Genomic DNA, 70,107 nt, shown 5'->3' with positions numbered 1-70,107 from the left:
GCATGGTGACATAATCAAAAATCAGAAGCTGTTTTAGAGAAAGGCAAAACACATCATGTTATAATGGAGGCTTATGGGAAAACAAGCATTTTATCTTGTAAATGATGTAATAATTCATTCAATTCAATTCATTTATATTTTTATATTTATATTTTCAGTTCTTTATATTTATCTAATAAAATTAAATTAAGCATTATTTCCTCAATCATCATTTTACTACAGAAAGGTACCTAAAAGAAGTTTTAAAAAGTGTACAAATAGGTTGAATAAACTTGTAGTATTCTTACAGTGTGTGTGGATGACAGCAGATGCACCAGATAGTTTTCACTGTAATCTGTCACATGGCTAAAACAGCAAAAAGAAAACAGTATAAAAAATGAAAAAGCCATTACTAGCCATTTTCTCCTGAAAAGTGGGGGGCTTATACTTTTTGATTCAAAACTTTAGTGCCCCCATTAGGCCAATCATTGTAATTTTCAGTTTCCAATTTATCTTGTAAATTTGCATGTATTTTAAACTTTGTTGCGAATTATAGCGCTGGAAACAGTGTGTCTGTAGTATTGAATCCAGCAGTAGCAGTAGTTACAAACCTGAAAGGAGAGAGAGAGGAGAGAGAGGAGAGTGCGGGAAGAAGAGGCTTGTTTTGAAAGAGGACTCCTGTGCATTTGTCCAGCGATCCTGGTGTCACCCAGTTAATCTGATGTTCAGCATAGTGTGTCACACATCACACATGGCTTGCAGAGTCAGGCAGACAAACAGACACACACACACACACACACACACACACACACAAACAAACACATGTATACACAGTATCAGGTGTGACAAGTCTTCACTCAGTGAAACTGGCTAGGCTACAGTTATCTAAAGCAGTTCAGAGTGAATCTCCTTCTCATGTTTTCCTTCTTGACTGCGTGAACTCTCAGTTGTTTAGTGTTTAATGCCGTCCGTCCACTCTGCTGCCTGGATGAACTCAAATTAAATGAAACGGTATTTCTTTATTAGTTGTTGTGAAAAAGTAGTCCTGAACGACAGGACTGAAGATTTTTTATGTTCTGTATCTCTTTCACTTCTATTTGCTCTCTGACCATCTCCAAGCTAGTGGCTTTATTCACAAGCACAAAGCCTTGCGAATCACTGAAGTTCTGAGTTTTGCTCGTTTGAGGGAATAATACTATATCAAATGGATAAAACTTCAAAAAGACCATGTACATAATCCACATGGGCATTTCACCTAAGGGCATGAGAATACGTTGAAACAGTGTAACACATGTAGCACTGGGCAAATTCAGAGACCACCTTTTCCAGTCAAAAAAAGCCATTCAATCCAGGTTATTAATGTTTCAGGAGATATTTCTATGAACAATAGATAATCCATTTGTCAAAGGAACAAATAAAGACAAGTTTCTAAAATTAGAGTTCATAAAATGATTAGATGATGTAGAGAACATGGGACTCCTAACAACCATGACCACCAACACTGTCACCATCAGATAAACATCACTTAAAGCTTTAATTTTTTTTAAAGACAGAGGAATATCAAGCACCACTTTTCATTTGTTTCTGAAAAAATCTACAGATGTTTCTGTCCATCCTTCCACTGTGAGAAGACAACTCAACATTATAAGCCTGAAAGGACGTGTAGCTGTCAAGACGCCATTACTGACTGAGGAAAATAAAAAACAAGAAGAAAATGTGCAAAATGAACAAAGAAGCTGCTGGTGTTCTCCGAACAATGTACTGACCACATCAGAGTCCAGACCTCAACATTGTTAAATGTGTTTGGGATTACTTGGTTTGCAAGACTGAACTTTTAAGACTAAACTTTGAAGGTGTGAAAAAATATCCCTGCAGATTTCGTTGAAGAACTAAGAGCAGGTCTTCTGAAAAGAATGGAAGCTGTAATAAAAGATAAAGGGTTAACACACTAAATACTGAAAAAATGATATTTAGTTGTTGAGTCTTTTGTGTCGTTTTCTGTTCTGCTTTTTTCCAGAGGCTGAAAAATGAATAACGTATACTTAATGGCTGGAAATGAAAGAAATGAAGTGTGCTCTCTGACTTTTGCACAGTACTGTACACATACGCTCTGCGAAACAATTAAGATCAAAGATCATCAGCAAGCACTTTATTGTTACTTTTGGTTCTCACAGCCCTGATCAGGTTCAGACCTGCTCGGATATTATGGAAGCGTTAAAAGGATAGGTCACACGAGGTGAAGAGTCATTTAGGAAAAGGTTGATCAGAGCCATTGTGTGCTGTCGTGGTGGGGGGGCTGAAGGTGGAAACTGAGCCTCAATGCTCTAATTTGATCTGTGTTGGTCTTGATCCGCTCCCTGCTTGCTGGGGCTGTGACTGTGCTATTGAGAGAGTGCTGAACGCTGACCTTAATTGCCTGACGGACAGCTCAGATAAACTCATATCAAACATGGCCGCTGTAACCGTAGACGCTGTGTAATTAGCAAACTCCAGGGAGACAGATAAGGCATCCAAGACTGCAAATCAAAAAGGGAAGGAGCCTGTCCGCACTAGTTATTCATTTATAAGGGCATTGAAATGAATTCCTTAAAAAAACCCACACGCACACACACATACATCCTTCAAGCTGCTGGACTCCTTCTGTTCTATTGTGCGGCTCTACAGAGCAATCAAGGAGTGGGCTTTCAGATTTTTTTTTCCGTAGACGCGCCCATGCTCTTACGTTTAAAAGCACACGTATGGTGGCATGCCTGTACGCGGCTATGGCACTGATCTCACCTGTTGGAGCATTCCAGTGGCATGGCAAGGAGGACAGGCCAGGCCTGTCACTTAGTCAGTAAGCCTATCCTGTGGCGGGATGGAGAAGTTTTGGGGGATGGAGGCAGCAGGCCTATCCCATGACTTGGGGCTGGTGGAGGGGGGCAGAAAGTCTACCTCACAGCTGGGACAGGCCAGGCAGGGATCACTTACAGGCTGCGGGGTGGGGAGCATCAGTGTGGCACCAAAGTGCCCACAGTATTTACAGCCCCCCGACACACACACTTCAACAGTCTCAGGTTCAGCCTGCCACGATGGAGCAGATAATCTGCCTGCGGAGGAACCATCTGGAAAACCGAGCCGCCACTCTCCTGTTGCTGCCTTAACGTAAATCCACCTGCCTGCACACCAGACCCCTCTGACACACGCACACATTTGCACAAATACACCCTCACAAAAACACAAATAATCATTCAGGACACAGGGTATGAATGTGGCCTCGCCAAGAGGATATTTATTTATTAGTTTATCTTATTAGTGTTGTGTCTGTTTTCCATATAAGCCCAGTCACCTCTTCATCCTCTTGCTTACAATGCCACAATAACAGTTTAACTGTCTGACTGTCTGAATGGAAGTATCAACACCCTGACTATAGGCTCACCATGGAAACAACACCCTTAATCTCATAATAATCACACATCACCAGAGTCACCAGACAAGTGGCCTTCCCCTGACTAATGTCATAATAGGATATTTGAATATTTAAATGTATATACAACAGTAAATAGACACAGTCAAAACATTTAAAAGGCATGGTATTCATTGTGCACAGTACACAGCAACCTTAGACTAACTTTACTCTGCACAGAAATATTGTAGCAGTCATATGAAGAACTACTTTTTTCAAGTTTTTTCATATATATATATATATATATATATATATTTCATATGTATATGTACAGTATCTACAAAATGGTAACTTACGGGATTTATTAAGTACAAGTTATTCATTTTTCAGCATCAGGAAAAAGCAGAAAACATATGTTTAAAAGAAAATTACACAGAAGAATCAACAACTAAATACACTCTAATTTTTTCAGCATTTAGTATGTCCATGCTTTGGTCTTATTACAGCTTCCAATTTTTCCATTTAGGAGATTTGATTTTACTCCTCCAAAGTTCCATCTTAGAATTTGGTTGTATTTCGGTTTTACACAATCCAAGTAATCCCAACCACATTTAATGATGATAAGGTCCAGACTATTTCCTTTTCTCAGTAACAGCTTCTTGACAGTTACACATCCTTTCAGACTTGTAGCGTTCAGTTGTCTTCTCACTGTGGAAGGATGGACAGAAACACATGGATTTTTTCAGAAGATGAAAGCTTTAAGTACTGTTTATCTGATAGTCTGAAGTCTTCCACGGTTGTTAGAAGTCCTATTTTCTCTATAACCTTTAATGATGTTTTGCAGTTTTGGAAACATTTTTTTCACTTCTTTTTGTTTCCCTTTCCTTATGCAAGTGGATCAGCTTTTTTGATGATCTTATACATATATATTGCATTTGTACTTGATGGCTTTTAACTGGAAATGATATAAAGTATGGTCTCTGACTTTGCACAGTAATGTAGATGTTCCATTTACCATTTCTATTTGTTCACTGAGGTAAGGCTAAACGTTAGACTTACGTGTATAATACATATGAGCATACTGAACATGTTTGAGCCAAGTTTATTTCATTAAATAAGAATCTGTGTGTGTATGCGTGTGTGAAAGAGTGTGTGTTTTCTCCCTAGTGATACCTGTGTGTGAGTGTGGGCTGTTTGTAACTTAGCCTCACTCTCCTTCTAACCCACAGCTGTCTATCCTGCCAGCTCTGGAAGTGTTTTCTTTCTTTCCGCTCGTCGGGGACAAGGAGCAGACTTTCATCTCGGATCTGGTGACCATGGAGGGGACAGGGGGAGGAAGCGGGTAAGGTGTGGTCAGCCAGGTACATGTGCCCTGGGCAGCAAGGCTCCCTAGAGACACCTGCTGCACTTCTCCCTTTCTCGTTCAGTCCCTGACTCCCTCCCTCCCTCCCTCCTTCATTCTGCTTATGCTCTTCCAGATAGCCATGAGGTGACTCTCTCCTAACCGCATCCTCTTCCTCATTTTAACACAGTTCTTCTCCAAAAAAGCCACTGGCCTCAGACTCGAGAGCTCCATGACTTTTTGCCTTTGGCAAAAATACAGTACTTTGATGGTAATATTTGAGTGACAAGGAGAAAGACCTTGAACATCAATTACATGACGTTTGTCACTTAATCGCCACCACCACCACCATAATCAACCACTGCCTGCTGTCCCTCACTAGCCTAAAGCCACTTTAACTGCACAGATTTCACTATAAGTTCACCTCCTCCAACTTTCTTCGCACGAAATGAAGAGAAATGACACCTTTCAGATCATAGCAAATCAGACAATAATAGAAGTTAATGCAGTTTAGAGAAATCAACATTCATTTCTCATGGAGGTTCATCTGAATTTCCAGCGCAAGAACAGAAATCAATGTAAGAAGCGATCTTTGTGTTTCTCATTAGCAGCTGATTGTTGAGTTAATCAGCAGTGGTCAAACAGTCGTCCTCATTGATCCTGATAACCATCTGGCCAGATGCCTAACGAGCCACTGCATTAAAAGTCATCCAGCTTTGATGGTGTTGGTTAAAGGTTTGATTGAGTGATTGATGTATTGATTGACTGGGTGCGCTGGCATGGGAATGGAGCTGTGCTGTGGTTCTCAGTCTCCATGCTGATTGATGATAGCAGCGAGAACGCCTATGAACACGCTGCGCTGGAGGACGGCTGCTAGGACTGACAACTCACATCAGGGAGGTCTGCTCCAAATCTGACTGTTAATAAAGCTCTCTCATTCAAAAAGTCATCTTGTTCTTGGAGGAATTCTTGGCCCCCTTTTTTTCACGAGACAGATTGTGCTCTTCTTTTCTGAGGGGGAAAAAAAGCTGTAAACCAGTAGCAGTAGGGGGTCGATCTCCCCAATGGATGTCACAGACTTTAACGAGCAGTTTCAGCCCATCTCAAAAGACATGGAGCGCAGCAGGGTGAACAAAGATGGCCTTTGTGTGTGTGTGTGTGTGTGTGTGTGTGTGTATGGGTGGGTGAGCTGTGCATGTGTGTGTGTGTGTGTGTGTGTGCGCATCCTTTAGCAAGTCTGGAAGGGTGAGTATTTCACTATGCGTGCCCTCCAGGGGTTCTAGCAGTGTTTTTTTTTTTCTGTTGGAGCTGTTGGGTGGAGAGAGGGTTCCATCAGTTCACAGGGTGTACGATTTGCCACTCATTTTGTTAAGAGCATTTTAGGAAGTCTTAAAATAATGGCTATGAAATAAACGAAAATTCTCTTTACCTTAGCATCCTATACTACAAAGATTTGCCATAATTTTACATTACATATTTACAACAATGTACTGTTTTCTTAAAATGTGGTATTTTATTATATTTTGCTATGACTTCTAAGAGCCAATGTTCATTTGTAACAATTTATTGTATAATTTACAGTAAGTTATTGTAAAGAATTTGAATCAGGGCACTGTTAATGCTCAAAAATATGAAAATATTAACACAAAATATCCAAGATTTTATAAAGATTTAACACATATGTAAAGTTAAAATGCAATAGGCATTAACAAAAAGTGAAACAATAACAATGTAGTAAATTTGCTTGGCTTTGATGGTCTAAAAATATGAGGTGGTGACAGTAGAGTGTTCAGTGCTATATTTATTTACGTGTAGTTATAAGAAGTGGAGTTAGTAAATTAGTAGGGTGTTGTGTTCAAAGCTTCGGTTATCTGTAGAGTATAGATATTTAATGTGGAGTCAGTGAATCAGTAGGTTATGTTTAGTGTTATAGTTGCCTGTATAATGTAGTTATAAGAGGTGGAGTCAGTGAATCAGTAGGTTGTGTTTAGTGTTATAGTTAGCTGTATAACATAGTTATAAGAATTGGAGTCACTGAATCAGTAGGGTGTTGTGTTTATTGTTGTAATTACCCATAGAGTGTAGTTATAAGAGGTGGAGTCAGTGAATCAGAAGTTTGTGTTTAGTGCTATATTTATCTGTAGCATGAAGGTATAAGAGGCAAAGTCAGTGAATCAGGTTGCTGTTGGCAGCGCTATAGTGATCTATAAAGTGCAGTCCACATGAGTAGTGTCAGCATTTCATAGGTTCGTACGTGTCTCAAATTTTTAGGAATCACTTCACAACATGTAAAGCCAGCAATTCTTGTGTACAAAAATGCACACACACAAACACACACGCACACTCACAAAAGTGTTGCTCTTGAAAAAAAACAGAGATGCTTCTGTATAATTACATGCAATATGATGCAAAAAAAAAAAATCTAAACTGCATGTCTCACTCTCTTTTTTGAAACATATAGAAACTTATAAAGACTTAAAGATGATAATGATCATTAAAGCATTAACCTGTATGTTTTCCTGTGTTCTTTCATATACAGTACGTACATGTATGTAAGTCTTTAGGTAATACGCTTTGGAAGGTTTTTAAAATTGGGTATTTCATGGGCACTTTTAAGTACAGCTCTAAAGCTACTGTAATGATGTAGTGTAGAATTACTGTGTGATAAGGTTAAAGCTGAAACCATAGGTATGGGTTTTTCATTCATTCAAGAGGCCTATCAGACCAAAGAGCTGAACCTCACCATCAATGAGTGGATACTGAATACACTGTCCAAGGTTTAGCAAATCAATGGTTGTTGGTATATGTGTTTGGAAGAGACAGGGTGAGAGTAAGAGAGAAGGAAGAGAAAGAAAAAAAGCAGTGTGTGCGAGTGTATGTGTGTATGCATGTATGTGTGTGTGCACACTTATGTCTTTCAGACTTACAGAAAAAGAAATGTTCTACTCCGTGGAGTGGCGTGATCAGGCCTTGAGCAGACGGAGTGGAGAGTCTGTCTTCTTTTGTTTCGGGCGAAAGCGGAGACTGGATTCAGCGCTCTCTTTTGTCTAAGGGCCCAGGCCTGGAAAAATGGCCTTCGCCCAGAACAAAGCCTGGAGTAATCAAAACAAGACAATGAGGAGAGGTAAGCAAGGTTAGGAAAGAGAGAAAGGGAGAACTGTATGTCATGATTTATCAACAGAATATAGCCTGTTTTGTTGATACTTATTCTTCCATGCTGAACTGAGAATAAAAATTACAACAAAAAAAAAAGAAAAAGTCTGAGATTGATAGCAGGTTATGGTCAGGCCAAGGGACTGTCACCTACATTTTTGCTACCCAACCTAGCTTTTAGTCCATGCTGACATATGGAGATGCTTTGAAAGTTCTGTCTGTGCTCCCTCCTACAATGTCGGACTTAGAAAGCTGTCCATGAGACTAAGCTTGGCCGTGCGTTAGAGCAGACACTTAGCATATTGATCATGAGACATTATTATTTTTTATACTGATCTGAGTACTATGAGTAAAATGCGAAATGGCTCTGACGTTGTAGTGCTTTTTTAATTCAGTGGATGATAGTGGTGTTTTCTGGTATTATTACAATATTTTATATTATTATTACAATAATAATATCCATACAGTAAGGTATTTGATACAGTATCATCTGCCTGTAAATGTCTTCAGTTCAAAACAGAATTCTGGATAAAAATGTAAAACACCCTTTTTAAAATGAAAAGGCAAATCCATTTAGTTTTTGTAACTGAAGTTAATGTTAGAGTTAGATTTAGGATTATGCTTAGAAAATCCTTACAACATCTAAGTCAGAGACTACCCTTTATTTATTTGACTTCCAGTCAAAATGGCCAATAAGTACAAGTTATTAATGTTCAGCAGATATTTCTAATGTGATTAGGCATAAGATAATTCACTTGCATAAGGAAGAGTTAGTTAAAGATAAAGGAAAATAACTGAAAAAAACAGATTTCCAAAACTGCAATTATTCCGTATTTTAAATTTATGTCTCCATAGAAGGTATGCGACTCTGGTCGGGGTGAAAAATTACCAGATCATCGGTTTTACATGCCCATTTTCAACCCTATGATATGGCCCTACAATGGAACGAGCTGTTTTCTCTTTTTTGGGGGCTCATGAATAATCTGATGAACGCTGCTCTGATTTGCTGGCTTACAGCGAGGCACTGCGATGGCTCACACAGAAGCAAGATTTTGAAATAGACACAGGCAGGAAAACAAAATGAACTTCTATGTAAATAAGCTAGGTCCTCATGCTATTTAGTTAGCTAGCTATGATAGTTACTTGGAGCTTGCTAGTACCTAATGTTACCTATACTAGCTATTTGCTTTTGATCTCACCAACAACATTAAGTAAATTAAAGTTGTTGGCTCATTATAAAACTTTCAACTTAAGATGATGTGGCTTCAACTGTGAAAAAGTGATAAAATGAAACAGCATGGCTGCTACTTACAGGTTGCTATTGGGATTGTGATGCAAATAAAGTTGAAACTGCCCCTCTCTTCAGTCTCTTCAGAGTCAAACGCTGAGTGAAGCCTGCTCAATCTGTCCAAGGTTTGAGAACCTGTCCAGACTGAAATGTGCAGCGCAAACTAACAACTTTGAATTAAAGTTCTCATTAAAGGATCTCATTAAAAATGTGGGAGCTGAAGTTGCCTTCCTATTCATCATCTTGTTTTGCAAATTTTCTGTTCCTCCTTCAATGATGCTGCAGTTATATTCTATTGCCTGTACAAGCTATAGCATTTCAGGTTTAACAGAACATTTGATTAAGAAGTTGAAGCCAACTTTAGCCTCATTTAAAGATGAACATCAATGATGCCCATTGACAGTTGGGTTCCTTGAGAAGGGTATGAAAAGTGCTGACATCCCCTTCACAGCCTGGAATGATACAATTTCTGCACATAGCCTCCATTTTCATTCCTGTTGCTTTGTTGCCATTGTTTTGCTGGGCTAGAACCTGGGCTGGTGTATGCACATTTTGGGGGCTTTAATCTTAGTAAGTCAAGACTGTTAGATAACAGTTTAGGATTTTGGAATTGGCCTATTTTACCACCCTCTTTTATAAATGTAGGATTTTCATTTGAAGTGTGTTTGAGGTTCACACTATGTCAGTTCCATGTACCAAACTCTCCTTATTGAACTACGCTAATATAAAAGCACATTTTATGGAACTTTTAAAGAAAAAGAGAAAATAGGACTCCTAACAACAGAACAAAACCTGGTAGGCCACCAAAACTGTCACCATCAGATAAACAGTGTTATCAAAACTTTCATCTTTGAGAAAGAGGAGAAAATCAAGCTCCATTCTTGCTTCAGATCTGAAAAAAAATCCACAGGTGATGGTGTCTGTCCTTCCACTTTGGGAAGACAAATGGTCTTCACAACCTGAAAGGATGTGTAGCTGTCAAGGAGCCCTTACTGAGAAAAGGAAAGAAAAAAGATTGCAAATTAAACAGAAGCTGCTGATATTCTCAGAGTAGTAGAATGACCACCAGATCTCAACATCATGAATATGTGTGGGATTACTTAGATGGTAAGAAGCAGGAAATACAACCAGTTTTAAGGCTGAACTTTGAAGGTGTGGAAAATATCTCTGCAGATTTCTTTGAAAAACTGAAAGTAGGTCTCTCAAAATTAATACAAGCTCTAATAAATAAAAAGGTTGGACAAATACGGAATACGGAAAATGATATTACATTTAGATGTTGAGGCATCTGTGTAATTTTCTATCAAATATGTTTTCTGCTTTTTCCTGATGCTGAAAAATTAATAACTGGACTGGAAATGAAAGAAATAAAGGATAGTCTATGCCTTTTGTACTGTATACATAATACATATGGAACACATTATTATTACATATAAGTACTTACATGTAGTAGTGTGCAAAAGTTCTAGGTAGCCAAGAAAATAGTCTGAAACTGCAGTAGTAAGTGTGTTTTTGTCAGTAAAACCACCAATCAACATGAGACTATATAAATAAACATAAATAAAACAAAACATAACAAGATTATTATTACTGTCTGTTTAAAAAGTCATTAGAATCTTGGATAGAGGAATATACTTAGAATACAGATTTGGTTCCTGATTTTTGTTGCACTCTAGTCTTTGCATGTATTTAGTAAATTTTATCAGCAGCACACCTGATTTAATTTGATGAAGGATTAAGTGGTAGGTACCAGATGGTATCTGTAAATAGTGGGCTTCGTTGAAGATAGATTTGGAAATGGTTGAGCTTACACACACATGAAATCTCAGTTTTTTTTTAATTTGTATTTAATCGTAGGTATGTTTTTTGAACAAAAAATGTTCACATATCATTTTCAGATTACTTTTCCACAGTACTGTATATATGATATACAGTATATATGATATATATATATATATACACATGTGTGTGTGTGTGTATGTGTGTGTGTGTGTGTGTGTGTGACACACACAAGATCATCCTGATATTGTATAAAAACAAACATGTGTATGTGAAGAGGCAGGTCACACATTACAGTGTCAGGGACTAAACTGTCATGCATGGTTCTTTGTCAAACAGTTAATTTGGAATTCTCACTCCCTCTGCTTATATGATTTACAGCAGCGCTGTGTTTGTTTCAGTGCGGCCCTGTGAGTCAGGGCAGCCCCACGGCTGCAGCTATGCAGAAATTCAGAAATGTAAATCAATCCCCGCACCTGTACTGTCCAATTACCTTCCTGAGAATTGCACTAAGTCTCAGGATCCGTGGCTGGCTGGAATAACAGAATCACAGATGAAATGGCAAAATTACCAGCGTGCTTGGCAGGAAATTGGAAAATGGGAAATCTGTCTGGTGAAAGTATTCAATTACAGCGATCCTTTTTCTGTGCTCGGCCACATTTCTGAAACATGGTAATTTCCGCTTTTTCTCACCGCCTCTCATGCAGAGAACAGAGGCTACACCAATCATGGATTATTATTACACAGAAATAAATGAAACACACTCCAGTTCATGGCGGCACTCTTCAAGATTTCCCCTCTCGGCTCTTTTCCCCGCCGCAATGCTGAAACGTCTGAGTGTGATGATGACTTAAAGATGAAGAAGAAGCAGATGAGGATTCCGCGCGGCACAAGAGCCAAATACTGGCTTACCCTCAGTGCCTCTCTAAAGTAGAGATACAAAATCTGCGGTTTAAGAAATACACACATAAACACACACAGGAGTCCAACAGTGACAGACTCCACCCTCCCGTTCTCCGTCCAAGTCAGCTTTGGCGCTCAGGCCTACCTTCTCTCTCACTCTCTCGCTCTCCTCGTGGGAGATGCCGCGCGTCTGATGCTGCGTTTGTTATTGACGCTGGCTGCTCCCCTCGATAAGAGCAAGCGGAAAAATCAATCACCTCCATTAGACGCTGAGAGAGTGACAAGAGGGCAATCCCTGGCAAAGGCCCCCTTCACACCCGCTCTTTCCATCCGCCACTCTCTCTCTCCTTCCTTTCTTTTACTCAATCTTCTTTCAGAGCTTTCCTCGTGTTTGTTCTCTCTGCCATCTCTAGCTCTGTTTCACCAGCCATGTCTTTTTTTCTTTCTCCCTTTCTCACTTCATTCCCCCTCTCACTTAGGAATGGAGCGGCTGTGTGGACGTGGTGTGTGAATGTGCGTATTGTGTGTGTATTAATAAGCTGGTGAATGTGTGTGTATGTCAAGGTTCATGAAGTCAATAATATCGTCACCTCAAGGAGAAACACAGATGTCATTGTATTTTGCAACATGGCATGAATAGGACACAGAGCTCTCTGATGGAATTTCTGGGCAATTTGCTCAATCAGCACTGCAGTTAATGATGTTAAAGTCGTCCATTCACCCATTACTTGGACACCTATTGACAGAAGTGAAAGTAATCTGTGCCACACAACTCTATGATTGTCAATGCAGCCTTAAGTTTAATAGAAGTCCACTAGCTACCTTAACATGCTAAATGCCATTTCTAGGCCTGCCAACATTACCCTCACACTCTTCATTAGCTGTGTTCTTTGCTTGATAAAGGAGACTGCACTTGGTCTGATGTCAATACCATATGAATGTTCAAGTTCTTTTATAACCAATTATGTGAATAGAGCTGATCTGAATTTATCTTTAATTACACTGCCACACAGCAAACAGAAAAATAAAACCTGCTTCAGCAATGATATGCAGTTACTGCTAGTAGTCCAACAAGCTGCACAGAACACTGTTTTCGTAAGAGCCAGAAAAGGAAATAATGGCAAAGAATAGAAGAATAAAAGTGGGATTCATTAAAAAATAATCTCAGCAAATAAATAATAGGAAACCTTCAAGCTAACAAGGGCCTTTCATAGTTTAATGCCAATTTCATGGTTACTCGATACCAAGATCATGATTATTTGATCATCTTAATGAATAAAACATTTTTGTCACATTCGTACAGCTACTGATTAATTTAATGTCTAATGGTAATTTACAGTGTCTGTGATTGTATGGCCTGGTTATCAGAACAAAAGTTTGTAGACATTTGTTCATCTAACATTTCTTCTGAAATGAAGGGTATTAATAGGGAATTTATTCTTTTTTTGCTGCTGTAACAGCCTTTACTTTTCTGGGAAGTCCTTACCCTACATTTTGTAACAAGAGCCACAAGAGCATTAGTGAGGTCAGGTACTGTTGTTAGATGATTAGTTCTGGATCACAAACTCCACTCCAACTCATCCCAAAGCTACTGGATGGTGCTCTGTCACTCCAGAGAATGCAGTGCAACGCTGGGAGGCTGTAAACCCCTCTGACACTTTGCATCAGGCATGGTGACCTTAGGCTCATGTGCAGCTGCTCTAGAGCGTCCTAAGCTAGCAGCAAAATGTCAATGAAGTGAGTGACTGTCTATGTGTGTGCTGGGCGAATGTGCAACAGCGCCACAGAGTCAGAGAGAGAGAGAGAGAGAGAGAGAGAGAGAGAGAGAGAGAGAGAGAGAGAATAGTCTCAATGCAGATTAAAACAATCTGTGTTTACCTATGTGAACCTGCCAGGATTACCTTTGTTGCAAACTTGAGTTCTTGCAGGAGACACATGTTTTAAGTCAAAGTCTTTCAGCTCAGCTCAGCTAAACTCAACTCCACTCCATCCAGCTGCAGCTCTCTCTCTCCAGCTGTGTAGAATCACAAAAGAGAGGGTTCAAGTCCTTGGCACCTACAGCTATGCCCCCCCCCCTCTCTCAGCCTCTTTCCCCACTTCCCCCCACTCTGTTTTGCTCGCCCTCTCTCTCTCTCTCTCTCTCTCTCTCTCTCTGTCAGCTTGGTGTAAATCCTATTTAGCACTGCCAGTCTGTGGTTCTTCACCGTCTCGTCAGCAATTTCCCTGTTTGCATATTAGTATTCCTTCCTGGTTGCTAGCTCTCCTACAATGGAACCAACTTTCACAACTGTTCTCCTCTTCATTTGCACATTCACCGTTAAAACACCCACTTCAGTAAACAAAATGTGAAACCATGCTAATGCCTGAGGGTGCAAGTACAGAAATCTAACTTACTCAGGGGCTAAACACAACAAAATCATATAAACATATTCTTAAAATTTCCACAATTAACTTTGAATGTTATAATAAACACTCATGCAAAATACCATCAGTTTTCATACTACTCAATAACCTAAAAGCTTAAATTGAATTTAGAAAATGAGCCAGACTTTAACAGAGACACTGACTGTCTGTATTTTTTCATCTTCTGAGGAGAGACACTGCGCAGCAGGAGAGATCACTGTACAGGACAACACTGCCATCTACTGGACACATGTTTTAATAGCACTTTTTGTTTTTACATTTAAAATTACAGTAACAGTTTTAAAACAGTGTTGTTATTATTATTGTTGATGTTGTAGTTGTGAAAACATGTCTTCTGTTTGAGGTCAGCTCAGAAATCTATGGTCAGGAATGGAAACTGATAAATATTTTACGTATGCTGTGCTATAATTTCCCATTATAACTTCAATAATTAGTGACCAGAACGTGAAACCTAATGGGAACTAGAATGGTCTCAGTAATGCTGTTAATCTTAATAATGATAATCATAATAATAATAATAGTTAGTCTCTGCTGGCTACAGTTGATTATTAGCAATGCTCTCTTGTCAGCATAAGAAATTTCATGTATAGTCTGCAGGTATAGACGTGATTTAAGGCTGGTTTATTACACTGCCACAAAGCAAACAGACAAATACAACCTGCTTCACCAATAATATGAAATTATTGCTTGCAGTCCAACCAACTCCACAGAACACTGTTTTTGTAAGAGCTTACCTAAAAGCCAGAAAAGGGAATAACAGTAGAGAATAGAAGAATAAAAGTGGGATTCATTAAAAAATAATCGCAGCAAATAAATAATAGGAAACCTTCAAGCTAACAAGGGCCTTTCACAGTGGAAAGTCGATTTCATAGTTACTCCATTAAACAAACTCAATGCCAAGATTAAGGTTTGTAGAGACCTGCTCATCCACACGTCTTCTGAAATCAAGTACATAACTAGAGAGTTTGTTCCCATTTTGCCTCAGTAACAGCTTCACTCTTCTGGAAAGGCCAGACCCAGTGGCAGAATAGTTAATTTTGTTCCAAAAGTTTTGGAAGGAATAATAAAATCCACTATATACTGTGTTACAAATTGTGCAATTCAGTAAAATGAGAATTTAGGTTTTAAGTTTTCAAATAAAGTGTTTTATTTCTTATACCTTTTTAGATGACTAGTATCAATCTCAGGCAGGTTAGTTAATTAGTTTTCCAGGTGATCTTGATTAAAGGGACACTTTAACTCAGAGAGACTGTTCCACATTATTAAGCAAGTCATAGTTCTCATGCCAAAAGATATATGAGCGATTCAGAGCACAGACGAATACGGTCAGATAAGGGCTTATAAAAGAAAGTTTATGTCAAACAAATTAATGATATTAAAATGGCAGATATAAAAATGCCACTGTGGAGCAGCAAACAGGTATTTGAAGCTGCTGGTAAATGTGGAATCTCAAGAAACTCTCAATGCAGGATCCTCCATAGGCTGGCAAGTGTGCGTAAAGCTGTATTTTGGCAACTACTAAGCAAATCTCACAAAGAGAAATGTTTGCAGTGGGCTCAGATTTACAAAAAGACTAATTTTCAAACAGCTTTATTCACGGATGAATGCCATGCTACACTGGATGGTCCAGATGAATGGAGTTCTGGATGGTTGGTGAATGGCCACCCTGTTCCAACAAGACTGCAACGTCAGCAAGGAGGTCGCGGAGTCGTTATTTGGGCCGAAATAATCAGAGGTGAGATGGTAGGTCCCTTTAGAGTCCATGAGGGTGTTAAAATGATCTCTGCAAGAAGTCTGTGAAGTCTGCCACGGTATAAAAAGACTAATCGTGTCTTCCAAAATAAAATTCTATATTTATTTTATATATATATATATATATATATATATATATATATATATATATATATATATATACAAACAAAATACAAACAGAAATACAAAAAAAAAGTAAATCAGCATCCCACCAAGCCATCAGACTGCAACATTCAACTAATCAGAACATTTTATTGAGCACCCCACCCCCACAAAAAGAACGGAAAGGAAAAAAATGTACCGTACATATTATGTTGTATTTCTTTATGAGGTTGGTTGCTATACATTTAAGGGTTAAACATAAGGAAAATGAGTTTTGAATCATCAATCTTGCTGTACTTTAATAAGGATTAGACTTAAACTTTGTCTATGTTCAAAACCAGGGGTACACAACTCCAGTCCTGGAGAGCCGGTGTCCAGCACAGTTTGGAGGTTTCCCTGCTTAAAACACACACCCACTTAACCTGGCAATTAACAAATAGGTGTAATCAGGTGCGCAGGTAAATCACCAAACTGTGCTGGACACCAGCCCTCCAGGACCGGGGTTGTGCACCCCTGTTCAAAACAATCAGTGTAATTAGAAGGAAATTCAAAAGAGAAAAACAGAAAAAAATAAATACAATTACAGTAATTTTTACTGAAACTGCTCAACAAATGATTTATTGGCTGGAACACCTGTCAGCTACCTGCTTTGGTGAGCCCACCTTCTATATGTCCGCTCTCTCTCCCTCAGTGACTGCGGCTGCCCCTGGAGCGTGTGTGAACTGAGGCTGAACTTCGTTTAGTTATGATCACAGAAACTTGTTCCACATGATTGCAAGTGCAATCACTAGTTAGCTAGCTTACATGACTACAACATATTTACTGTTTGGCACTTTAGGCTTACCTGTTTTCAAAAGAAAACGGGTCAGCCGTTGTCTGCCCATTTATTGCTTTCTCTCTCTGCTCGTTTTTAAAATCCTGAGTTTATATTATTTTAACCAGCATGTCAGAATTAGCGAACAGACACTAACGATAGAGGAACGCGTTGGAGGATCAAACCACTTTTGCTTTGTTGTGAGGGGGTTCAAAAAACAACAGTAGATCAGCAGAATTTATCATGGAAAATGCAAAAAAGTGTTGTTCTGTTTTTTTTTTCAGCTGCTGGAGTGAAACCAAGCCAAAAGCCCCGTCAGGCTGAGGAAACTTTCACTTGTACATGCACGGTGACAACACTGGGGGGCAGCACAGTGCAGGCTGAGTGCAGGCGGCGCGTGCGGCTGCTATCTTTCTCCCCAGGCCTCACCTCAGTCGGATAAACTCATGAAGCTATTGTCCTGGAAAAACCGGATTCACAGAATAAAAGGAGATTTATTTAATCATTTACGTTTCCGTCTTTCTGAAAAAAGCACACAATTATTTAAAATAATAAATAAATAAATAAATCTGTTGTCTTTTTTGTCACTGGGCTTAACATTTTTTTTAATTATTCTTCAGTTTCACTAAAAAATTAAGCACATACACTTTAGCTAAAGCAATTTTTAAATGATAAGTCTAACGTTAGATAAATCTAACATATGTCTGCCTTTCTAAAATCGGTTTCTGTGAATGTGGCTTCACTGCGACAAGTGTAATGTGGGCCACAGGCCGGCAGATGGCGCTGTGAAGACAGCGGGAGGCTGTGAGAGTTGACCTGGCGCGCAGGAGGAGGAGTTTAGGCGGAAAACAACGAGCAGAGAGAGGCAGTGAGAGAGAGGGAGGGAGAGAGAAACAGAAGGAGAGCGAGAGAGAAAGAGAGAGAGAAAGAGAGAGAGAGGTTACAGTGAACGCTGAGCGCCTGGCAATGGAGAGAGCAGGCTGTGAGGGGAGAGCGGTCTTTCCGGAGCCCAGAGAGCATGGTGTCGATATCGAAAGACACAAGTTTGCACGCCAGTTCCGTTAGTATTGATTTGAAACGCACGTAAAGGTTGAAGTGGACGCCGCGGCTGAACGTCGGAAACAACGGCGCGCTTCTCTGCACACTATTATCAAGTAGGAAAAGAGAGAATAGGTGAGCAGGACATTTCTCTTCCCTACGTTTGAGAGCCTCTGAGGAGCACAGTTAGCTAGCTCGTAGTCGAAACACACTCTTAGGGACGCTGCCGCCGTTATTGCTGCTCACTGTTGTTATGCTGTTATGTAACGAGTTGATGATTTAACTGCATTTTTGTTCTTCTCGAATGGCTGAAGTGGCGTTTACTGTGTTTACTGCGGTGTCTGACTGGAGCTTATTCTGCACACCATGCCACTAGCTTGGTTTATTTGACCGAGACAGAGCTAACGTTAACACAGCCTAACCTAATCGGCCCCTGTGCTGCTGGTTTATTTAGCTAGCAACATGACTTCACGGTAGGGAGCTTTACTGTTGTCTTCAGTGTGACCCTTCGCTTTGCAGATGTGTTTAGATGTGACCAACGTGAGTCTGCCCGGTAGCAGCGTCCAGTCCTGAGAGCTTTACAGGAGTCCTGCACGTCTGCAGGTCAGTGCTTAACATGCTCAGGCTTGTTTCAGTCCACCTCGTGTTAGGCGTTAAACCAGTGTAGCTGACATTATTTATGTGTGTATGTCCGGTGAGGCTCTACGGTGACAGGTAACCTTAAATTATGGGGCCTGTGTGACAGTTTGTTTATAGTGGGAAACTTCCACAGTGTGCGTGTAAACCTGCGACCTCAGTGACCCCTTTAGCATGTGGTCTCTTCAGCATGGCAGCACAGCAGAGCAACTTGGATCAACAGGCCGATTTTAGTGATAATGTTATAGGAGTGATGCAGAGAGGTGTGGGGTTGTTTTATTCGAAACATTTACGACCTTCATGTAAATTTATATTAATGTCACACCTTTTGGCACTGTTTTCTTAAATTCTAGCAGAGGCCTGTTTATACCTGATAAAGTACGGTAACACAGAACACTGATATGAATAGAAGACGAGAGGTCCTCAGTCATAACATTAAAACCTTTTAATTTTCACAGATTTACAGTGAATTTTACCTAATCGATACACATTTATTCCAGGTCCATGGGCCATATTCCATATACCATCTGTGTTAATATACGGTTTCATTAAAAAGGTCATCACCTCTGGCCCTAGAATCCAGTTTACAGCCCTGGATTTTGTAGTCACTGGTAGGAGTTACTATTCTTGTAGTACTTCAGTCCTGTCTCAGTCTCAAGACTGTAAATTAATGGTCTTGGTCTTAACATCATTTGGACTGGGTCTCGGTGTAAGGTGGAGAAATTGTTCTCTAAACCAGTCAATGCCTCCATTTGAGGTAAATGGAAACCAGCATTTTTTTGTCATTATAAAATATCAATAAAACAGTGCTTTTTCTACACGTTTAAATACAATCTGGTGGTTGAGGATCTAATTGGTCCTTTCCATGATTGCTTAGCTGTCATTTGCTAGCAAAAATTACAATGCAATGTTGGACTCATGCTATAATGTTATAATAATTAATAATATTTAATGCTGTTTTATTAAATGTTATTTGAACTAAATATAGTATAAAACATTATTATTAACAAGTACATGCATCATGTAAAATTAATGATAATAAATGTATAATGTGCTAAAAAAAAAAAATCAATTTCCCTATACTTTTTATTTTTATATCCTGAAAAAAAAAATTCAACTCAGTCTTGACTTTGGAATCGCCTCTAGTGGTCTTGACTCTGACACTAGGTGGCCTGTCGGTTACATCAACAGTTCATTTACTTACCTGTGCTTACAAAATCCAGGACCAGAAACTGGATTCAGAGCTGAAGACCTCTGCTTTACTGCATTATTCATGTGCAACACAGCAAGATATGTAGTCTGTACACACTGGAATCACTACTCACTGATACTCTGGCTGCTGCACAAAGACATCAGGCTTGCTAAGCTGTGTTAGGGCAGAGCATTACTGTGTTGCTAATTCTGATAAGGCTAGAATCAGGGAACATTGGTCATATAGCTGCCCCAGGTTCCAGTAGAAGGTACTCTTAATTTCACAATTCACCCATGAGCAGGTTGGTTGCAGATTTGAGTGGGAGTCTTTTCTCTTTTTGAGCCTCCTATGTTGTGGTTCTTTCAGATTATTTTACATTGCAGTTCACATAATACATAAGATTGTATACGCCATTTTGTCACTTGATGTGAGATTATATGTCAAATTAAGCACATTTAATTTAATACCAAGCAAACAAGTCTGCTTGATTTCTTTGCTTTTATCTGTGTAGAGTATGAATGTGCATGTAATATTGTGATATGGCTATTGGATTCTCCTTCACAATATTATGCTAATTTTTTTCACTGCCAACAGCAGGAAAATCTAGATGCAGGAGTTGGGATGTAGAGAGGCCCACGAATGAATGAGTAGTGGAAATGAACGTTGCGGGGCTCAGGACAGGGGGCTGATAGTGTGGTGGAAGGTGGGATGTTATGCTCAGTGAGGTGTGCAGCTATATTGCCTGCATGCTTCGTCAGATGTAGTCTAGGTGTTACCATTTCTTGATTCTCTGTACCTCACACTCTTCTTTATGTTAAGACCACAGATGTTCTTTTAAAGCAAAAGTTCAGTGGGAAATCTTAGTAAATTTTATCCTTATCCCAAAAGTAGTCAGTCTGCCAAAACTGGTTGGATGTCTGATGTTTGCTTGTTTTAGTTTTGCGCTGGAGCTGTGAGGCTAATGTAGCTAATAAATATGGAAGCTTATGTTCTACCAGTTGAACTCATGCAAAATGCAGGCCCAGATCATTATGCATTTAAATCAGATCATATTGAGTCCAAATAGACGTGTGTTTTTGCATTTTCCTACTTAACAGAACTTCAGAAAAACTAAATATTGTGAAAATGTATTTAATTGGGATGTGGCATCATATCAGAATCATATAGGCTTCACACAAATGTTTAGATTTGACCTATATTGCGAACCGATATTTGAGGACTTGTTTATTTTACTCCAGAAGAGCAGAACACTTAGGTGACACTAGACTAGAATTTCTGTATTTTATTGATTTTACTTCATTTTTAGCCCTACAGAAATAAGTGTTACATTTCTCTGTAATGCTAATCAAGGTGTATTTAGTCCCAATAGACAAATGTATGGACAAAATTCAGGCTTCAAGACAGCTGTTACTACTATTTTCTATACTACTGTTTTTCTGTGTCTGTCACTGGTATCAGGACCAGGCTGTTTCATCTCCCTTTAAACTGTACTGATGAGGAGACTGTGATGACCAACTTTGCCTGGCACGTCACTGAGTGCTTCCAGCCTTAGTTGTTTAACCTCCCTCTGAAGCACAGGGAGTGTAAGTGGAGGGAGACAGACTCTGTGAGGTATGTTTGACTATACTGAAGAGAGTATTTGACTGATGAAACCAGTAGCTTCTGTGGCATGTCTGTGAGAGACAGAGGCATGGAGATTTAGTCGATATAGATCCCTGTGGAGTGAGAGATTGTGTGTGTGTGTTTGTGTTTGTGTGTGGCTGTCTCGTTCTGTGTCTGTGTGACATGTGGCAGTGAGGACGCTTTCAGCATAACAGAGCAGGCTGACTAGTAGCATGCAAAAGAAACGGGGGGGATTTCCCATCTAATAAACCTCATTCTGCATCAGTGTGCAGTTAATGAGCTGCAGGCATCAGTGTAAACTCCCCCACATTTATAGATGGATCATTCCATACCTTAGAGGGAAGAAGATAAGAGTCTACAGTAGAGTCAGGGAGGGATCTCTCTCTCTCTCTCTCTCTCTCTCTCTCTCTCTCTCTCTTTCTCTTTCTCTCTCTCTCTCTTTCTCTCTCTCTCTCTCTCTCTCTCTCTCTCTCTCTCTCTCTCTTTCTCTCTCTCTCTCTCTCTCATTAGTGAATACAATAAGCTTTTTATTCAGATTTCGGAAATGAAAGACTGCAGACTTACTGATATTTTAGTGTTTCAGCAGCTAAACAAAGGAATAACACGAAAGCTCTTTGTTCAGTTTTGAATTTTACTGAATGTCAGCTGTGTAATTTTAGTGAATGTTGTATAGTGTAAATAGTAAAGGCCTGTTTTCCAATCTGAGTCCAGCAAACTGGCCCTATCTGTCCTATGATCCACTGAAGTTTGAAATTCCTTGTCCTCGGATGATCAGTAGACAGGCGTGTAGCGTAAACAACTGTATCATTTCAGTGAATGTCACTTGTGTAATTTTAGGGTTAGGGTTTTAGTTCAAGACTAGGCTTAATCCAAGTCCAGGAAACCCAATATATACTTTGATGGACTGCAATTTGAAGTCCCTTTCTTAGACATAGAACTGGGCAATGTAGTATTGTTTATCGGAATCATGATTTAGCGTAATACTTTATGATATTATTTTGAATATTCTTTTCTAAGCAAATCGTGTATATCAATATGCTTAAAAACACTGACCAACTATATGTGTGATTACAAAAAGAGCAAAACTTGTCCTGTTCAACAGATTTAGTGTAGCACACTATGTAAATGTTGAGTAATATACACATATAAATTGAATAAATGTTCAAAGTTTTTGTTAGTGTTTTTAAATGTGATACTGCTCTAACTGTTCCAACTGATCAGATGTCAGAAAAAAAATTATTGTGACTTAATGTGTATCATGAAAACGTCTTGAAGTATCGTGATATAAATTTCTCAGCTCTACTCGGATATCTTAATCAGGCATGTTAAGTAAACAACTGAATAATTATATTGAATGTCATCTGCAAAATAGTAAGGGCCTTTTCCAGACTCAAATTAAGCCTAAGACCAGAAATAATTTCCTATGCTTGTTCACAATTTGGACTGTGATTCAGTTCAGTTGTACTGCAACTTACTGCAGGAAACTTACTGGCCCTATAAATCCTACGATGGACTGAAGTTTGGTTTCTTGTCCCAAGATGTTTGTCAATAAACCGGCATGTTCAGTAAACAAATGCAGTGCAGTTTGGTGATTGGAAGGAGGATTAAAGGAAGATGTCTTGATACAGGCTGTTGTAAGAAGATTTGCCACTGGTGTAATAAATATGTCACTGAAACCACTAATTAAAGAGTTGATCAGTCAGGCTCAGCAGATATTACTGCTTCCAGGAATCAGACTAATTCTCCCCATTCTCATTCAGGTTCCTCAGTATGAGTCGAGATGGATGGAGGAAGAAAGCAAGTGAAGATGATGGTTGGGGAGGAAGGGTAAGGGAAAATCATTTCACAGCTTAACTGAGCTTGCCTTTTTCTTTCAGTTCATCTTTGTATGTGCATGTTATGTGTTGCTGGAGTAGCCTAGACTTTTTTCATTTGTATTGCAGTGGTGAGTAATCACAGTTCTCCTCCCTGGCAGCTCACCGCCTTTCCTGTACTATAATCTGTGGAGAGCAGCAAGTCTGTCTAGAAATTTTATTGATCAGAATTGCTGTCTGTGCATGGTTCTTTTACAGGCCAAAGCATTGCCGCTGCAGGAGCCCGGAAAGATTTACTTCTCTAATGAAGTCTCATGTATTTTAACTAGCATTTATTTGAAGCATCTTAGAAAGACAGTGCTTTAAGGTTTTTTTTTTTATTTTCAGCAATTTCTAAATAAATTGTATTTCTGATGTGGTTGAAGATATGAAATTAGTAAATGCATACTGCATGGTAAGCAGGCATTTTTTTAAACATGCATTTCAGATTTGTTTTAAAACTGGCTACATTTAAATGTTGTCCATCCATTAATTACTCGCTGCCTCAATTATATCCACAGGAATTTCAGCATTTGGTGTAGAGGTAGAAGCAGAGCGTGCCTCTGTGTGTTGGGCTTTTCCCTCTTTTGTCTGTTTATTGGTTCAGACTCAACTCCTGAATCCCAGCGTTCTGTTCGTTGCCATGGAGACAGAGAGTCGCCGTGCCAGCAGGCTCGCACCTCCAGTCTCATTGAATGTCTGAGGCGTAATCAGACGCTTGTCAGCCAGACACTGCCCAGTTCGTTCTTTGTGTGTGTGCCTCTATGTTTCTACCAGCTCGTTTTAGGAGCTCTGACCTGCTCTGTGATTTCTAGCCTTTATGTATGAAGGAGTGTTGGTTACTATGTGTTGAGCTCTGTTTAAACTGTTGGTTTGCTTTTTTTGTAATTGCATGAATGAATGAATGCTTGTGTGTTTGTGTGGGTGCAGGGGGGCTACATGGCTGCTAAGGTCTTTAAGCTGGAGAAGCAGTTTCAGAAGGATGCTCCCAGAGAAAAACAGAAACAGGGAGCATCATCCAGCATTTTCAGTGGAGTGGCTATCTATGTGAATGGATACACAGGTCAGAAAGACTTTTTTACTTCTTGTGTAAATAGTCCATAGTGAGAATCAGCAGTTTCAGTTTTATTAACATTTTCAGTTTTACTCACCTCATATTTTATGGACATGATGTGATACAGTGTAATTGTTTTTGTTTGTTTTTGTTTTAAATTCTATTGGTTGTGTATAGGATTAATGATGCACTTTTGCATTTGAACAGAATACATCTGTGTATTTTTTTTGTATTTCTTTATTTTAAAAAAATCAGTCTATGTTTTTAAACTTAAATTGAATTCTCTTTTGTTATAGATGTAAAATAAAGTATCATAAAGTTCTCAACTGAATAAGAGATCTGCCTGTACAAGTGTAGAAAAGCAAACTCTTTTATAAACAGGTGAGATAGCAGTGAAATTAAAAGTCTGTTTACACATGTGCCTTGTTTATTCCCTGTGTAGACCCCAGTGCAGATGAATTACGCAAACTAATGATGCTACATGGAGGACAGTTCCATGTGTATTACTCCCGTTCCAAAACTACACACATCATCGCCACCAACCTGCCCAACTGCAAAATACAGGAACTAAAAGGGGAGAAAGTGGTAAGACCAGAGTGGATTACTGACAGGTATGTGTTCACAAGAAAAGGTGCACTCAGGACACTTAAAGGCCCTGTATATGCATTTGAAATTGAACAACAACAATGTTTAGAGGAAAGAATGGGACAAAAAAATGCTGGCCATGCAGGACTATTTCTGTGTGGGGCATTAGACAAGAGATTTGTACTCGCCATTTATACCAAGTATCAGGAAAGATCATGGTGCTCAAGAACTTCTCCACTAGGTTTGATACCACTTGAAAACAACATCCCGATTGATATTCATAAAGCAAAAGAACAGAAGCAGAAAGGAAAGTTCCTGCAATCATGCTAATGCCTTCTGTAGCCTCAGTGTTTGAAATAATGAAAAAAAGTCACAAACAGTACAGGAGTGCAAGTATAGCTAATAAATAATGGATTTTACTGCCTTGATTGATCAACCATTCTCTGTTGGCAAGGATGTTGGATTTCATAGCACGTATTGTAGCCTATATACTGTTATAATTTTAGTATGTTTATTTGATGTAAACTATTTGTCAACTCAGTTTTGTCCTACTAAAAGCAGGTTTAGTAAGTTTATACAAAAGCATAAATTGAATTGCAAAAAAATGTTCATGTGGTTTTCAGCCAGGTGTATCTTGAATTTCAGTTTTGGCAAAAAAATGTTCATTTTGGTGTATCATGTCATGTTCAACGCAGAGATTGTCCTGTATAACAACCTCATTCTTCTTCTCCTCAGCATAGTTGTGAATAAGGCCTTTTGTGAAAGAAAAATACTGAATTGTGCTGTAGTTCTCTAAGATTAATGAATGAACATGCAAACATTTAAATGTGATCTGGTCAAAAATATTTTGGATTTGTTGGATTTGCATGGTGGAAGGGAGCAGCTGATAGATTATTGGAAAGGAGTTGGGCTAGTAACTTTTCAGAGCTGTGTCTTTTGGTACCCCCTCTAGGGTTTAAACAGACAGTGTTCAAATTTTTGGTGCAGTATCTAAACTACAGCCACTGGTTTTGTTTAATACAAGAACATTGTTTCTGATGCTTTTTTCTTTTTTTCAGCATCAAGGCAGGGCGGCAACTTTCATACCTGCAATATCAGCTTTATGCGAAGCAGAAGGGCTTAAACTTTACCAATGTGCTTGCCTGGCCAGGCCAGGAAGCGGGTGGGCCTGGTCATGACCCACCTGAACCCAACCTGAACCTTCATCAACCAAGCAACCTCGAGCCCAGTCACTCTAACCCAGCCATCATCATTACTCAGCCAGCGCCCTCCAAACACACTGCTAAAATGCATCATCATGTGGACATTAAATTGTAAGTGGATTCCTTTGGATACACCTGTTGGCTACTTAAGTGCACCTCCTTGTATCAGTACTCTTAGTCCATTTCATCAGGTCCACTATATAAGTGCATTTGTAATTCTACAATGACAGGCTGTAGTCCATCTGTTTGTCTCCATAATTTGTTAGTGCCCTTTCACTCTGTTCTTTAATGGTCAGCACCCCCACAGGACCACCACAAAGCAGCATTATTTGGATGGTGGGTCATTCTCAGCACTACAGTGACACTGATATGGAGGTGGTCTTTTAGTGCATGTTGCACTATGAGAATGAGCACCACCCAAATAATACCTCCTCTGTGTTGGTCCTGTGAATGTCCTGACCATTGAAGAACACGGTGCTAAAGTATGCAGAGAAACAGATGGACTACACTCTGTAATTGTAGAACCACAGAGTGCACCTATATGGTACATGGACTTGATGAAGTGGATAGTGAGTGTAGATACAAGGAAAGGTATTTAATGAAGTGGATGTTCGGTGTATAGTGTACAAATGTTTTGGCAGGCCCTTATGCCGTATACTTTACTATATAATATGTTTGCCTCAAACAGGAATGGCTCATACACAGGTTTCTCGGTGCAACAAGGCCATAGTGTTAATGGGATTCATGAAGGGGACACTAATGATAATTCCCCTGTCATTTCCCTAAGAGGATCAAAGGACTATCTGCAAACCAATGGCCATGCTCATCTTCTGAATGGTGCCTTAAAACTAAAAGACTCTGTTCCTTGTTCAAAACGTGCACTTCAAGGAGCAGAGTCAAAGTGTACCCAGCCTCAACCCCCACAGTCAGAAGCTGAAGAAACTGGGGGACCCAGCTGCCTTCGTTCCGCTGGTCCTACATCAGATCCTGTAGCATCCACAGCCAGCACTTCATTGGCACTCAGTCCTCAAAGTGTCCATCATGAACAAAACTCTGAATCATCCACATTATTAGAAACCCCTTCATCAGCTGTTACAACTCTTCAGGAAAATGCAGGAAATTCAGAAAGGTCCCTCCCCCAAGATCAAGTTAGCAGAGTCAGACTGAATGGGAGTCACCATATTACTTCTAACTCCTCTTTAAATGACTCCAACAACCAGATGGGCAAGGGCTCAGAAACTGGGATTATCTCATATTTTTCTCATTCACGGCTCCATCATATCTCCACATGGCGAAATGAGTTCTCTGAGTATGTCAACACTCTTCAGAGCCGCCGGCGGGCAGCAGTGGGTGCTGTCTTTTCTGGGAAGGAGAAGCTAAAGAAACTCAAAGCTAATCACTGTGGAGGTAATGTTACTCATGTTAATTATGCCTCTTATATGTTTTAATGGGGGGTTTCAATGTGGAGTTTGCTGTAAGTAGGTGCTAGCTAGTCGTTTGGTTTTGTGATTTTTGTGAATGAATCATTTTGTTTTCCTTGCAGGTTCCTCATCCATGCCTGCTCCTCAGGTACGTCAGTCCTGTATTCTGCATGTGGACATGGACTGCTTTTTTGCGTCAGTGGGGATCAGACACCGACCTGAACTTATAGGTGACTGTCACATTCACGCATACAGAACTTGGTAGTTCTTACCAATTAAACACACAACTTAAGAGTGTAGCGACACAAATTTCACATTGTTTGCAATATGACCACAATATGATACAGACATGGTAAAGAAATTAATTTTGCTTTAATTTATTTGATTACAATGTAATATTACAGGAATGTACATTATAACACCCCTAAACACAGTGCATATTATACTATGAATATGCTGAGTGTGCTTTGTTACAGTTTAACTTGTGATTACTTCTATATTCAGTAAGCACTTACTTATGCTTCTGTCATTTTAGGGAAACCGGTTGCTGTGACGAGTAATCGTGGCCGTGGGGTTGTTGCTCAGCGGCCTGGTGCTAACCCTCAGCTGGAGATGCAGTACTACCAGAAGAAGCAGAACCAGCACAGAGCAGGTGACTGCAAAGTTCAAGACAACCATGGGGCCTGATGAGGCTTTATTTCTAATGATGTCCTTATCTGATCCAAAGGATTAGGATCAGTGCTGATTCAGGCATATTTTAATGGATCGGTTATGTGCTATATGAAGCCTGATCCTAGATCTGATCATTTGTTTCTTGTTTTTTCATTTTGTAATTATGCCATTTATGCCTGATTTGTATTTTAAAGTGCAGTATGAGAAGTTGTAACATCTGCAGCTTCAGTGTTTTAATGGTGTTTGAGCTAGCCATGTTTCATCTTCACACTGGCACAAAAAATGTTATCAAGTAACTGTTATGCTTCAAGTCTATGTTCTGCCACTCACTACGAGTGGCATGTTGCCACCAGAAGCATTTTTAGAAAATACGCTCCTGCCATGTTTTTCATTCAGGAGTTGCGATTGACTGAAAATGAGTCTGTCACGGAAACATCCTGCTTTACCGGCCCCAGTGCTTCTGGTTTTAAGCTGGTGATCACAGAAACACCAAGAGAAAGAAGGCATGTGTGTTAGTGCAACATAATATTTTAATCTATTCATGACACTATGATACTACTATTTTTTTAGAAATAAAGTAATTTTACTGCAGCATATTAAAGTAACTGGTATCCCATATTAGGTAGGTCAGATTTATTCAGATGCCAGTATTAAATAGACTGTAAAATGAATTTTAGTCAAAGAAAACCAAAACAAACATATTCAGCAATGTCACATTAAGCACATGCAAAAATTTTACTGTAGTATTAATTGGAAGCTTAGAATATCTTACCTAAATTATGTGGCTACATTATCTACAAAAACACAATAATCGGATTGGATCAGCCGGTACTCAATGTAAATGTATGCCAGTTGGATCTGGGGGCAAAAAAACTGATCAGCTTGCCATTGCATTGTTGCTGAAGAAATATAAACAAGTTTTATTTTCCATTTGTGAAAGCTTATTTGTAAAGTACTAGTTACCACTGTGTCTGTGTTTGTGTATGAATGTTGGCTCCTCAGGTACAGTGAGGTTACGGTTCAAGCATAAGGTTCCATGAAGGGCCTCATAATTATTCTTAGTCAAGTCATAGCAGCACTTGAGTAGCAGCAAACTTTGTTTGAGCAGTAATATTTCATTTCCAAAGTCATAATTATGCTCTCAGTATGGTGGGAAGATTTGGTTACTGTCCTTAAAATACAGTGTTACAGTTTTTATTCTCCGTCTTGCAGTATGCAGTTTGTTCCTTGGTTTATGTTGCATTTTGCTCTGAACATTTTGCTGTGTGCTCTCTTAGGGAGAACAGGCACTGATTTTGAGTTGAGTTCTTCTCCAGAGGATGAGGAGGCCTGCAGTAACGGAGTAGAGCAGACCCAAGCTGCTCTCTCCATGGCAGAGATCGCTTCCTGCAGCTATGAGGCCAGGTATTCAAAAATGTGGTTGAACGACCTTGAAGCTGTACACATATGAGTGAGCAGTATGATAATAAAATACATAATGGCTTTTCTCAGTATTGCATGGGTGCCATCTGTGCTTATGTGCTTCTTGAACTGCAAGTATCATTAAAAAGACCATTTACAGAAAGCCTGTTAACAACCACTACAGTTATTATTATTGTATGTAGTGTATAATCACTGCTTAAACTGCATAGTAACAGGTAGCTTGGGTGTCAGCCCATTATGCCATTATTTCTTTATTTTTTTTCCACTTTCTTAAATAATTCATTGTACAGATGTTGAATTAATAACGAAATCAAATGTTGAATTATTTTAAAAAAAAATCATTTTTTAGGTATTTCAGGTATTGAAATGTTATAGAGAGCAGTTTATCAACTTCAGTTAGTGTTGCATTAGGACTGCATAATGTAGACTTGAACTGTGGGAAATACATGTGTGTAACCTATGCATTTGTCTTCATTACAGGCAGGCTGGTGTGAGGAATGGCATGTTTTTTGGTCAGGCTAAACAACTGTGTCCTGAGCTGCAGTCAGTTCCCTATGACTTCCATGCATACAAAGAGGTGGCACTGGCCATGTATGAAACTCTAGCCAGGTACAGGCTGCTAGCCCAACCCATGTTAATCTCTATTCAGAAAAATAAAAACAGCGTGCAAGTCAGTTTACTAAATGCTCATTCTGTCTTTTGCAGCTATACATATAACATCGAGGCTCTGAGTTGTGACGAGGCTTTGGTGGATGCCACGGCCCTCCTGGCAGAGCTGGGGGTAACCCCTGATGAACTGGCGAATGCTATCCGTTCTGATGTTAGGGAGAAAACAGGCTGTTCTGCCTCCATTGGAATGGGTAATTGACTTCCACCATTTATACTTATGAGAATTAACCCCTTGAACCCAAGGCTTATTACATAGTTAAAAATCTTTAAATGAAAGACTTATTATTCAGTAAGTATTTATGGTATTTGTTCATTTAGCTGCTTTAATAAGACTGTTAAGTAATGCTGTGTCTTCTCTGTCTTTTTACCTTTTATTTGTAACATAATACTCAATACCTCTCATCAGGCTCCAACATCCTCTTGGCAAGAATGGCAACCCGCAGGTCAAAGCCTAACGGCCAGTATTTTCTCAGACCAGAGGAAGTGGATGACTTCATCAGAGACCAATCTGTTACTAGTCTGCCTGGTAAGTATTAAAACAGAAGCCTCTTTATAATGCACATGTGCTGTACATAGCAGTCATCTACTGAGTTTTATGAATTTGTGTGTGTGTGTAGGTGTGGGACGCTCTCTGAGCAGTAAGCTCGCCTCTCTAGGTGTGAGTACTTGTGGGGACCTACAGCAGGTGTCCATGGTGCGCCTTCAGAAAGAATTTGGCCCGCGGACAGGGCAGACACTCTTTCGCTTCTGCAGAGGGCTGGATGATAGACCTGTTCGCAGCGAGAAAGAGAGAAAGTCTGTGTCTGCTGAGATGAACTACAACATCCGCTTCACCCAGGTTAGAGCCTGTCAGACGTGATTCTGTCTTCAAGTTTCTCTTTTCAATTTTTCGCTGCTTCACATTCAGTACATTTAATGTATCTTAGCTCTTTGAATTTTTGCACAAGCCTTGTTTGTTCTATATCTTAGTCCTCAAATTCTTCAACATTTAGATGTATGTAGTCTTTAATAGTTACTTAACCCATGCTTTGCTATTTGCCTGTTTTAGGTTGAGGAGGCAGAGACTTTTCTGACTAACCTTTCAATGGAGGTACAAAAGAGGCTGCTGGGGTCAGGGTTTAGAGGTCGCCGAATAACACTGAAAGTGATGATGCGCAAAGCAGGTGCTCCAGTGGAGCCTGCCAAATATGGGGGACATGGTATCTGTGACAACCTGGTCAGGTAACATGAATTTTCTGCACACTGAAAATTAGAGCTGTGCAATCTATTTTTTTATAAATTATTGGGGGTGTAATGATACTCAGACCACGATTTGATTTGATTCACAATACTAGGTTCACAACTCACAATATTCAAACAAAATTTGAATTACAACAAAAGGATGACTGTAATCATGTTGTTGCACAACTCACAATACCAGAGCTGGGAGGCAGGTAGTCTCGCATGGCCAGTCATGATTTTGTAGCGAGAATGTCTGGGACAACTATAAGAGGCTTTGGACTAAATAGATTGGGAACAAACTGAGTGTGAAATTTCTAAACCAATCCAGCGCCTTGTAAAGGCAGAGCTTGGAGTAGGGCACGATGGTGCACTTGTCAACACAGACAACAATTCTGTTAATAGCCAATGGATGTGATGTAAGTTAGCATGGCTTAAAAAGTCCCGACTCTAGTTAAGCATGTACAGTGCTGTGAAAAGGTATTTGCCCCTCACCTGATTTCTTCTATTTTTCTTAATTTGTCACATTTAAATGTTTCAGATCATCCAACTAATTTTAATCTAAGATAAAGACAACATGCATAAACACAAAATGCAGCTTTTAAATGATCATTCCATTTATTGAAGATAAAGATGTATTCAAAACCTGTATCACCCATGTGAAAAAGTAATTGCCCCCTAAATCTCATAACTGGTTGTGCTACCCTTGGCAGTGATAACGGCAATCAAATGTTTGCGATAACTTGTGAGTGTTTTGGCCCACTCTTCTTTGCAGAATTGTTTTAGTTTGGCTACACTGGAGGGTTTTTGAGTATGAACTGCGCATTAAAGGTCTTGCCACAGCATATGAACACGATTCAAGGCAGGACTTTGACTCGACCACTCTAAAACCGTAATTGACCACTCTTAATCGACCACTCTAAAACCTTAATTTTGTTTTTTTTTTTGAGCCATTCATAGGTTTTTTTTTTTTTATTATTATTTGTGTGCTTGGGATCATTGTCCTGCTACATAGGCCAAATGCACTTGAGCTTTAGGTCACAAGGTGACAGGCGGATGTTATCCTTCAGGATTTTCTGATAGACAGCAGAATTTGTGGTTCCATTAATTATGATGTCGTCCCTATCCTGGAGAAGCAAAGCAGCCCCAGACTATCACACTGCCACCCCTTGTTTGACTGTTGGTATGATGTTCTTATTGTGGAATGTGGTGGTAGCTTTACACCAGATGTAGCTTGCAGCTCTTGCATGGATGCCATTTTTGCCCTGTGTCTTTCTTATTGAGAAATCGTGGACATTGACCTTAATTGAGGCAAGTGAGGCCTTTGATGCGCTCGTGGTTAAATTTTGGTAGACTGGCCACTCCTGGAAAGGTTCAGCGCTGTTCCAAGTTTTCTCCATTTGTGGATAATGGTTCTCACTGTGGTTTGCTGGAGTCCCAGAGCCTTAGCAATGGCTATGTAACCCTTTCCAGACTTTCAGTGACTTCATTTCGTTTCTGTATTTGAATCTCTTTAGAACATGGCATCATGTGCTGCTTTTTGAGATCTTCTAGCTGCTTCACATTGCCAGACAGGTTCTATTTAAATGATATTTATGTTTAGTCTGGCAGTAATCATGCCTGGGTGTGGCCAGTGAAATTGAACCCAATAGTCAGTTGAATTTAGTTAACTGGTTGATTTGGTAGCTAAGGGGCAAATACGTTTTCATGTAGGGCCAGGTAGGGCTGAACAGCATTCAATAAATAAAATCATTTAAAAAAACATTTTGTGTTTACTTGGGTTAGTTTTGTCTAATATTAAAAGTAGTTTAATTAAAAGAAGTAGTTTGATCTGAAACATTCAAGTCTGACAAATATGCAAAAATAGAAGAAATTAAGAAGGGGCAAATACTTTTTCACAGCACTGTAGATGTGTGCAGAGGTAAAAAATAAGCATTACCTCTTGTAAGGCAACGTTAGTTCCATTAATTAACAATAGTGTTTGGCTAGCTAGCTTGTTTTGCTTGTCATTAATTGTACTCAGGGTGTTAAAACAGCACAGAGTAGAGGACTTTTGGGTTGGTTTTAGAAGGGTTGTACCCTTGTTTTGCAGCAGATTTCACTGCAATCCAACACCAAAAGTTTAACAAGTTGTCTCCAGATGTGTATTCTTGCTATGCAGTCATGTCTGGTCCCACAAGGTTAGGACGCAGAAGGAGTTGTTGATTGTTGCTGATCATTTGCCAACTTTGGTGTTCAAACCATGCAGTTGCATTAGATGACATAATTAACAGAATGTTTATTCTCAGTGATGCATTGTTACAGTTTTGCATCGCAATATCACAATGTATTGTTACACCCCTTTTATTGATCACAATATTGGCCTTTAAATACTGGTATATTATTTTGTGCTGTGAACATTCTTTCCAATCTTAGACATCCCAAATGAGTATTTTGTGGGTACTTTAATGAATCAAAATATTCACATGATCCAAGTGCAAATAATTTTGGTCCAGCTAATGCAGGCCAGTCTTTGACTATGTCACTTAAATTAAATCAAGTGTAACTGAAATTAATTAAATACAACTGAATTAAATATACTTCGTTGTCCCTATGGGGAGCTTGTTTTCAATGGATAATTGAAATTTGATGAAGGTTCTCTAGTGTCTTTTATGCAATGCATATTGCACCAGGCAATTGCTGAAATATAAACTCAGTATGATATTGTGTCAGTGTCATGCAGTTCTGCAATACAGTGTTCAATATAGTGTTCTGTGAAAATGTATTGTGAATGTATGTTGTTTGCTACTGTCCCTTCCTGCAGATCTGTGTTGCTAGCTCAGCCTACAGACAGTGGCCAGCTAATAGCAGCAGAGGTCATTAAGCTGTTCCGCGCCATGAAACTGACTGTCACAGACATGCGAGGGGTGGGACTGCAGGTGCACCTGCTGGAAAGCTCACAGTCAGACACTGGCCCATCTCGTTCTCGCTCTATCAGAGACTTGTTCACGAGTAGACAGCCTGCACAAAGCTACAGCAAAGAAGATCGGAGAAGAGGTCAGGGTGCTGTGTGCATCAGTCAGATATATGTGTATTTTGAGGCCTGACCTTAAATGCTCAGCAGTGTTTTTTCTCTTTCTGTCTTTTTCTCAGATGACTTTTCTAGCACGTCTTCCAATCAAGAGGAGATTTCCTCTCCTTCAGTATTGCTTGCCACTTTTTCCGATTCAATGCCTGGTACAAGTAAAGGGGAACCTTCCACCCCCAGCCATTCTCGATCACACCTCAACCTCAGCATAGAGGTGCCATCTCCTTCTCAGGTTAGAAAGCTTGTTTTCTGGTTGCAGTTTATCTTGTTAATAGTATGGTTGAGCTGTGTAGGTCAGGCACCAGAGACTTTGTAGTAGGGCTGGGCGATAAAACGATAACGATAAGTATCGCGATATAACTTTTCCTCGGTAGAGCGATAAGACATGTTCGATAAATGTTCGATATAATATATGGTGTACATTCTCACACTTCCACGTTTTAGCGAAAGCCTTGGTGGCGTTTTCTACTGCAAGGAAAGGGACACTACTCTGCTGTCGCCAGGAGAGGGCGCACTTCCGAGTTTTTCGACTTGATTAGAGAGGGAGGGGGCCACGAGTAAAAAAAAGGGTCGCCAAATATACTTTAGCAACGGCTGAAACGCGGAGTTATACATTCCCTGTTTGAGTGGAGCGACGGCATCTGTTTTCCTGTGACCGAGTGTGAGTGACGAGGTCAGTGGTGTAACTGTACTGTCCTACAGCGAACTCACCTCTTTACTAACATCCTAACAGCTTTAGCAGCGTTAAATCAGGTCTACAGTGACGTGTTACAGCGCCAAACCGTCATATTTTAGTATTAGTGCATTCTCGAGCAGCGAAAGTGAAAGAAAGAAGTGGTTCATGTTCGAAAGTAAACTGAGGAAGCTGTGAGGCATTGGAGAGCGGGAGAGCGCTATCTTTCCAGGCTAGCTGTTTTTAGCTGCTGGCTAACTTGAAGCAGCGCTTCGGCACAACACGGGGAATTGATGATACGGTAGATCAAACAAGACACAAAATCACCGCTTTCAGTTTAAACATACCTAAAAGGAGGACTCCGTTTGTCTGGTGTGAGAGATTCACACTGCAGATAATGCTTTTACACAGCGAATGTCAGATATACTGCGGTTCACCCCTTAAACTACTACGATAGCATAGAGAAATCCAGTCGTCGCTAGCTGGTGTCTGAATACTGTGATCTGCTCTGACATGGGTGTGGTAGGAGTGACAGCAGTGACCTACCGAACCGAGTTGTTGTTGTTGAGAAACTAAAGAGTTTAGCACTGTTGTTGGCCACTTGTTTAGCATTTGTAACGGGATAGCCGAGCGCCCGTCACCAGACAGCTAAAAATAATCTGTGTTCTTTCTTAAGTCATGACTATTACAAAAATTGCAGCTGTGCTTTTCAAGCTGATAAAAACAGCTCAGAGACTTTCTCCACTCTTCCATGACAGATTAGTGAAACGTTCCACTGTTTGCCGAGTGTTTGTCATGATCCGACTATAAGTGATAGTTTAAAACCACAATTAACCACCCAGGAGCAAAATCAGCCTTCAAACATGAAAGAAATCATGATTTGACATTTATCGCGATACGTATCGATATCGAACGATATGAATTTCGTTTATCGTGATAACGTTTTTGGCCATATCACCCAGCTCTACTTTGTAGTAAGGTCTTTATCAACTCTGCTTTCTTTAGGTGGACCGCTCTGTTTTGGAGGCTTTACCAGTGGAGCTGAGAGAACAGGTGGAGCAGTCATGGAGCCACAGAGAGGAGAAACCAAGTACCTCATCACATCCAACCACACCCCACCGAACCCCTTCCTCTCCTCTCTCAGGGCCAGCAGGTACCCTGCTGGTACACCTTCCAGATCAGCCTGGACAAACTGTCAGCACAGGCATTGTACTGGAGCTACCTGACTTCTCCCAGGTTTGTTGGAGCCTTGTTGTACAGTCATATGCAAAAGTCTAAACACCCCTGGTCAAAATACATTTTGTTGATATTCTAAATTAAAATAACACATCCTACATTGACACAAATGTAAATGTCAGTTTTCTGTAAATTGTAGAGCACAATTTGAATTTGTGTTTAAAAAAAAAAACATTAGATGGTTCATAACCTTTGCAAATACTTTTGTTTTATTATTTCTCTATTATATTAAATTCAACAAATAAACAGGAATAGTTTGCTAAAATGTTTGAGTGTGTTCACTGTAAAGGATGTATACTTATTTTTCATTTCAACAAAACATGGAATTTGACCAAGAGGGAACCCACATTAAAACAGGGAATCTTCTCGAGTGAAGCCACTTTTGTATGCAATAATAGAATTTTATTTTTTGACCTTTTTCTTGTCCAGGTTGACCCTGAAGTGTTCGCAGCACTCCCTAGGGAATTACAGGAGGAGCTACGCTCTGCGTACAGATGCAGGGAAAATACTCAGGCTCAGAGCACTACGGGTAAGTAAAAGAATGGATGAGGATAGCCATACTGACTACATTGCATTCTGTAGGTGCTGGAAAAATCCCACTTAATGTCCATCCTATTTTATGTTTGTAGTGGAGCAGAGAAACCCCCTGCTTCAGCTGAAGCAGCCTGCAGTGGGCAGGGTGAAGCGGCGCTACAAGAGGAGGAATGCTAGTCCAGTGAAAAAAGGCGCTAGTCCGTTGAAACGACTCCTCCCAGGAAACAGCCCTGCAAAATCCAGTCCCTCCAAAACCATCCCACTATCACTCAAATGTAAAGACCCCCCCCCAGGTTTAAAGGTAGATCTGTTGTTTGCATTTTGCACTTTCTTTGTACCACTTACAGCTCATGTAAGCTTCCATGTCTAAATTTCCATGTCTATTGAGTAATGGAGACTGCTGAATGCTGTTAGACTTGTTGTCTTACAGGTGTTCTTTTTTCCTTGATGTGGAAAACATGCCAACATGTTAGTTTGTCAGAGAAATACATTTTCACTGTTTCTAGACCTAACATCAGCTAGAGTAGTTAGTGTAGTTAGCAATGAAGCCAGGCTACTTTTGTCTTCTCAATCAAGTCCTTTTCAATGCATCCTTGGCAGCGCAAGCACATCAAGACACTCATTTTTCACAGTAGCAAACTGTAATATAATATACATATTTAGTTGCAAATACAATTGAACTCGCCACATAATGCATACTGAAACAGTCATTTCAGTATTCGAGTACTGGCACTTCGAATAGTTAAGCGAATGCTTAAGTACCTTTGCTCATCCCTACCTGATTATTGGTGCATTCATCTGAGCTGACAGAGTGAGACTGAATATTTCTCTTTTTCATAATATTAATCTCAATTCCTGGTGACAGATTGAAAATGGGCCACCCTCTTCCTCTTTGAGCCATCAAATGCCAGAAGTGTTGTCCAAATTCACCCCTCGCTCTGCCCCAGCCCTAGCTGGAGCTTGTGAACTCAGTGACATCAGAGCCCTGCTGCGGGAGTGGGTTACCACCATCTCAGGTAATTCTACATAGTGGTATAAACCTGGTCACCTCTTGTGACTAGTATCTGGATGTGTCTTGGGTGTGTTTACGCTTGCATTATTATGTGGATTGGCGATACTCAAGACTAGTGATCCTGGACAGTTTGGGCCAAGTGTAATGTGGCTCTTGTAGTATTAGGTAATGAACTATGAGAGACTGGCTTGGCTCATAATATGTTGGTGCTATGTCTCTGCAGAGCCTATGGAAGAGGACATTCTGCAGGTTGTGAAGTATTGCACAGAGCTAGTGGAGGACAAAGACCTGGAGAAACTCGACCTGGTTATCAAATACATGAAGAGGTAGAGTTCTTTATGTGCCTCCTGTTAAATAAATTATTATTTGTAGTCGTAGTGTTATATATATATATATATATATATATATATATATATATATATATATATGTGTGTGTGTGTGTGTGTGTGTGTGTGTGTGTGTGTGTGTGTGTGTGTGTGTGTGTGTGTGTGTGTGTATATATATATATATATGTATATGTATATGTGTGTGTGTGTATATATATATAAAATTGTTGTTCTCTTTTTGTCTTTTCCAGGTTGATGCAGCAATCAGTGGAGTCTGTATGGAGCATGGCCTTTGATTTTATTGTGGACAATGTGCAAGTGGTGGTGCAACAGACCTACGGCAGCACCCTGAAAATCACATAGAGGCATTTTGTGAGGTATATTATTACCTCTGTCACTGTGACATCAGCTCAATGCTGCCCTCTCATCATGAGACAACAGAAAAAAGACTGAAGATACTTCAACACTAGCGGTTGCTTCTGTCTGCCTATCTGTTACTGTAGCATGGCTACATTGTTTTCTCGGACCAAGCCTTTCTCAAAGGACACAAGGAAGATCTGCAACCATGCGTTGTTATTGTTAAAGCAGCGACTAACAGCAATTGATTCATTTGTAGCATGACACAATTGTATCAAAATTATAGTGTGAGTTTGAGATTACAACTGGACAAGTTTATTTTACCATTTTAACATTTTGAGCAACCACAATCTTAAATGCTACTAGCAGAATTTGAAACAGCTCAGCAGAATTTGATAAGTGTAAAAATCATGATGTCAACATGCTAGTTCTAGGAATATTTTGCTCTGCTGACTAAAGGAAGGTCTTTAACACCAGGATCTTATGTTCTATACTGGCTTCCTGCTATCATGGCTTCTAACATATCTTATCCAAGGTATTCAAGGCCATAGGCATGTTGAGAACCGGGGAAAATGGGAACCTCCGTCTAACGCTCTTTGTTCTTTTTGTTTTTGGATCTTTTCTTTGACCTTTTTCCTCTGTCCACTTACCTGGTCTAAGAGTGCCATTTTTACCCCAGGAATATATGGCAAACATGGTAGCAAAGTAAGGAGTGATCCAGAATTTGTCATCTATAGATCAGCCCTAAAGCTTGGCAGTAAACCTGAAAAACTAGCATTTTGTTTGTAACTCTCAAGTGCCAGATTTTGTAAGTATAGCATGTAGATAACTATAGTAATTGTCTATGTAGGTGGCAACATTTCTAAAGATTTTTTATGTGTGCATAATGTTTACACAATTTTTTGTGTTGTCTTCTCTTCTGGGTGTGTGTGGAAGAAAGAGAGAGCGTGAGAGATGAAGAATAATATAATTGTAATTAAACAGTAGCCAAAGTCCTCCTCTATTTGAAGACCATCTTATCGTGTGTCTACATAAGCAAACCATGTTTATTGACCAACATGGAATTATGAATGTCTGGATTTGTCACCAGTCTCCAGACCGGTTCATAATTAAAGCAGATTTGGTTGTATGTGTTCAAATGAACGTACAGTCACTAAATTATCCTGATGTGATGGAGTTTATTAAGCTGCTCAAGAAAGAGCTATTAGATTGATTTATTCTGCCATGACCATAAACTAGGGAAGGCCCGGACATATATTTGGTCAGCAAAATCTGTCTCAAATGACTGACCTGTGCCTGAAGACCTGAAGCTGTGACACCATTTGTATGTTTTCTAAACTTGCTAATAAACTGCTCTTGTTCAAATTTTGGAGCCAAATTTATAGTGTTTGTTTTTGTCTTTTTTCTTGTACTGTATTGTCTACTGACTTGTCATGTTTTAAAACATTTTCCACTGCAAATTTAAATAAAGTATTTGTTATGCCTAATTGTCAAGTAGATACTATAAGACGGGAAGAAAAACTGGACATTCTGTCTCAACATTCATTCATAAGCAGTAGGGAAAGGCAGATGCATACTGAAGAATCAATCGTGCAGTTTCTGACGTTTTATTTAAGCAGTACATTTCTGCAGACTAATTGAGGAAAAATTATTTTAGCAATGAAATGAGTAGAATACTCTTCTAACCTGAGTGAAAAATGGCAGTTTGGAGTTATTTCACTCTACTAAACCGTTTGTTTGTTTGACTGAATTCAATAACCTGCTAATGCAAATAATCTTAAGTTTCAGTTCTAAATTTTGAAGTCCGTATTTACTGATTTTCACAGCAGAAATCCGTTTTCCTATTTTGCGTGCATAAGAAGACTTCTTATTAGTTTCGGTATTGGTATCAGGATATTTGCTGTGCTGTTACTTGATATTTGGAATTATTATAATAAGCGCTGAGCAGGTAGTGGGCTGTCTGTGCTGGTTCATGTCTGACCTGCGCATGCGCGGAAGAGCCAGTGTGCGTCACCGTGCCGCCTTACAGAAAGCCGCGCCGGTAAGTTAAACTAACGTTGACTGTCTGGTTTCAATAAGATTTTTTTCCTGATATGCGTGACATTGTCTTGTTGGCAGAACGTTTGCCATTTTAATACACTGCATATGTCGACTTGAATGGTAGGTGAGTCAACAGGTCGTCTGTCCGTCTTATTTCATATATCTAAACTACCCTGGGCGCTAACGTTAGCTCACATAGCTAACAGTGTTGCTTCGTAGCTTCATTCTAGTTAGCGTTACTCGACCGGTTAGCTAAAGCTACATAGCTAGCTAAGCTAGTTCGGTTGAAAATGAAATCTGTTTTAGTGTAATTGCCTCAGTGGTAGAGCCTGGATATTGACGTTAAGCTTTCTTTCCGCTCAGAAGCTCTGTCTGTCTTGTTCAAAGCTGAGGCGGCTTTTGGTCAAAGCGGCCTCCCAGTTAGACCCAGTTAGCTAACCTAACTATCATGGCCGCCACGGCGGTGCTGCTGTTGCGCGTATAACGATTGTAGTTCGCTCTCAAAGCGATTTACTCAGTGTTGCTCGGATCTGTTCATTTATTAGCTGGTTGGTTTTGGTTACTGATTGCCGTCGCACGGAGTCCTGGCTTGCCATCTAGTGCCGTTACATTAAAGCTGCGGAGAGAGCTGCCGAGGCGGCTAACGCCCCATGCATTGTTGTAGCTGGCTTAGCTAATGAACTGTGATACGCTGCGTGTTTAATGATCAGTGGTTTGCTGAATTTCTATGAGATGTGACATCTAAGTTAACTACGCACAATGTTTGCATTATGTTTCGTTCATTGATGACTAGCTAGATAGATAGTTGGCTACGTCGGCACTTTTCATCTCCCATTGTAGATGCTTGGTTTCCATGGACACGCCTAAGCCGGAGAGCTTTACTGTACACCGCTCTCTTTTTTGGATCCTTGTTCATTGTGGCCCAAAACTGTAATAGATAAATAATCGTACAGCACATAAATGGTTAGTTTTGCCATTTAGATCAACATAGATTTTTCTAAGTAATTCATTGGCATCTGGCAGCTGAATATTGGAGTGGCACAAACTGGACCAACACAACTGAACTTTGTCTTTGGGTTGAGCCTGATGTTGATTTTCTTAGATCCTCATCAGGAACGGCTAACACTTTATCCAAATTACTCATCCTGCACTACCCCAAGCTGGATTTCATGTTTACTTGAATGTGTAAATCCAGTGTGTACACGTATAAAGGTTCTTGGGAAGCCCTCTTAGCATGTAAAATGTTTACACAGCAAAGGCATCATACAATAATATGTGTCTTTTGTATCACTTAGTGAGAGGAAATGGCCAGTCAGTCAATGGAGATTGTAGCAAAGGTGCTGGAGCAGCAGGTGCTGCATTCAGCACGGCTGGTTGAGGAGCAGCTGGATGCTGAGCTGGAGAAGCTTGAGCAAATGGATGAGGATGAACTGGAGCGTCTTAAAGAAAGGAGGCTGGAGGCCCTCAAGAAAGCCCAGAAGCAGAAGCAGGTGGGCACAATACTTGTAGTCTTTAGACATAAAGAAATGCCACTGTACTGTGAGTAGGCCATACATGGACACAACGTTAATTGGAGTGAACTGTGTACAACGCTTGTATAGCACAGTGTTAGGCAAAGATATTTGTCTGAATTACTGATTAGCATACCACTTCATTGCAGTAGTCATTGAGCTTTGTAAACAAGAATGTAGAAAGGCTTGTTGATATTTGTCTTTCATTAGGAGTGGATCTCTAAAGGCCATGGTGAATACAGAGAGATCCCAAGTGAGAAAGACTTCTTTGCAGAGGTCAAAGAAAGCAAAAATGTGGTTTGCCATTTCTACAGGGACTCCACTTTCAGGTGTGTAGGTTAATATTTTTGTATTAATATGATATTTTGTATTAAGAGAATTTTGTATTTTATTTTTGTTAACAAATGTGCTTTGTAGAATTTCCACCTTAAGTTGAATCTACTGTCTAGGTGTGCCTGACTAGAGATGTATTGTTTTTTTTTTTATAGTAAACACATCTGACTTTAGCACAGTTTTTCCATGCAGAATGTAGCTTACAGTCTGTGTTATGTAGATACCTGTACAGTTAAAGAACATATAAACATCATGTTGTCTGAAAATAGAAGCAGTGAAAACAAACATTGCTTTTGCTCTTATTCATTTTAAGTTTTGTGTTGTCCCCAAAAAAATTAAATCAATCACTTTTAAATCTCTTAAGATGCAAAATTTTGGACAAGCACTTGAATGTCTTGGCAAAGAAACATCTGGAGACAAAGTTCATCAAGCTGAATGTGGAGAAGGCTCCATTCCTTACAGAGAGACTTAGGATTAAAGTCATCCCAACGTTGGCACTGGTGAAAGATGGGAAAACTAAGGACTATGTAGTAGGCTTCACTGATCTAGGTAACACGGATGAATTCTCCACTGAAGTGTTGGAGTGGAGACTGGGCTGTTCGGACATTATCAACTATAGGTATGTTTTAAAAAAAAAAATAAAAATAAAAAAATACTTCTGATGCACACCTGGATTTTGTGCCTAAAATCTCAATACTTTCTCTGTTGTATTTGTCTAGTGGGAATCTTTTGGAGCCACCTACAGTTGGGCAGAAACCAGGGTCAAAGTTTACCAAGGTGGAGAAAAAAACGATCAGAGGGAAAGGCTATGACTCGGACTCCGAATCTGACGATGATTAAAGAAGACGAACATTTCCGTTTTTCTCAGGGCTTCTTACAAAAAGTACTAAGTCTTGTAGAACCAATTTGGGTTACTTGTTTGTCTTTTTTTTGTTTATTTGTTTTTAATTTCATATTTAACATGTTTGTTTTCCTTTGACAAGCTAATTAAATACTACTGCATATTCCTTTATATACATTTTATGTATACAAAGGCACCTGGAATCATTAAGAGTTTCACTATGGAGTGAGTCTTACTGGTTTTGATTAGCACTGTCATGCAATAAATTAAAATATATATGACTGACAGAATTAAAACTCTGCCTCCACTTGAGCAGTGGCCTATATGGCTTTCTTAGAGCTATTAGCATAGGTGTTTTTCCTAGCAGGCATAAGTTTTCTACATTTTGGCAAAAACAGTATGTTCAGTCATTCTGGGGAAAAATGGCCTTCATTTGAATCCTGCTTCAAAAGGGCAGTGCTGATGCCAGATTAATGGTGCAGCAGGTCCAAATGATACCATGTTACCTAGAAATCAAGGGGTTGTTTGTTGTAATAAACCCAATATCTGTTCTTATCTATATCAAGTAATTATATGTGGTTTCCTGTGTCTGATGCAGGAATTATTTATGTAGAGGGAATGTCTTTTAGTAAGGTCACAGAGAAATCTAAAATCATGGTGTGAACATTGGAGGTTTTAATTTATTCTGATTGTTTTAATGTTCAGCTCAAGGGGAGTTTGATCATCTAATGTAGTGGTCACCAGCCCTCGTCCACTTACCAGCACCTGCCAACTACCACTTCCTTTATCTAACACTAATACATCTAATCCAGCCAATCAAGGAAGATGTTTATTAGCTGGAGTAGGTGTGGTAGAGTGTAGCTGGAATGCTCTGTACATTTGTCTTCCTAACTTTTACACACCTAGTCCAGAACACAAGCAACTTTTTAATTACCTGAATGAATTGCATCAGGTGTGTAAATAAAGGAAAGTACAAAAATGTGCATAGTGTGGAGTCACCAGGTTTGGAAACTCCTGATGTACAAGACCAGAGCTGGTGACCACTGATCTAACAAGTGCCAAGGAAGCAAAATTTCTGGAAATTACCTCTTTTTGATCTGTGTGAATGGAAGTGCACCACTTATTTTCTAACAGTAAGTGAAAACTTATTAAAAAGAACAAAAAACAGAATTCAGTGTGAAGCTGGTTTTACTCTCCCCTTAACAGAAACGTAAACTTGATAGTAGGGACAAGTTTGCTCAGTCTTTTTGTTAATGCTGTTCAATAAATTAAGTAATTATGCAGCCCTTCTCAAAATTGAGAAGGTCAGGGGCTCCCAAGTGGCGCAACCATCTAAGCGTTGACCCTATCATCAGGAGATCGCGAGTTCAATCCCTGGTGATGCTACAGCCATCCGTAGCCGGGAGTCTGAGAGAGCACAATTGGCCTTGCTCTCTCTGGGTGGGTGGGATGGCTGCCCTTCTCCCCCCATCACTCACCCAGCGCGATGCTAGTCAGCGCAGGCGTCTGTTAGCTGACGTAACAGATCTGGCTGTTTCCTCCGAGCGCGTTCGGCTGTCCAGTGATGTTGCGTGAGCGGCAGCTCGAAAAGAAGCGGTCAGTGCAAATCATGGGTGTCCAATCTGGTCTACGAAGGGCCAGTGTGGCTGCAGGTTTTTATTCAAAAGTAGGATCTTATATCAACTGTTCGAAGACAGGGACCACCCGATTAAACAAGTTGAATCTGGTGTGCTCCAGCTTGGCTGGAATGAAAACCTGTGGCCCTCTGCAGATAAGACTGCACACCCTTGGATTTAAGAAATTTGCATGCAGAACAAAGTGTATTCCCACCCTTAACCTTGGGCAGTATAAAAACTACAAACTAACATGAAACAGACTTTGACTGAAAAAATATTTTTTGGGAAAAATGACATTCATGATTCACTTTAACTCATTAGAAATATTTAATAAACATCAAATACACAAGTATGAACAAGAGCAGCTACGATTCAACGGCTTTCTGTTCCACAGGTTTTTGAGGATGTCTCACCACAAGTTCCCCTCTGCTGTTCAGATAGGAATCTGCCATTTCTTCTTCTGAAGGTAGTCCATGAGGAAGCTTCAAGGGTTCAATTCTAAACACAGAAAAATATATTTGGCAGAGGATCATAGATGGATGCCTGATCCACCAGGAGATCTGCTATTTTGCACTGTTCAAACTCTTACCTAACAAATGTGATCAACTAATCAGTTGGTACTTGGAAGCATCTGAATATTAAAATCATGTTAGATTGCTGCTCTTTGCTTCCAGCCCTGGAGGGTCATATCGTTTTCCCCTCTTCTAAAGTATCTGGTTCAACTAATAAGCTATTTACTGAGCTCCTCCTCAAATGAACTGTTACACTAAAGAAAGAAAAGAACCTAATGTGGCCTCTATAACTAGAAATGAACACTGAGCTCAACTCAGCACTGTGTACTAGACATCCAAGAGAGGAACGTAGGCACCGCTGTATTAAAGCCTGTAAACATTTGCTAGAGAACACTTAAAACAACACTTACTTAACAAGATGCTTAATGATTTTCAGTTGGTTATTCACTGATGGTGTGTTCTTATGTACTCTGGGCTCATGTGCCTGTCAAATAGAAAAAGAAAAAAAAAAATCAGATGAGTTGGGACAATTTAGCAGTTTCAAATACATAACAATGGTGAATATTTTTATTTTTTAGCAAAGGACTTCAGCTCACCTTCATTAATCCCAAACTCTTCACTACCTTCTTTTCCCAGTAAGGTCGTCTCATTGTGCTCTTGACCCGAGTCACTATGTGTAGTTTATGTGGCTGCTCTGGATTGCCACCATACTTTTCATGCTCCTTTAAACGCTCTTCAAACACCTATATTGTAGAGGAAGATCAGATATGCTGAACAGACTTTCCCCAGACTTTAATCACACTTTTTGGAAGTCTCATTTTTCCAGATTTTGTATTTTAAGCTAAGCAATGCAGGTTTTGATTCTAAAATGAAAAGCGAACAGTGAACATAATAAAGACAATCAAAATATAATCATGCCACTCCAGAAAATGGTGCTTTATACACCAAATGTTTATGGACATCATCCAGTGGTTTTTTTTTTCTAAATTAGGTGTATTAGTAGGGAGTCTGGGTCCCTTTGCTGCAGTAAATGCCTCTACTCTTCTGGCTTTACACTAGAAGTTGGAATGTGAAGATTTTGTTGCGTTCAGCCAAAAGAGTTCTAGTGAGGTCAAATACTGATACTTAATGATTAGTTCTACATCACAAGCACCACTCCAGCTTTGCACGTCCCCAGCTGATGTTTGGCATTGGGCATGGTGACCTTAAGCTCCGAAGTATTCCATTCTATTGTCAATATTCTATGGATATAATGCAAGCTGTGTGTGCAGTTTAACGCCAGTGTCAGAAATGGGTGCACCTTGAAGAGGATATTTCAAATGTTCTGCATAATTAAATGAATAAAATGTGAATTTAGAGTATTTTGATGTGAAATCCTCCACTCTAGAAAAGCCTGAATTGTTCACAGTGGTGATGGTAGGAACATATATATATACACACATATATACATATATATATATATATATATATATATATATATATACACACACACACATATATATATATATATATATATATATATATATATATATATATATATATATATATATATATATATATATACACACACATATACACACAGTAGTTTTACAGTTTTTAGATAGTTGTTAGACTTGTTATGTAAACCCCATTCATGGCAGAGGGTCCAACGAACGTCACTGTAAGGCAAAAAAGTCGCCTGAGATTTTTTTTTTTTGATTTACCACTATTTTGCCATAATCAACTGATCATTTTGGATAATAAATAAAATGGCTGTATTTGAGTTATGTTGTAGATGTTGTGACCCGTGTTTTCTATCATCAAAACGTATAAGTAGGTAAGGGTATCTAAAATGAATCATTTCACATCAAACCATTCTGAATGTCTTTGTTTACATCTCAACGATTTAACTGTGTAGGAATTTTAAAAACTAGGCTGAATTCCCCTTTAAAGTAGCTGAATTCACTAATTAGAAGTGCTGTGTGGAATGGGTGCTTAAGCCCTCGCTCTGCGAAGGTGGTTTGTAAAGATTAGGATGGCCACATGACACTAGAGAGGTGGTACTGCTAATTGTGTCCTCTGACATTTTGTTTGTTTGTTTGATTTACATACCTCTGGAGGAATGCGAGATTTTGTAAACTTGCTGCGACAAACCACGAACAGCGGCCATGAGGAAGCTGCTACTGGCAGATTCTGCAAAGACAATTCATTCAGTACTTAAAGTTCACGACTTACTTGGCACTTTAGGAAATCAACGGTTTGTTACTGTGACTCATATAATAAAAAGAAGTCTCTTACTAGAACTGTCCGTTCAACCTAAACGGTGTAGCAGTTACTAACCGTATCTGCTGCACTATTTAACCTAAGGTGGACCGGAAAATTCGAAGAACTTTGGCTTTGTACTAATATAATATCTCGGATGTAAAGGGGGTAACTGTGTCCCTACCTGAACCCAGACTGGGGCTGACCGCTGTACAGCTCGACACAGCAGCGCTGCCATGGCTGAGTCTCTGCTGCAGCGTTAAAGCCAAGGTTACTGAACACACACAGCTGCCGGAGACGCGCTAAAGGGGGCGGCCAGTCCGCTCTCCTGTGTGATAACCTTAACCTCACAGTAATCTCTGCGTCGACATGAACATATTTCTACAAAACACTTTGTTTCAACAAAACCCGTTGAGTTTACAATCTCCCGGGTCACACTCATACATGCTAGCACGCGTCAAGGAGGCGGAAGTTAGTCCTTCGGAATAATAATGTGGGGTATCTGCTGAGTACTTTGGTTCCTATACTTGCAGCTATTACTAATATAGTATATCTGTCCCCCTAATTCTGGTCTGTATGCGCCTTTATGAAATTGTATTAATTATGCGCTGGACTGTCAATTTTATTTCATGGTATATTTTACGGCAGACGCTTTTCTGTTTAATTTCCAGAGGGACATATTAGTGCAAGCACCGCATGAACGTAAGCTTAGGTTCCACAACATGAGCTGCTTTTACAGTGTTTGTTTCTGATGTAAGATAAAGTGATCTGAAATGTGATCGGAAAATAGTCTTTTTTCCATTTTTGTTTTATTGATAGAAGGATTAAGGAGACCACTGTGTATCTGTACCGTGTGGATCTGAAGCTGATACAGTCATGTCCCTGAACTGCCTCCCTGGTATGGAAACATCAGCCGTCTCTGTCCTTAAGAGAGCTGTGGAGCTCGATCAGAGTTCACGCTTTCAGGAATCTCTTGTGTGCTACCAGGAGGGCATTCAGTTACTACTAGATGTGCTGAAAGGTAACAAAACATGTTTGGTTCAAATAGTAGGTGTTTACACTGTATGTTAAAAAGTAGACGTTTCTTCTGAAATCATGAGTATTAATAGGGAGTTTGTCCCCTTTCTGCTGTAGTAACAGCTTCTATTTTTCTTGGAGGACTTTATACTAGATGTTAGAACATTGCTGTGAAGATAAATTGCATTCAGCCACAAGAGCATTAGTGAGGTCAGGTACTGTATTGGATTATTATTTCTGGATCACAAACACCACTCCAACTCATCCCAAAGGTATTGGATGGAGCTTTATCCCCCAGAGAATGCAGTTCCACTGCTCTTTTTTTGGACATATAGTGCACCTCAGATAAATGCATCTCTTATCTATTGGGGGTCCAATAACTACCCAAAAGGGCTGTATAGCCCTCATGGAGGTCCAGCACAGTTTGGTGATTTACTTATGTAAACACACCTGGTTCAACTCATCTGTTAGTTCCCAGGTTTAGTAGATGTGTTTGAGCAGGGATATCTTCAAACTGGTCTGGACATCAGCCCTCCAAGCCTGAGATTGGAGAACGCTGCCTTAAACTCATCTGTGGCTGCTCGAGTGCACCCAATTGTAGTGACTGTGCTTTTTAATTAAGATTCTACAAGCTGTATTTGTGCAGTTGAATGTCTGTGTGTGGATAGTGAAATACTTTTGGACATACAGTGTCCCTCAGATAAACACAATCTTTAATGGACCAAATACCAACCCAAGTCTGGTCCAGCAATGGAATTCTAATCACCTGTGATGACTTGCCTTTCCTCAGCGGTTAAAGATGACTCAAAAAAAGTCCACTACAGAGAGAAGATCAAAGGTTACATGGATCGAGCTGAGCAGATCAAAGATCACCTGAACAAAGTGAAAGAAGGTAAAAAGAGATGTGCAGATGCAGGGCAATTGACATAGAAGTTGTGAGAATGCCATATTCTGTTGTATTCTGTGCAGATAATGCACTGTTGGCTATGCTTTTCTTTATTTCACATTCAGTTCACTGCTCACTTGTAGATGCTCATGCCATTTTCTTTATTTTATTCTATGCATCCAGAGGGCAAATACCATGAGCAAATTAAAATTACAGAAGATGCCACTGGTTTCAGCTATGAGACTCTTTTCAAGCCATACATCAAGGAAGGGCTTACTGAAGTCTGGGTTGAGGATCCATACATACGACATGTGCACCAGGTAAGAATGACATATACTGTCTGTGTGATCAGGACGTGAACAGAAAACCTCTGAAGTATTTGATCTTACAATAGGAAATGAGAGGCAGCCTTGATCTACTTTGCAGTCGTTTAAAAAAGTAGGATTTTGGAAATGAGTGTGTTTGATTTTTGCCTTGCAGCTGTATAACTTCGTGCGTTTCTGTGAGATGCTACTGAAGGCGAAATGTAATGTTAAGAAGATTCATCTCCTGACCTCGCAAGATGAAGTAAGTACTTTGCATGAACACACTATAAATGTTTTATATCGTCATAATGAAGAGTCGTACACATATTACAGAAATGGCTTTTTCTATCTTACTGAATAATCCTAGTGAATTTATATGCATAATCCATTCTTCTTCTTCCTGTAGGATAGCTCCTCTCAGCAAGTCAGTGCACTAGCAGAAATAAAGCAGTCTTTGCAGACTCAGAATGTCTGTCTGGACATCAAGTACTCCTCCACTATTCATGATAGGGAGATCAGGTAATAATCACCGTATTAAAGATTGTGTTGATGTCATGTAAGAGCTGCCCGCCATATTGTTGACCTGCGCTAGCCAGATTGGTTTGTGACACTGACAGAAAATTATAAAATTAGCTTGTAAAAGTCGTATTTTGTTATTATTATAATGTATGCTAAGTATCATTATTATGTAAATAGATTTATATATCTGTAATTATTATATTAACATATATATTATTATAAGTGGCTTTGGCTAGTTTTTACGCAGTTCAAATGACGAACAGTGGAATCTGTCCTGCATGAACACCCAGTTTTCATTTTAAGACAGTGTGCCTATGATGTTACACATACAGCATTTCATACATAAATTCTGTCTTATTGACTTATGTTTTGTAGGTGTAACTGGACTGATCTGGCACGTGCATCTTTAGCGCTGGCATTAGGCTGGGAAGAGATTACTGCTGGCACATATAGTAATATTAGTCAAAATCTGTTAGTATTTAAACATCACAGTAAGAAAATATTTTATATTGTTATATTTATACTTCATGTGTTTTGTCTGAGGTGACTGCTCTCCATTATTTGCTGTTAAACTAGGTCATCAACATGGCAGCTGCGACAACAAAGTCATGTGACTAAAATGTATAGGTTGTATTAAACATTATAGTTTAAGTGTCAAATTTATGAAACAGAGGTTTGTTCACTCAGATTCGATAATGGTTGGATCATTAAGATCGGCAGAGGGCTTGATTACTTCAAGAAACCTAAGGTAAGAATTTGAGACCAAAGTCTGTAGTGAAAAGTGGATCTAGATATTTAAAGACTTACCCCTACACTTTCATGTGACTGAATCTTAAAGTGTTTTTTTTTTCTCTCCGTAGGGCCGCTTCTCCATTGGCTACTGTGACTATGACTTGAGAGAGTGTCATGAGACTACAGTAGATGTTTTTCACACAAAGCACACAAAAAAGACATGACCAAAAACAGTGCCCTCATTCTGCACTGCATCATGTTTAAGCGTTTAAACAGTCATTCGTCCATACATGCCTTTTTTCTGAGGGTGTTCTGAAACTTTTCCTAACTCTGGGATCTACTGTTTACACACTAACATAAGAATAGAAGTTTATATTTTGCACTTTAAAAAGTGCCTAATATATTGATGTGCTTTGTTACCGCTCAATATCAGCCGATTTGTTTTTTGTTTATTTTTTAATCATGTAAACTGTTTTAGAATCAGTAATTATTTGAAATATTTCTAATTTTTCTGCTTTCTCAAAATGTGCAGGGCAAGGGTTTCGATATATGTATTTATTTACCTCTTAATGTCTTTATTGCTTGTATAAATGGGGAAATTTGCACTGGGTGGGTTTTTTATAAGGAATAATGTAATTTAATTACATAATAAAACACAAATAACATGTTCTTGAGTCATTGTATGAAAAAAATTCCATTGTCCACAACAATTAATGCTGTGTATAAAAGATAAAAATGTTTAATGAAAATGAAAATGTTCAAAGTTTAATATATGAATTCAAATGTATCATTAACACAGTGTGATTTATTTTTTTTTTACTGCAGGGATGAAAAAAGTCCACTGCTCTGCAAAAGTCTGAGCCCACCCTTCTATTGTTTAGTTTCCACTTGGCCTTTAAATACAAATCATGTATTTATTTTTCTACGTCAGGGAAAACGCAATAAACATATATAACAAGAAATTACACAGAAGCCTCAAGAACTAAACATAATATTAATTTTTTCAGTATTTAGTGTGTCCACGTTTTACTTTTATTACAGCTTTTGTTTGTTTTTTTTTTTGTTTTTTTAGGATATGTGCTTTCAGTTTTTCAAAGAAATCCACAGACATATTTTTCCACATCTACACAATTGTTAGGAGTCCCATTTGCTCTAAAACTCCAGTTTTGGACCCCCGCCCCCCCACAGCCTCCACTCTTCTAGGAAAGTTTCCACAAGATTTTGGAGTGTATCTGTGGAAATTTGTGCCCACTCAGTCATGCTGGATGAGAAGGCCTGGCTTGCTATCAACATTGCAATTCATTCCAAAGTTGTTCAGTGGGGTTGAGGTCAGAGCTCTGTGCAGGTCACAGGACTTCCTCAACACCAAACCATGCCTTTATGGACCTCGCATTTCATGCTGGAACAGAAAAGAGCCTTCCCCAAACTGTTGCTACAAATTTGGAAGCAAATAATTGTCCAAAATGTCTTTATATACTGTACAGCTCAACATTACCCTTCACCGGAACTAAGGGGCCGAGCCCAAACCCTGAAAAACAGCCTCAGACTATTATTTCTCCTCCACCAAACTTTACTGTTGGCACTTTGCATTCATATATACAGCATTCTCCTGGCATCTGCCAAATCCAGATTCGTCCATCAGACTGCCAGAGAGTGAAGCATGATTCATTATTCCAAAGAAAATGTTTCTACTGCTCCAGAATCCAGTGGTGTCATGCTTTGCACCCCTCCAGCTGACGCTTCGCATTGCTTATAGTGATCTTAGGCTTGTGTACAGCTGCTCGGCCATGGAAACACATTTTATGATGCTGATCTTAATGTTGCTTCCAGCAGTTTGGAACTCTGTAGTGAGTGTTACAACACACGATAGGCGAATTTACACACTACTCAGTTCTGCGCTCGGCAGCCCTGCTCTATGAGTTTGCGTGGTCTATGCGTTGGCTAAGCTGTTGCCCATTGACGTTTCCTTTTCACAATATAAGCACTTACAGTTGACCAGGGCAGATCTAGCAGGGCAGAACTTTCACAGACTGCCTTGTGGCAAAAGTGGCCTTTGATGGTGTCACATTTAAAGTTAGCTCTGCAGTGTGGCCTGTTCTACTGCCAGTGCTTGTCTGTAAAGATTGCATGGCTGTGTGCTTGATTTTCTACTCCTGTTAGCAGTGGGTGTGGCTAAAACACCTGAGTTCCATATTTAAGAGTGTTGTGCACATACTTTTGGTCACATAGTACATGTCTGTCCCACATTAATACAAAAATATATCAACTGAATATAAAAACATATTATATATATTTATAACTTTTTAACTTTTTTTAAAAAACTTTTTTTCTTTCCAATCACAGCAATTAATTTAATCATAAAAATAAAAAAACACATTGAGTGATATGATGAAAATTATTTGACATGATTTAAGCCTTTTGGGAAGCTAAGTTCAAAACTAGTGAATTTGTTTTTCATTCAACATTTATTCGTTGTTTTCTCTATATTTAACAGGGTTCAACAATCATAAGATTTCCACCCTGTATCACAAAAAACTTTTTAAAATTTATTATTTCTGTCTATGCAGTTATATTCAGAAGAGCCTTGTAATTTACTGTTGAAAACTGATGCTTAAAGGTTAAAATGAAATATTCCACCCCGTCACTTTCACCTCCATCACTTCTTGATATGATAGAATCGTCTTTGTTATTTGCCACAACATGATCAATCTGCTTACAGTGGTGGGAAAATCTGTTTTGGTAAGCGCGGTTGACACTGGAGGATGAAAAATTAAGAGGTTTTTCATTCTTATCACTTCCGCCATCTAGTGGTCAGTAGAGTAACCGTCCTGAGCTCCTCGCCGCTGTGGCTCTAACAGGAGGCGACAGGAACGTCACCGTGTTGGGAGGAAAGCAGCGGTTTGCTGTTACTGGCTGCTTCTCAGCACCTGGCAGAGGTCTCCGTGCCCGAGAGAAAGTCATGCCAATGCACAGAGAGTGACTTTGAACCAGTGACCGATAAACTTTGTCTAGTAGTCGTAGTGCTTTCGGAGTCGTCAAAGGTGAGTAACATTAACACAGCCACTACTCTTAAGCAGACTGTCTGCTTAATGTCTGATTTTGTTTCTGGTTCAGGCTTCGACTGCGGTCCTAACTCAGCTGTAAAGGTGTGTGTGGTTGCTGTGGGTTATCTTAATGAAACACACTGTCTCATTTGGACGAAACTACTGTTTCTGATAGATTAGCAGTTATTGCTGCTCAAAGTTCGAGCTAAAAGTGGCCTGACAGTGACAGGTAGCTTACGTAGTCAGATGGGTAAACCTTCAGTCTGTGGGCTTTAGTTAGAGCATCCACCTTAAAAGAATAAAACAGAATGTGCTCATATATTAAAACAGTTTGATATTTTAACCCTCGCATTAGAATAAAAAAATACGTTTTTTTCAATGAAATAACCGCCTGAATGCCCAGCGGGAGGGGATTAAATCTATCTATAATCGCCCTTAATCTCGATATGCGCTCCTCATCTCATTTTTTTCTCGAGAAGAGGAAAAAAAATGAAAAATGGAGCGTGTCTCTAAATAACAAATTAATAATCTTTCATGCAGTGGAGCAGATTGTAAAGATTGTTGATTGCTAAAACCTAAATGCCATGGTGTTCATCATAGTTACATTTATTGTAAAAGTCATTACAGTATCGGTTACCTGCTAACACCATAAGTGACCAAAAATATCAGTAATATACATTTACAAATGGAGATCCTGTCAGTTTGATCACACAGACAGTCACTTCTTTAGCCTGTGTTGTTTCAGCAGAGTAGCCTACTTAAGGGCAAGTATGTGTTAATAAAGAGGAGGAGGGTGGCTCCTTATTAACAGAGCAGATTAAAATAGATCATTGCTGGTTGTGAGCTTTCATGAGTCCCCACATCAGTGTGAGATGTAGTAAAATGGCAGCTTGGATTAGACTTAAAGTCCAGACACATAATGTAGGGTAGCTGAAAGTCACCCAGATGTCGTGTTGACTTTTTGTTCAGTAGGAGGAGGAAAGGAGGGGGATTTGCGGACAACTCCTGATCCTGGCACAGATTTGTGCTGTGTATCTGGGGCAAAGCTGCTCTGTGCTTTGTGCTGTGCTGGATATAAAATGTTCCATCCGGAGCCAGATAATAGGAGACGGAGATGAACGAATGAGTAAGTGAATGGCATTTTGTTATGAGAGGGTTAATGCGCAGCTAATGGATTAACTGTTGCCATGCTAGGCTTTGTGTTTTACTACGAGCAGTTGAGCTCTTGGAATAGTTAGCATAATGTCCAGAATGCAGTTATATTACCAGTGCAGTTGTGTTTGCTCATCCAGTTGTGTGCTATATCCTGCATTTTTCTTGGATTTTTTATGACGTTTGTGTGGGATTATGTACTAAAATCAGTCATCATTCATTTCTTCATGACTTTTTCCCAGCCTTTCTTTAATCATTGTTGTATGTAAAAGACTTCTGTTTTGTCTGGCTGCACTGTATTGCACCTCATTCAAAGGCAGTCTGGGCTGAAACGCTCCTTATAACTTCTGTGTGGGTGGAGCTAAAGCTTTGAACGCTGAATAGGATATGCAAATGAGTTGGTTTTTGTGACATCGCTGTTTTAAGTAGGTTTTATATATATATATATATATATATATATATTTTGGAATTTCAGTGCTGTTGTACCTCCTTTAGAATGGCACCTGTCTGTAAACAGAAGTCAGCTGAGAACTGGATTAATTTTTCAGGCTGTAAAAATATTCATATAGTATAAAGACTGATTAAGCAAGGCTCAGCTCACACAGTGGGAAGGGAAACCCTGATCTAATCCCAACATAACCTGTTGAGTTTAATTGCTATTGTAACGTCAATGGCAATTAAACTCATTTGCTCATTAGATTCACAGGCAGGCACAAGGCCCTTTTAGATGTTGACCAATGCTAAGGTGTTTTACATAGACGTGGAAACGTTATCAATACTGAACGATAGCAGACAGACTCTTTGCATACAAAAACAGAAATTGCCCTGAAGAGTGTCAATGAAACTGCATAACACTTCTCGCTATTCAGTTACCATAACAGTGAGATTTTCATTACGCTTTCATCAGGAGTTACGTTCATTTTGGCAAAGTCCAAGTAATCACAAACACAAGATCATTAAAGCAGAATTTAAGCTGAAAATGTCCCTCAGGTCGAGGCTAACTTAGCCAAAAGATTAAGACTTTGAAGAACTCTTTGTGTTCCTTCAGAATAAGGATTTCTACTCTGAAAATAACTGCCGGTGCTAATTTCATCTGTCTACTAATGTTTTCTGCAGGTATTCCTGCATATCCTACATAGACAGTCTGAGTGGCTTGTGGTCTTGTGTGTTAGGGTGATGTGTGAACGATGCCATTGCCCAGCCAGCACAGTGCAGCCTCTGTGTTCATTCCTGTGCTCCAAATCAGTTTAGCGTTTCATAAGAAGCTTACGCATGCCGCCCAGTGTGTGTCAATAATGTAATAGAGTGTGTGAGTGTGTATGTGTGGCACCCAGGACTCAACTGTCAAAATATCAACCATGATGCTGAAAGTCTACTATTGGCCTTTTACCCCATTACCTGGCATTTTTTTGCCCTCTTTTTCTCTTTCTGATTCTGTCTTCCACTCACTCCACTGTTCTATAAAGAAGACAATGCTTCAGTGGCAAAATTCATTTAAAAAAAAACTCAAGTGATCACGAGAGAGACAGAGTGGGGGAAAGAGACAGATTTTCGTGGCCAGGGTAAGTGAAGTGTTTTTTTTTTATGTTGCAGTTAAAATGATTTTTGTTCCTTTGCTCATGTAAACAGTTATATAGAACTATGGTTCTTAACTCTGCGGCTGGAATTTGTCTGCCTGCATATTTTAGCTGGGGAAACATTAAAATGTGCAAGACCAGGATTGAGGAACATGGAGACAGATTGACACTTACATATATTTATTTATGTGGCTTTTACATAAACTGGTTCATATACTGCTGACACAAGTCATGTTGGGTCTATGGATTCATGCTGTGGCACCAAATTCTGACTGCTTCAGCAGAACTCCAGTTTCATCAGACCAGGCTACATTTTCCAGTCTTCTACTGTCCAGTTTTGGTGAGCCTATGCCCACAGCAGCCTCACTTTTCTGTTCTTGGCTGACAGAAGTGGAACCTGACATGGTCATCTGCTGTTGTAGCCCATCCACCTCAATGTGGAACATCTTGTTCATTCTGAGATGCTTTTCTGCTCACCACAGTTGTACAGAGTGGTTATCTCAGTTACTGTGGCCTGGTCAGCTCGGGCATTTTTTCTTTATTACGCTGTTCTGAGTAAACTCTAGAGACTGTTGTGGGTGAAAATCACAGGAGATCACCAGTTATAGAAATACTCAAACCAGCCTGCCTGGCACCAACAATCATGCCACGGTCAAAATCAATGAGATCACATTTTTCTCCCATATCCCCATGCTGGCCTATATCTGCATGATTTTAAGCACTGTAGTTTATTATGTAGTTAATTTATTTAAAAGATGTAGGGATGTAACACATACAACTCTTATACTTTAGCACAAGTTGAATGCAAACACTTAATTTAATTCATCATTATGTAAAGCAACTCTCTGTCAAGGATGAAATGATAGTGTAATCAGAGATTTTTGGATAGTAATGCAGCAGTACCAATTGGCCCATTTAAATTTGCATGCCACTGACCGTGGAGTAGAAGACCGTGTCAGCAATCAGCCTGTCTGATCCTCACATCAGTCTGCACATTTTGCATAGACACACATACACACATGTACAAATGTCCATATACACAGCTGGAGGTCACGTTACAAGAGCCTTCTTTATATGTTGCTCTTGGAGAGCTGACCCACTTTTTGTGAACTAAGAGAGCTGATTTATGCCATATGCACTAGCAAATATAAAAAAAATGTATAGAAGAAACGCTAGTTTCACATACTGTGTGGCTACTTATGGCAGAGCTTAGACAGGGTAACCACAGTGTAAGGCCACTGTTTGCATGTGAAAACAGTGCAGTTCAGGCCTGGTGGACTTTGCATGCTGTTCTCTACCATTACGCGCTGCTGTTATCAAGGTGTGGTCAGTGATAAGAAAGTACAGCTGTCATTGGAAAGGTCTTTGATGCACATAAGATAGAGAAGACATGCAGTTCCCACCCCCTGGGAAAACACATCTACTAAACTGACCACTTTGGGCTAAACAAAAACAAGTGTGAACAGTGTGTGTGACAACACACATATAACTGAGTTGATGACATGGGCATTACTAGTATAAGATAAAATAATCACAGTGCTTTACAATTATAAACAGAGACATCTTTAAAACCACTTAAAAAGCTTGGCTTGAACCACACTGTACCATAATCACAGAAAAAGAAAGCAGCACAGTCATAACAGTCTGAGCTAGATAGAAGACGGGAATAACACTAATGAGAAAGAACCTTTGAGCTCAGTTTGCTTATGGGAATGCTCTGCTTCGTCTTATCAGGCAGCCTTGTAAAAGCCATAAGTATTTAACAATGCTGTAGGTCGACTCTTATGTCTGTGGCGTTCTTGTTCTCTTGGTCTTCATCTCCTGTCTGTGTCTCACATCTTGTCTTACTCAACTCTCTAATTTTATCCTTTTTTAATTTTGTTAGCAGTGAAGAATAGTGCTATGGAGGCCACAGGGGACCAGGAGGGAGGGAACAGTGAAGACTTAACAGGTCAGAACGTCCCTGGAATGTTTCCTGATCAGCTCAGTATTATGTCTAATAATATTTATTGTTTGAATGTCCTTACTAAATGTATTTCTGCTTTATTTATCTGTTGGATCAGTTATTGTTGGAAACATGCTAAGGTCAATAATATGTATTTTTAAATATTTTTTCAAGAGTAAATGAAATGACCTACAGTGGACCCAAAATTGAATGGGTTTAATTTTGGCCTAAATTAAAAACAATTAAATCAAATAAAAAGTAGCGAGTGCCTCATCATAGTGGGTTAATGTTCCATTTGATATGCTTGTGCCAGTTGCACATGGTATACTGGATTTCACAAAACAGCTGAAATTAGAACAACAACAGTATTGCTAAATGCTGTCCAATTATTTGTAATATTTTATAATTGTGAATAATTATGTTCCACAAAATCAGAGGAGAATCAGTATGACATTAGCAGAGCTACACAGTACTTAATGATGTACACATGCTACGTGTTACCCCAGTGTTTGTTTAATTAACCAATCAACAAAACCAATGAAATTAAGATCTCGATCTTGGAATGCAGTTTCAAAAGGCAAGAACAGACCTTGTCATGATAACAGTTTGTGTTATTTATAGCTTTTAAAAATGTAAACAAGGGTTGTCAGATGCTCCGCTGAACATTTTTCAGAAAGTTATTAAATAATAATTAATACACTGCAGTTATTTATTTATAGCAATTTCTCTGCAAAAAATCCACCCTTGAGTTTTGTTCACCACTTTACAATTATGATGCATTCCTGATATTTTATTGTAATATAACGTTGGAGTTGTCTTTAGGGAAGAAAAAGCCTAAGCTGCAGATCTTGAAGTCGAGGCTATTTGGGAAGATGAAGAGAAAGGAAAATGAAGGAGTGATGAAGCAGAGTCAGTCAGCTAGTGACATCATGGAAGGCATTCGGAACCTCGAAGACAACTATAAGTGAGAAACATTATCTGTTCTGATTGTGATTACATTTTTATTCAGGATGTTTTATGTTCTTTTGCATTTTAAAAGTTTGATGTGGTCAACTATAATTTATTATTTTTGACTACCTAAAGTTTGTGACTCATTACATTTCCCCTCAGTTGTTCCCAGAGCATGCTGGGATCCAGAGCATTGTCACATGACAGTATCTTTCTGTCAGACCAGTGCCAGTCAGACCCTGAGCCACAAAGGGTTCTCTCTCAGGAGAACATCCACGGAAAAATACGAGCATTGCAGGTCAGTATATTTACACACTCTGACTTTGGTTTCTCTTTCTATGTTTGTTTCATAGCTGCATGCTGAGAGAAAATGCTAAAAAAAGGTTTTTCCAACAAGAAATAGAAAATTACATAGACTGTATGATCATTGTTATGTTTGATTAGATGAAGCTGCAGCAGCAGAACATGCATCTTGGTCCACCTCCTCTGGTGTTGCCCATTAAACGGTCCGAAGATCCTGGTGGAAGCTCAGAAGACGATGGACTTCCTCACAGCCCTCCTGAAATCTTGGGAATACCCAAGAACATGCCATACAAGGTGACCGGCTTCATATACAACTGTCATAATCTCCCCCACAGAATATATTCTTTAAAAGACCCAGCCACAAAATTTGTCTTTTTCATATTGATTGCCTCATAATTTTTCCTTAAACATCTTTCATTCATTACAAGTCTTGTAAAGCCTTCAATATGACAAATGGGTACTGTATATTGTGTCTGCTGCACTCTCCACCTCCATCTCTTGCACCTTCAATATGTGTTACTTATGTTACTGTCATCCCATAGTTTATGTGACTAAAACCTCCTCCCCATTACCCTTGTAGTTTCTCATTCCTCCCAGGAACCACAGCTCATTGAGTTTAGGTGGGACAGGAAGTGAAGAAGAAGAACAGGTACCATCACTTTTTGTCTCACCTCTCTTATTCTTCTGACTCCATTGTATACTTACTGCTCTTACAGTCTCAGGTAGTGCAAGTATGAAGGTTCACATAATTCTAAACATATTTACCTGTCATATTGTAATTATTCATAATACTACTATTCTTAGATCTTTATAATCATGGGTACAGACCTGTGACAAACATAAATATTCTTATCCAACAATTTGAAAGTTTATTTAAATTATCCATTTGTTGGCACCATTTTTTCTACATTTCGGCATAATTGAGATATAAACAAACTCATTCAGAGTGTTTAGACAGGAAATGATTCATTGTAAAGAAACTTACCAACTCAGATTTCTTTCCAGTGGTGGTGAGAAGAACCAAGCATTGTGATGTCTACAACCCAAATATAGCCATTTTATTTAGAATCCAATACCAACAGTGTCTTTTGAGTTTTTATATCATCACCATCCAAAGAAAAATGTGTATCCCTTTTTTTTTATTTTACTACATCATTTGTATCCTGCCTTCCACCCAATGACAGCTGGGATAGGCTCCAGCACCTCCGTGACCCAGAGGAATAAGCGGTTTAGATGATGTGTGTGTGTGTGTATGTGTACATCATTTGTGCATGGCAGCTGTTCTCTACATTGTATGCTTAGAATAAAATCTCTTTACATTATCTTACATTGAAAGCAAAAAAAACGTTTTTACCTTCTCCTGTACAGTTATTTTTTTGGATATACTTATTTTTCTTTGGACAGTGATAATATGGAACATTAATCATTCTAAAATTGTGGTAAATCTGAAAAATAAGGCTTATTTTTAACACTTTTTTCCTTACAGCTCCCTGCATGTACTCTCCAGCATGAACCAATTTGAAAAATTATGTTGTAGGCCAAAATCTTATCTCAGAACTGTGGTAAAACAATGAGGCAGCATATTTGCAAGCATTTTCTGTAATAAGTTTCTGTGATGCCGCTTTTGGAGGCATTAAATTCTTCTGACAGCTGGTTCCTATCACAACCACAGTCAACAATTCTGACTGTGTAACTTTGTTTTCATCTTAATGATTTCATTATGTCGAAATTTTGAAAAGTATTGAAAAGGTGCAGTTCCCCCTTAAGTAAATCACTCAGTCATATGGTCAGAAGAATTGCATCCATGCCTGCCTGAATGATACTTCCTCCACCTCTGTATTTTCTTGCAATAGCAGTTGGACAGACAGCCAAAGTTCTGATGCATTCTTAAATGACTCAAATGAATTTTTGTCCTATGTTTGTAATCTAGGCCCCCTTGCAGCCTTCAGCCCAGCCAGTTTCGACTCGGCCCATCAGCCCCACACCAGCCCCTGTCTCTCCCTCTGTGCCTGGCCCTGGGGTGGACTTCAGCACCCCCGCCCAGTTTATTCCCTGCCTAGACAACTCTGCTGCTCGGCACCGGATGTCCGTTAAGCCTCGGAATCAGAGAGCCAGTACTAAGAGCAGAAGACTGCCCACCTCAGTGAGTCAGGCTGGTTTACTTTTCTTAATTCCACCACAGAGCTGTTAAGCTTCATTACTTGCCATGGCAAAAGTACTTGCATGTAGAGCCATGTCATTAAATACATTTTCTGGTTCAAATATTCTTTTGATCTCAGGATTACAACAAATGTTTAGTTTAATTATAGTTAAGTTAGTTAAAACAGCATCTTCTCACTGGGCAGGCTGGATGCAGACCTCGCTCAGAGAGTATGAACAACCTGGAACGGCCTCTCACTGAAAGTGAAGAAGAAGAAGGAGCTGCTGTTACCAAGGAGATGACCCGCGTCCGTTCCTACTCCTCACAGCTTATTAGGCCAGGCGAGGTTCTTAGTGCTCCTCCAATCAAAAGCCTCCTTTCTGCTTCTCCTCTAAAATCTTTGGTGGGTGCTGCAGATGGTTACCCCAGCCCTGCTATTAGTTGGTCAGAAGGAAGCATCTCACCCACTAGCACTTCCCTCCAGCACCCTGTCCTGAAGCAGCAGACACCAACCAGAGAAGCAGCATCCAGCCAGAAGCCTGAGGCTGCCACTGCTAGCTCAGCTGTGGCAACCATCAAGAAGTGGAGTGCAGACCTGAGAGAGAGTCCATTTAGCTCCAAACTGAAGAGTGCCCAAGAGAGCACAGTGTCAACTGTAAGCTCAGCTGAAGATCATCCAACAGGCCAGCCTCTGGTGTTCCCACAGGCCGCAGCTGGTGAAGTGGCTCAGAGGCCACCATCACTAAGAAAAAATACATCTCCTTCAGATGACAAGGTTGTGGAAAGGAATCTACAGCAAATCTCTACAACACCACCCCCCGGTCATGATGAGGTCCAACTACGGAAGGAGTCTGCAAATTGGCAAAGGCCCATCTCTGGATCTTTCCATTTTTCTTCAGCCAAAGGTCATGAGAGGCAGAGAACTGGAAGTTTCACTGGAGGGGTGGCTCAATCAGGGGCAAAGAGAGAGCCTGCACCCCCACCTATTTCTTCAATAAACCTCAAAACACAGGATCACATCAGGAGTGTACAAGTAAGGACAGCAGGAAAGGACCCATTTTTTGTCACAGAAGCACAGAGAAATGAAAGAGCTGCCAGCTCTTCAGCAGTACCAACCAAGCTGAGAGATCCAACCGCAACCGTCTCTACTGGCCGAGAACGAGGAGACAGTCGAGCAAGTGAAACACAAGAGACAGGAGTGGAGGCTACAGAGGAAGAGGTTCAGGAGGCAGTCGAGGAGGCAGATGAGGCAGGTGAGGACCTGAAAGGAAATGAAGTTAACGAAGACAGAAAAGAGGAAGAAGAAAGGAATGCATTTGGGGTGAAGCTGCGCACCACATCTCTTTCTCTAAAGTTACGTGCAGACAAGGCCCAATCGGAGTATAGAGTGAAGCAGCACAGTGCTGAAGTCAGCACCCTGAACCCATCTTCGGCCGAAGGCCGAAAAGACAGCAGCATGGGACCTATAACAGGAAACATGGCTGCCACAGTGTCCAAAAAGTCTCCAGTCCATAAGACTGAGGCCCTCATCTCTACCCAGGTCTCCAGCTCTCAACCTCAGAGTGCCAGCAGAGACAAAGAGAAAACTGCTCCCATTAGACTGGATGGTAAGTTTTCTTTTTTTAATCATTTCAAACATAGGTGAAGGTATCAGTGTCCAGCTGAGAGCACAAACTAAAGAGACCACATTATCGAAACAGAGGCATTATCAAAGCTTCTTCTCCGAGATAAAGAGATGTCTTTTCTTAGTTATGTTAGGAAGTAGTCTGTGCAGTATGAGTCAGAGATTTCAAAAAGCCATTGGTCTCGTCAGATCTGTGTCCTTCAGTTCACAAATTAAACTTTGCCCCACTCACTGTTTACAGTCTCACCGTTAGGCCTTACTCAACAAAACAAACAAAATGAAGATAGTGGAGAGTTTACTTCAACCGAACTTTCTGTGCTTCTACTGTGTAATGACAGACACTCTTCCTGCAGTGACATATGTTTTATAAGTCTGTCCTCCTTTCAGCATTGCTCTTAAGATAATCAGGAAGGACAAGGAAGTTATATCACCATTAACCATTAAATCATATGCCCTCAAACTTCATGAAGACTCACTGTTTCCTTAAAAGTAAATGTAGACCCAAGATCATGCTCATAGTTGGTTATTTTAATTACCATTAATATTAGAGATGCACCAATCACAGTTTTTTTTATTGCCAATCATAGTTTCTTTACAGCCAAATTGGTGGATGGCTGATTTTCTTGGACAATTTTTTATTAGCCTTTTTTTAAACCTGAAGCTCACACTGTGGACTAAATGAACGCATACTTTCTATGAGCCAAAGATGCAACATAACATTATTTGCTCTGTAATGGGCCAAACTGGCAATTTAAATTCTTTAACAAAAATTATTTGTCTATTTAAAGAACAAACAAACAAACAATAAATGAATAAATAGAAAGTAAGAGGCATATGGCTGTTTAGCACAAAGAGTCATTCATAATTATGCTATGACATGTATAGGTGTAGCAGCAGCAATCAAATACACACAGTATATGAAATCGTTCTTCAGGTTGATGGAAAATGTGTTGTATATTGTTCTGTATAACACCAAAAAGGTTATTCTATTGTTACAAGCTTGACATCGTAACAGTAGCAGAATCCTGCTTTGATTCTGCGGATTACAGATCAAATGTTTGGAGCCAAACCTTGTAATTCCAATCTTGCATCCCTAATTACTATTTGAATTTTGTAATGGACAGTTTACAGCAAAACATTTATATATTCAATTTCTTGTGCACTAAAGGTATGCCTAACTGCCATTTATTGCAGATTTGGGAACCCCAGCTCAGCCCTCGTCTTCACTTATTAAAGGCACTAAGCTTGTACATTCGCTCCCTAAAGAGAGCACACCAGTTTCCTTGACCCCTAAAGAGAGCACACCAGTGTCCTTGACCACAAAAGAGAGCACACCAGTGTCCTTGACCACAAAAGAGAGCACACTGGTGTCCTTGGCCACTAAAGAGAGCACACCAGTGTCCTTGACCACTAAAGAGAGCACACCAGTGTCCTTGACCACTAAAGAGAGCACACTGGTGTCCTTGACCACTAAAGAGAGCACACCAGTTTTCTTGCCCCCTAAAGAGGTCACACAAATGTGCTCAGTTGGGAACATCCCTATTCCTACAGCTGTAAAACAACCACAGGAGAATTCATCTGAGCTGTCCTGGATGAGCATGGCCCGAGAAAAGACTAGGAGCCTCCAGCAGCTGTTTACAAGCAGACTGCCTGATTTTTCAAGCCTGCAGACAACCACACGATCAACGAACATGGCTGCTACACCACCCCAAACTCAGACGTCAACTTTACAGCCCAGTGCAGGACCTACAAGGCCCATACATCAACTATCAGCTACACAACCCTCTGTAAGACAACAACATACTACTTCTACTCAACCATCAGCCACACAAGCACCTGTAAAGGCAGCATATCCTAATCAGCCCCCAGGCATGCAGTCTTCCTTTAGACCAGCTGAGCCAACCACAGGTCAATCAGGAGTAGTAGATTTCCCCTTAAAGCGAACTCTTTCAACCACCAGTCAAGCACAAACAACACAGCTTAGTGCTAAAACAGGACAACTGCCTGTAGCTAGTTCAGCAACCACTCATTCTGCTACAAAACCAGTGCAGTCAACAGCAACATACACACATACCACCCATTTCAGCACTCACGCAGCCAAACAGCCGTTATCCCAGCCACTAACCCAGACACAATCTCAGGTGACACAACCTACCACACAGTCTAACCTGTGTGCAACTCAACATACTTCCCTTCATCTGTCATCAAGCCCAAAATTTGCACCCCATCAGATGCCTCAAGATTCAGTTTCTCTATTTTCACAGCCCAGGCCTCAAATGGGTGGAGATGTATCCTCCACACCTTTAGGAAAAGCAAATCGAACACTATTGACCCAATGGAAAGGCCCAGTAGAAGGTACAACACAATGGGTAGGAGGCCTGGGGAGCAAAGCTTTACTTACTGAAAGATGGGAGAACCGAACACCTGATGCAAGCCAGGTGAAGCTCTTGGTTTGTTGTCTTTGTTGAATTATAAAGCATACATTGCTGTCATATCAAAAACTTGAAAGATAATTGTTCCAATCTTTTTTTGTTTTTAACACCATTTGAATGTCGGCTTGTTACATGAATTAAAAAATATGGGGTTTTGTTATAACAGCGATGATATGCTACTTGTTCATAGCAGGACCAGCTTTTCCTCATAGTTCATTACCTTTATATCCTTTATGATACATTAATAGGTAGAAGACCAAAAATCTACACCAGAGTCCCGAAACCATCCTCAGTCTCCGACTGCATTTAGAGCCATGTCCAGTCACAGTAAGTTAACAGGTACAGACATAAAGCATATGTTTTTGTTCATGGGAGATGACATAGGCACTTACCTATATGGCATGTATTCTGCATTTGTATATTCACACTTGACTTTACATCTACCTCAGAATCAGCAGCTTCCTCTGGTTCCGTGCGACTGGACAAAGAGGACAAGTGGCAGAAGAAAACAGTGCCATCTTCATCACCACCTTCATCATCATCACCACCTCTCCAGCCCATCAGTGATAGTGGACAACCTTCCTGGATGGAGTTGGCAAAGAGGAAATCTCTGGCATGGAGTGACAAGACTATGGACTGAGACTCATATAGGAGAACATAGTAGATAGTTAAGTTTCAGGAAGTGCTGGGAGGCATTTTGAGTTGGCTAGTAAAAAGAGATGTATGTTTGTGTGGGTGGGCAGGTGGGAGATGGAGGATGAAAGAGTCAGCGCAGGTATAGGTATATATAAAAAGGGCCTTATACCCCCCCCAACCCCTATCCAATGCCCATGCAAACAGCCCTTTCCTTCTATATTATAGGTTATCTTCTCAGGTTTACCACATCACGAAGTTGTTTTATTATAAAAACATTTCTGGCATAATGATTCAGTAGAAACTGAATTCAAACATAAACAGTTTGTATCTATTTATAATTGAGATTTATTTAAGTAATATTGTGGATTACAGAATTATAAGAAGCTATATATATATATATATATATATATATATATATATATATATATATATATATATATATATATATATATATATTTAGCACATTATCAGGAACACCTTCTTGTATGTACACTCATTAAGCATTTTAGCAGCTTCACATAGGAGCATTTTGTAGTTTATGTTTCTAACTTTGTTAGCCCCCTTTCACCCTGTTCTTCAATGGTTAGGACCCCCACAGGACCACCACAGAGCAGGTATTGTTTGGGTGGTAGGTCTTTCTCAGCACTGCAGTGACACTGACGTGGTGGTGCTGTTAGTGTGTGTTACGCTGGTACGAGTGGATCAGAGCAGTGCTGCTGTGCCACAGTGGTCCTGTGGGGTTCCTGACCATTGAAGAACAAAGGGGGCTGACAAACTATGCAGAAAACCGATGGACTACAGCCTATATATATATATATATATATATATATACATACATACATACATACATACATACATACACAGCCAGGTCCATAAATATTTGATCATCAAAAAAGTTACTCTAGCTGTCAGCGCATATCAGAGCTCCAAATGCAGACTTTCAACTTTAATTTGGTGGTATTTACATCCAAATTGGGTGAACAGTGTAGGAATTGGGCAGTTGCTGCTGAACTGTTTCATGGCCACACAGGAACTGAAGAGAGTTGCAGTAAAGGCCTGGCAGACCAGAGACCAGAGAAGCCCAGCATTTGGTGAGATCTATGGGTTCCAGATTTCAGGCAGACATAGACTGCATAGGATTTGCGATCAAATATTAAACATGACAATTTATGTTTGTTAGTTTGTCCGATTAGTTTTAAGACCCTAAATATAGGGAGCTATATATGAAAATTGCTGTTAAATGGTTGTTGAAAATTGTTCCTACACTGTACACTGTACACTATACATGTGATTTGGATGTAAGTACCCTCACATTAAAGCTAAAGGTCTGCACTTATTAATTCATTTAGCCCATATTCATTATTTAATTTAAACTTCAATATGCTGATAAATAATACAATGTCCAATTGTTTATGGACCTGACTCTAAATATATTAGAAGAGGCAAGATGATGATCAGTTGGTCTTTGAATTGTATATTAAATTAAAGGAAATACAAAATAACAAATCAAAGACTTTGTATTACAGCATCTTAAATCTATTGTATAATAAAGTTCACATATCATAAATATGAAAATGAGACTTTATTTTAAACAACTAAATGAGTGTGTGTGTGTGGGTGTGTGTTTGGGATGAATACATGAGCACCTGTTTTAAGTGTGTTTGTGTTCAGGCACTCCACATATTCTAGTGTTGCTGTTCCAAACTTCAACATGTTTTCACAAAGCTGAATAATTGATTATCCTTGTGCCTGTTCATAAAGAGAACACTGCTGCTATTTTTTTTAGAATGGGCTATATAAATAAACAGCTGTCTGTGTAGTATTGCTGGTATCATTTAGTGAAAGCTACAGAAATCTTTTTAGTGTTGTAGACAAGACAATTGCTCCTGCATTGCTGGTAAACAGTGAGGGAGCAACGGAAACAGTCTTGTCCATCCTGTGTTCTGAGATTCTCCAGAGAGGATAACAAAACATTAGTCAGACTCAGAAAGAACAGCATTTTTCACCTGCTTCTTGTGTTTTTTCACACCTAAGGCAGGAGGTAAAACCTCAAAAGCAAAAAGGCATACGGCCCCATCAGTTTAGGACAGCTAAGTGTGGATCTGCTGGTTTGTTGAGAAAACGACATATGTTATTCTGCAAATATAACCATCCTCTGCAGAAATAAAATGTCCAAAATGAATTACTTGTTTAGTATGCGTCACATGTCCTGTGTGCTTTGAAACCTCTGTCTGTGTCCTAGATAATATTCCATCAGTGATGTTCTAGACAACAGCACTGGAGTCCTGTATTTTTATGTCAAGCCGTGGTATACTCTGCAGAATTTCATATTCCCTCTTTAATGTTTTCTAAAGCAGAGGGAAATGTCTGCAGATTTATGCTAAAACTACACACTCAAAAACTAAATAAAGGGTTTTTACAGTAGTACTTCTGCAAGGCTATGAATAGACACTTTTCTTTAAAAAAAATGGAAAAAATGACAGTCCCGGAATCACTCCTTTCGGTTTATATTGGAACACAATATGTTTATGACAACAGTTAATCTGTTTTATAATGCGCTTCACCAGCACTCATTCTTTGGCCTTTTTTTTATTAAAAAAGCAATTTAATATACTGTGTTGCAATTACAATGGACATTAAAGTTTTAAGGTATATCTGCATGTAGAATGCTTACACCAGCATTACAAGACGGACTCCTGATCTCATCACTGATATACAGCACAGGTTTGAGGCTTTCTCTCATTCTGTCTCAGATTAAGATTCATTCCCTCTGAGTGTCACCACTTGTATTCATGTTGTAACACTATATGTATGACTCACTCAGTAGTCTGTGAGTTTCCCTTTTTGAGTGTTCTGTCGTGTCATGAGTGTTTTTCCTGTGAATTGTTCAGTGGGGTTTGGACACAGAAGTTTGCTCTGTGACATTGTTAATACTGCTAAACAAAACTATTTACCTGAATTTAAAAAGGCCCTCTTCACTCTGGAGCACGTCTACTTCGAGCAGAATTAGTATATAATTCCTTCATTAACAATCTTAGCATG

General features: G+C 39.5%; 5 protein-coding genes across 16 annotated transcripts; 4 read left to right on the top strand and 1 right to left on the bottom strand.

Moving 5' to 3' along the window:
• The first annotated feature begins 17,776 nt into the window (after nt 1–17,776).
• rev1 (REV1 DNA directed polymerase) lies at nt 17,777–40,093 on the top strand. Of its 4 annotated transcripts, XM_036556138.1 has the most exons (24): nt 17,777–18,094; nt 18,479–18,562; nt 21,246–21,398; nt 23,171–23,237; nt 24,194–24,326; nt 24,760–24,928; nt 25,961–26,215; nt 26,793–27,511; nt 27,648–27,755; nt 28,061–28,177; nt 29,475–29,601; nt 30,100–30,228; nt 30,325–30,479; nt 30,695–30,814; nt 30,906–31,126; nt 31,337–31,509; nt 34,310–34,542; nt 34,639–34,805; nt 36,252–36,482; nt 36,912–37,011; nt 37,112–37,317; nt 37,882–38,032; nt 38,252–38,354; nt 38,606–40,093. In XM_036556138.1, exons 4-24 carry the CDS (start codon nt 23,181–23,183, stop codon nt 38,715–38,717), a joined length of 3,786 nt encoding a protein of 1,261 aa, XP_036412031.1. In that variant the 5' UTR covers nt 17,777–18,094; nt 18,479–18,562; nt 21,246–21,398; nt 23,171–23,180; the 3' UTR covers nt 38,718–40,093. The 4 variants fall into 4 exon arrangements, with proteins under 4 accessions (XP_036412031.1, XP_036411879.1, XP_036412115.1 ...); XM_036555986.1 differs by lacking the exon at nt 18,479–18,562 and having other exon boundaries at nt 38,606–38,717; XM_036556222.1 differs by lacking the exon at nt 21,246–21,398 and having other exon boundaries at nt 38,606–38,717.
• Nucleotides 40,094–40,707: 614 nt separating this feature from the next.
• txndc9 (thioredoxin domain containing 9) lies at nt 40,708–44,606 on the top strand. Its single transcript, XM_036555866.1, has 5 exons — nt 40,708–40,752; nt 42,047–42,241; nt 42,473–42,591; nt 42,960–43,214; nt 43,315–44,606. Exons 2-5 carry the CDS (start codon nt 42,056–42,058, stop codon nt 43,433–43,435), a joined length of 681 nt encoding a protein of 226 aa, XP_036411759.1. The 5' UTR covers nt 40,708–40,752; nt 42,047–42,055; the 3' UTR covers nt 43,436–44,606.
• Nucleotides 44,607–45,360: 754 nt separating this feature from the next.
• Nucleotides 45,361–48,281, bottom strand: mrpl30 (mitochondrial ribosomal protein L30). The gene is made up of 5 exons (XM_036573584.1): nt 47,990–48,281; nt 47,656–47,736; nt 46,161–46,307; nt 45,975–46,048; nt 45,361–45,550 (listed from the first exon to the last, which is right to left on the bottom strand). The coding sequence occupies exons 1-5, from the start codon at nt 48,041–48,043 to the stop codon at nt 45,418–45,420; spliced, it is 489 nt and encodes a 162-aa protein (XP_036429477.1). The 5' UTR covers nt 48,044–48,281; the 3' UTR covers nt 45,361–45,417.
• Nucleotides 48,282–48,501: 220 nt separating this feature from the next.
• Nucleotides 48,502–52,138, top strand: mitd1 (MIT, microtubule interacting and transport, domain containing 1). Of its 2 annotated transcripts, XM_036573575.1 has the most exons (7): nt 48,502–48,826; nt 49,613–49,714; nt 49,892–50,028; nt 50,189–50,275; nt 50,420–50,532; nt 51,220–51,280; nt 51,393–52,138. In XM_036573575.1, the coding sequence occupies exons 1-7, from the start codon at nt 48,682–48,684 to the stop codon at nt 51,486–51,488; spliced, it is 741 nt and encodes a 246-aa protein (XP_036429468.1). In that variant the 5' UTR covers nt 48,502–48,681; the 3' UTR covers nt 51,489–52,138. The 2 variants fall into 2 exon arrangements, with proteins under 2 accessions (XP_036429468.1, XP_036429461.1); XM_036573568.1 differs by lacking the exons at nt 51,220–51,280; nt 51,393–52,138 and adding an exon at nt 50,908–51,212.
• A 1,957-nt stretch (nt 52,139–54,095) lies between these two features.
• Nucleotides 54,096–68,640, top strand: cracdla (cracd like a). 8 transcript variants are annotated; one of them, XM_036599196.1, is made up of 13 exons: nt 54,096–54,305; nt 55,278–55,434; nt 56,927–57,022; nt 58,923–58,988; nt 59,805–59,946; nt 60,093–60,228; nt 60,375–60,527; nt 60,814–60,882; nt 62,164–62,376; nt 62,579–63,980; nt 65,192–66,435; nt 66,678–66,768; nt 66,879–68,640. In XM_036599196.1, the coding sequence occupies exons 4-13, from the start codon at nt 58,940–58,942 to the stop codon at nt 67,067–67,069; spliced, it is 3,690 nt and encodes a 1,229-aa protein (XP_036455089.1). In that variant the 5' UTR covers nt 54,096–54,305; nt 55,278–55,434; nt 56,927–57,022; nt 58,923–58,939; the 3' UTR covers nt 67,070–68,640. The 8 variants fall into 8 exon arrangements, with proteins under 8 accessions (XP_036455089.1, XP_036454785.1, XP_036454864.1 ...); XM_036598892.1 differs by lacking the exon at nt 56,927–57,022 and having other exon boundaries at nt 55,281–55,434; XM_036598971.1 differs by lacking the exon at nt 56,927–57,022 and having other exon boundaries at nt 58,926–58,988.
• The last annotated feature ends 1,467 nt before the right edge of the window (nt 68,641–70,107 follow it).

Source organism: Colossoma macropomum, unplaced genomic scaffold (assembly GCF_904425465.1).
Source record: "Colossoma macropomum unplaced genomic scaffold, Colossoma_macropomum, whole genome shotgun sequence".
Classification (NCBI taxonomy): Eukaryota; Metazoa; Chordata; class Actinopteri; order Characiformes; family Serrasalmidae; genus Colossoma; species Colossoma macropomum.
Note: the sequence above shows the minus strand (reverse complement) of the source record. Positions and strands in the feature narration are given on the sequence as shown.

Excerpts from the sequence above, each read along its gene's own strand:
- rev1 (XM_036556138.1), top strand. The coding sequence starts at position 23,181 with ATGAGTCGAGATGGATGGAGGAAGAAAGCAAGTGAAGATGATGGTTGG. Across the intron at positions 24,929-25,960 it reads CCAGAGTGGATTACTGACAG|CATCAAGGCAGGGCGGCAAC; the intron begins GTATGTGTTCAC and ends TCTTTTTTTCAG. Across the intron at positions 30,815-30,905 it reads ATCTGTTACTAGTCTGCCTG|GTGTGGGACGCTCTCTGAGC; the intron begins GTAAGTATTAAA and ends GTGTGTGTGTAG.
- mrpl30 (XM_036573584.1), bottom strand. The coding sequence starts at position 48,043 with ATGGCAGCGCTGCTGTGTCGAGCTGTACAGCGGTCAGCCCCAGTCTGG. Across the intron at positions 46,308-47,655 it reads AATCTCGCATTCCTCCAGAG|GTGTTTGAAGAGCGTTTAAA; the intron begins GTATGTAAATCA and ends TCTACAATATAG. Across the intron at positions 45,551-45,974 it reads ATCATTAAGCATCTTGTTAA|AATTGAACCCTTGAAGCTTC; the intron begins GTAAGTGTTGTT and ends TTCTGTGTTTAG.
- cracdla (XM_036598892.1), top strand. Across the intron at positions 60,528-60,813 it reads CCAAGAACATGCCATACAAG|TTTCTCATTCCTCCCAGGAA; the intron begins GTGACCGGCTTC and ends TTACCCTTGTAG. Across the intron at positions 66,436-66,677 it reads GAACACCTGATGCAAGCCAG|GTAGAAGACCAAAAATCTAC; the intron begins GTGAAGCTCTTG and ends ATACATTAATAG.
- mitd1 (XM_036573568.1), top strand. The coding sequence starts at position 48,682 with ATGTCCCTGAACTGCCTCCCTGGTATGGAAACATCAGCCGTCTCTGTC. Across the intron at positions 48,827-49,612 it reads ACTACTAGATGTGCTGAAAG|CGGTTAAAGATGACTCAAAA; the intron begins GTAACAAAACAT and ends GCCTTTCCTCAG. Across the intron at positions 50,029-50,188 it reads ACATACGACATGTGCACCAG|CTGTATAACTTCGTGCGTTT; the intron begins GTAAGAATGACA and ends TTTGCCTTGCAG.
- txndc9 (XM_036555866.1), top strand. The coding sequence starts at position 42,056 with ATGGCCAGTCAGTCAATGGAGATTGTAGCAAAGGTGCTGGAGCAGCAG. Across the intron at positions 42,242-42,472 it reads AAGCCCAGAAGCAGAAGCAG|GAGTGGATCTCTAAAGGCCA; the intron begins GTGGGCACAATA and ends GTCTTTCATTAG. Across the intron at positions 42,592-42,959 it reads TACAGGGACTCCACTTTCAG|ATGCAAAATTTTGGACAAGC; the intron begins GTGTGTAGGTTA and ends AAATCTCTTAAG.